The 65,469-nt window shown below is 32.6% G+C and overlaps 7 protein-coding genes and 2 long non-coding RNA genes across 10 annotated transcripts; 5 read left to right on the top strand and 4 right to left on the bottom strand.

The window, feature by feature from the left end:
- Window positions 1–7,823: 7,823 nt before the first annotated feature.
- Uba2 (Ubiquitin-like activating enzyme 2) lies at window positions 7,824–12,258 on the bottom strand. The gene is made up of 6 exons (XM_040726116.2): window positions 11,973–12,258; window positions 11,748–11,902; window positions 11,001–11,679; window positions 10,692–10,934; window positions 9,515–9,870; window positions 7,824–8,195 (listed from the first exon to the last, which is right to left on the bottom strand). The coding sequence occupies exons 1-6, from the start codon at window positions 12,114–12,116 to the stop codon at window positions 8,030–8,032; spliced, it is 1,743 nt and encodes a 580-aa protein (XP_040582050.1). The 5' UTR covers window positions 12,117–12,258; the 3' UTR covers window positions 7,824–8,029.
- LOC121130366 (uncharacterized) lies at window positions 9,884–11,672 on the top strand. The gene is made up of 3 exons (XR_005868707.2): window positions 9,884–9,900; window positions 10,011–10,088; window positions 10,144–11,672. It is a non-coding gene; the product is annotated as an uncharacterized lncRNA (long non-coding RNA).
- A 625-nt stretch (window positions 12,259–12,883) lies between the features above and the next one.
- On the bottom strand, window positions 12,884–15,135 carry mRpL10 (mitochondrial ribosomal protein L10). Its single transcript, XM_040726058.2, has 3 exons — window positions 13,972–15,135; window positions 13,705–13,915; window positions 12,884–13,558 (listed from the first exon to the last, which is right to left on the bottom strand). Exons 1-3 carry the CDS (start codon window positions 14,281–14,283, stop codon window positions 13,365–13,367), a joined length of 717 nt encoding a protein of 238 aa, XP_040581992.1. The 5' UTR covers window positions 14,284–15,135; the 3' UTR covers window positions 12,884–13,364.
- A 462-nt stretch (window positions 15,136–15,597) lies between these two features.
- On the top strand, window positions 15,598–19,373 carry LOC121130246 (proteasome subunit beta type-2). The gene is made up of 4 exons (XM_040726008.2): window positions 15,598–15,805; window positions 15,869–16,062; window positions 16,121–16,286; window positions 19,121–19,373. The coding sequence occupies exons 1-4, from the start codon at window positions 15,715–15,717 to the stop codon at window positions 19,288–19,290; spliced, it is 621 nt and encodes a 206-aa protein (XP_040581942.1). The 5' UTR covers window positions 15,598–15,714; the 3' UTR covers window positions 19,291–19,373.
- A 458-nt stretch (window positions 19,374–19,831) lies between these two features.
- On the bottom strand, window positions 19,832–21,533 carry l(2)k14505 (ATP synthase mitochondrial F1 complex assembly factor 2 homolog l(2)k14505). Its single transcript, XM_040725989.2, has 4 exons — window positions 21,271–21,533; window positions 20,980–21,206; window positions 20,028–20,310; window positions 19,832–19,970 (listed from the first exon to the last, which is right to left on the bottom strand). Exons 1-4 carry the CDS (start codon window positions 21,436–21,438, stop codon window positions 19,836–19,838), a joined length of 813 nt encoding a protein of 270 aa, XP_040581923.1. The 5' UTR covers window positions 21,439–21,533; the 3' UTR covers window positions 19,832–19,835.
- A 1,419-nt stretch (window positions 21,534–22,952) lies between these two features.
- On the bottom strand, window positions 22,953–24,796 carry LOC121130234 (uncharacterized). Its single transcript, XM_040725988.2, has 2 exons — window positions 24,372–24,796; window positions 22,953–24,321 (listed from the first exon to the last, which is right to left on the bottom strand). Exons 1-2 carry the CDS (start codon window positions 24,474–24,476, stop codon window positions 23,308–23,310), a joined length of 1,119 nt encoding a protein of 372 aa, XP_040581922.1. The 5' UTR covers window positions 24,477–24,796; the 3' UTR covers window positions 22,953–23,307.
- Window positions 24,797–25,112: 316 nt separating this feature from the next.
- On the top strand, window positions 25,113–27,364 carry LOC121130477 (uncharacterized). The gene has a single exon (XM_040726218.2). It carries the CDS (start codon window positions 25,536–25,538, stop codon window positions 26,247–26,249), a length of 714 nt encoding a protein of 237 aa, XP_040582152.1. The 5' UTR covers window positions 25,113–25,535; the 3' UTR covers window positions 26,250–27,364.
- A 6,887-nt stretch (window positions 27,365–34,251) lies between these two features.
- On the top strand, window positions 34,252–35,381 carry LOC139907368 (zinc finger MYM-type protein 1-like). The gene is made up of 2 exons (XM_071893759.1): window positions 34,252–34,850; window positions 34,907–35,381. Exons 1-2 carry the CDS (start codon window positions 34,257–34,259, stop codon window positions 35,231–35,233), a joined length of 921 nt encoding a protein of 306 aa, XP_071749860.1. The 5' UTR covers window positions 34,252–34,256; the 3' UTR covers window positions 35,234–35,381.
- Window positions 35,382–43,653: 8,272 nt separating this feature from the next.
- On the top strand, window positions 43,654–45,011 carry LOC121130423 (uncharacterized). 2 transcript variants are annotated; one of them, XR_005868732.2, is made up of 4 exons: window positions 43,666–43,790; window positions 43,889–44,118; window positions 44,169–44,548; window positions 44,611–45,011. It is a non-coding gene; the product is annotated as an uncharacterized lncRNA (long non-coding RNA). The 2 variants fall into 2 exon arrangements; XR_005868731.2 differs by having other exon boundaries at window positions 43,654–44,118.
- The last annotated feature ends 20,458 nt before the right edge of the window (window positions 45,012–65,469 follow it).

Here is a 65,469-nt window from a genome sequence, read left to right as displayed (position 1 = left end):
TCTAAATGTATTTGAAAGGCTGCATAATTATCTAATTAAATGATATCTTAACTGGCCTAAAGAAGTATCATATCCTTTGTGAAAACAAGGACAAGAATTAGAGTAAATAACCTTAATCAAAATTCTGAAGAACACAAGTGCAAATCTGAAAGAAACTTAGACAGATTGGTCAGTTTACAAATTAATGAAAGTTTAATGAATTAAAGTTTTGGAAAATAAAAAATCCTTATCTGGATGCAAGTTCAGAAAGTGTCTGTTCCATCATCATAAATTTTCCATTGCGTTATTAAACATTTACACTAAAATATACATAGTATTTTGTCCATTCACGGCTGCATCAAAGTTTAGGGACCATCTTAACGTGCCACGGATATGGAAATCTTATTCTAACATCGTTGAGCAATTCTTCCGAATTTAAATTATGAACTGTTAAAATATCTCGTGTGATTGCGCGTTCTTCTAAAATTGAGGACTGAGTATCCAAATTGTTCTCTGATCTGAGCCCCAAACTGGAGAAATTAAAGATATAATTGTGTTGGTCAGATTAGTCCCCATCATCAGCCAAATGTATAGTTCTCGTTTCACTATACTTCTTCTCCATTCTCCTGTTGGATTTCTTGAAATATCTACAAAAAATTTGGAGTTAATTTTCGTGACAATACTGGATAGTTGGGGTACTCCATCACCTATATGGGATTTAGGTATTTTCATAGCTTTGATATAATTCTTATAAAACAAACTATTAAACCATTGGTCTTATTCTAAAACAGCTTTTTCAGCTAGTTTCTGACTTGAGTTAGCCTTATATAAAATCAAAGGTATTACCAAATTGTTATAAAAGTCAACTCTTTTTTGAAGGTTGAATTTTTTCCAAAAAGAAATTATTTTGATGACGGAGTGTCCGAATTTCGTTCAAGTTATCTTCATGAATACCACTGCTATTCCATTTTATACCCAAATTTCTACCATTCTTCCAACTTTACAACTTCCGACTTTAAGATCCTCTTCAGGCTTCCAGGAGCCTCAAAAAATAGGGGTATTATTTTTATTCAGAGCCAATCCTGTTTTTTATTAAACTTCCGAATATAATTCTGTAAAACTTTTATTCTGGCAATTAGATGAACCTCAGAATTTGCCTGTACGGTTAAAGTTAGATCATCTGCATACAAATCAATAATATTCTGAGATCCCTTAAAGGTAACCCCAAAGCCTCATTACCTCTTTGTAATACCTAAAACGAGTTCTTCGATTGCAGCTATGAAAAAAGTGGAGCTGAGGGGTATTTCTGACAAAAGCTCTCTTCTAAGATGATTGGCTGGCTTTCTAGTCCATCCAATGAGATCGTCGAAGTGCCGTTATCTAGCAAGGCACGTACGGGGTTAAAAAAACGTTTCGGAAGAAACTTTTTTACAGACTTGAAATTTGCCTATGTGAAATAGTGTCGAATGCAGTTAATTTATATACCTTTTACAAAATTGCTCCGGTTTATTTATATATTTATGTTCCATATAATGTAATATAAAAAAACCCCGATTCCTAAAAGATTCTATTAAAAAATTACGGATGCCAATTCCAATTCGTTAATATTTTGAATAATAGTAGTCAAAAAGCCCAAAGTACAAATATTACATATTTTGAAAAAAAAATGCAAATATAAAATTTGATATTCAAAAAAATTTCAAAAATTCACAATTATTCAGAAAAAATTTCAAATACCCATTCTCAAAAAACTAAATATTTTGGGGAAAAAATACCAAAATCCACAGCTGATCACAAATTTTAAAGTTTTCGGCAAAAAACATCAAAAATTCTAATTGTTCTCAAAAAAATATTTTTTTTTGGAAAAAAATATTCCAAAAATGAAATTTTTTATATAAAATTTTATTCATTTTTTTTTTTTTTAAACATTTTTAAAAATGCTTTCTAGAGAACTAAATTTTTTGGATTTCAGATATTTAATTTTCTAGTAACAAGTAAAAAAAAATCTATTTGGTCAATTTTTATTTTAACTTGAGAAATAATAATTTGTTAAATACCATTAATAAATAAGAATATATAAGAATCGGAATTGCAAATCAAAAATTATTTTCCCAATGTCAATCCTAATTCCAGAAAGAACGCCGGATTCTCCAACTCGTGATTCTGATTAATCATCCCATTACTAAAAGAATCACCTGTCAACGTAGGCTCAAGCGTGCAGACCACAAATGGCGTAAAAGAACAGAGTAATTACTACAATGACACAATATAAGTTCAGGAGGTCATTTCTCAACCATATTTCATATTTTTAAGAGGGGGAGGAGTTTACGTATTTTTTTACAGTATTCCATTCCTAACTTTAAGTCGAGAGTCTAGTTATTTTTTCATATCTTTATCCTTATTTCCACTCATCAGTAACTTTATAGCCTATTAGCAAAGGTAACCCGTTGTTCTTCTGGAGGAAGCGGGAAATCCCATTAACAAAGGTCAATGTTATTTCTTCTTAAAGTGTATACGCCTTCGGCGAGGGCGAAAACTAAAATATAGTCCTTCTATAATATATACTCGTATATGTATTAAGATTTTTTTTTTTTTCCAAAAAGTGCAATAAACTTCAAATAACATACTGATACAGGATAAAAATTGCCAAATCAAAATTTGCAAAGAAAATTGGAAAAAAACTGTTTTGCACTAATTTTGCAATAAAAAAATCATCGTGAATAGCATTTATTGCTATTGAAAAGGGAAACACAAACCTATCAATATTTGTTTCATACTTGCAAAAACATAAAAAGTTATGAATAATAACGTCGTCAAAAAAATAACACTCGATGATTCGTTCTTTTTTATCAAAAGTTATAAAATTAAATGATTTTAAATTTGAAAATAATATGTTGCTGAGGATTAAGCATTTTAAGTCCAAAATGTATCATTTTGTGACATTTCTCCTTAAAAATGGAGATTTGATGAATAAAAGAGAAAAAAGTTAAAAATTAATTAGAAAATCTGTATCTAGATATATGTATATAAAAGAGGGTTTCTGTGTGTGTAGATGTCCTTTATACGTTCACACATCATTGAACCTAGGAGGGTGAAATTTTGCTTGGTCAGGCTTCAACGGGGCTGTCGATTTTTGGGGAGGTAATATAAGGGGGTATATGTTATACCCAAAATCCCAAAACCGGGTGTTTTTTTTGCAGCTCAAGTAGAGTAGATAGAAGGTTAAGTTATTTATCAATATCTTTTCGAAAGCAACTTCACGAATAACTAGGTTTTCTAAATATATTCAAAATCAAAAAAGTTATGGGCTAAAAAAAGAAATCGGTGAAAATTGCAATTTCGTATATCCACGGTGTGCCAAAAAATGAACTTCCAATGGAATATGGGATTATTAAATGGAATAAAGTTTGTAGAAATTTGTTTGAAGATTTGTTTGTATACAAATTTGCTTATCGTTAGCAACAAGTTATTGAACAGAACGGTGCATACTTGGCTTAATTGGGGGATTGTAACACTTCTAATAAAGCGAAAAATAAGAAATTACTTTTACCCCAACCTAATATAAATCAGAAGATGATCACTTCTCAGGCTTTTACACGATATTTACCAACAAAAGTATTCACTCATCTTGGGAGAGTCCAAATGAGCGCATAAATTTGATGAACTCATCAATTATAAGAGAAATCATATATGATATTTATTCCTTAATTTAAATTTTCTGCTCATGTTGTGTTGGCCGGATTCGGGTCATTTGATAGAGCTCCAAATATGACTTTTAAGGGCTCTAAGTCACCTTACTGCAAAAAATTCCCTACCAGTAATATTGCCGCTGGTAATTTTTTATCTAGGAGATTATCCCACGTGACGTACTCGCTGCCTTTTTATGTTTTTATATTATCGGTTCGAACTTTACTGTTGTATCACTTCGAGGCGAAATTAATAACAATAATAATTGTAAAAAGTTCATACGAGTTTGTTCAACAGGAATGATTGTTCAAAAAGGATGTTTTTGACGACAATAGGTTGTATGACTTGTACTCAAAAAAAGTTTCAGACCTTGAATACGTCACTCAACTTTTATTTTTTTATCAGTTCTAGTTAAGGACCAGTTCAGAGGAATGATATTAGAGGTCCTGAGACTGAACTGAATAAATAAGGTCTGACACAACACTAATTATAACTAATCAACTATTCCTTCTTTATGAATTGTTTCCTCATTATTGACTTATGTTGAATCGATCTTTAAAAAAAAAAAACTAAATAGGATGTAATCCCATTAATCCGGTCCTGATAAATATTTGTCAGTCCTGTGCGGGTCCCCATCGGTCTTTTATGGAAACTACAACAATTGAAATTAGATAGTTAGTATTAACTACGTCAATTGAGTTACAGAAGTTTCATAATAATTCATTATCGCTTTCAAAGAAACAAGATACCTTAAGTAAGAGGTGTGTGACTAGAACGTATAGTTATATAATTCTAACTATAATTCATTTTGTTTCTTGGTTCTTATATTTTTCAATCCTAGGTAGGAATAAATAAATTACAAGGATAGCTAAGACTGTTGGACTGAAAGACCAATGAGTCAGTTCTTAGGACCCTTGAATTGTAAAAAAGATAAGAATGACAAACAAAAAAAAGCCTGAAAAGTGGGGAGACTTGATTTGGAAATCAGTCCAACACTAACATTGTTCTTTTTTATCTTGTCATAGCTATTATAATTAATGATCGATATACAATAGTAAAGTTCGAACCGATTATATAAAAAAGTAAAAAGGAGGCGAATATGTCAGGCAGGAAAATCTCCTGGACGGGAAAGTTACCGGCTGGAAAAATATAGGGGTCGAAAATGCTGAGGACTTGCAATAGTATCAAGACTCGGTCCGGTCCGAAGTAATTTTCTATAAACATATATTTTGGACGAGAAACTAAAAATAAAATTGTATCTACTGGAATATAATTTTTTGCCTCAAATTTAATTTAAGAAAACAAGTTTCATACAGATTTATTAGAAATTAATGTATCAACTTTGATCCCCCAAAATGGTAACTCTTTCAATTATGATAACTTTTATTACGTTAGCTCGGTTTATGATATTTTCTAATGTTCTATTTATGATATTTTCTAAGGTTCTATTCATCTTTTTATAATTTCTTAATTTTATTGATTGATGATATATTTTGAAATATCTCTAAATTATTGTCCAATTTCTTTTTTTTCTAGTTGTTTATCAATCGTTTTTAGTTCATTAGTCCAGAAGGATTTAAAACTTGGAATATGGAGAGTGACTCGTGGAAATAAGTATATATATAGAAAAAGTAAATCCTTTGATTTTTCTGACTTATTATTTTACCTTTAACTTATAAACTCATGAGCCTTTATAAAAACTTGTTACAATCTTTTTAGTCATGTATAAACTAGTTTTATTGTTGTTGGAAACTTGAGCAGAGTTTTTTTATTTTCCAAAGCTGTTTTCATTATTTTTTTATTTTTAAAGAGAAGACATGCACATGTTAGGGTAGCAAAACGTGGACTGTCAATTAGTTTTTACTTTCTCAAAACTATGAAAAGGTTTAGTAATTATTTTTTAATATTCTGTTTCTGTCTTCCTTTTTAGATAAACAAACTATACTAATCATTTAGTCATTTCATCTCATCATGAGCGAGTAACAAGCGAAAAGGCAGCGCATCTCAGATCTCCTATTACTGGAGTTAATTTGATGAAGATTACGGGAATGGTTAAGCATTCTAGGAGCCTGTTTTTAAATTGGCCCAGATGGAAAAAAATGGTGAAGAATGTCAGGAAGTGGAGGGCATAATTCAAGAAGGTATTCGAAGTTCCTGTTAAGTTTGAAGAAGAATACTAAGTCGATGAATCACCTCCCCAACGACTTCTCAGTGGCTGTTAGGGCAATTCAGAGGGATATAAAGCACAACTTGGTATTAGTTTCTTTCACAAGGATCCCACGCCACCTTCTGACAGAGGGCAGGTAAGCCAGGAGGCTCGAGAGGTGCAAAAAAATCCTCACATGGAAATTGTAAAAAATTTCTAAGTCAAGAATATTTTCATAGTTGATCAATTCCACAACTGCTGGAACAACCGCTGGCTTGCAGAAGCAAAATATGAGTTCGACGGGTTTACCACACTAAATATCTGGCAGAAAAATTGGTCCTTGGCGTTGTGACCTCTGACAGAAAGAAGAAGCTATCGTTCTTTTTCAAGGTTGGACAAAAAAACTCCCAGGAAGCCTACTATTAGGTGCTTAGGTACATCATATTCCCATGCCTGAAGACCAACTATCTAGAGGGTAACTATGTGTGGACTCAGGACGGGGTCCCTCTCACACGTCCGGCAAGTGCCAAAAGTTCTGCGCAGATTATATGGCTCGATTCTAGTACAAAGAGATGTGGTCCCCTTCCTCAACTGATTTGAATCCACTGGACTTTTCTATATGGGACACTTTGGAGAGGGAAACCAACAGGACCTCACAGCCAAATGTGGACTCACCAAAGTCCTCCATAGTGGATGCATGGGACAATTTGTCAGAAGAGTTTGTCATCAACTCCTGCGTGGCATTCAAGTGACGAGTATAGGCTGTGATTGATAATGAAGGTGTCCATTTAACATTCTTTTTTTTGTCTATTATTGAAAAAAAAAATATATATATATATATATATTCATGTATTTCTAAATCCATCTCTCGAGTTCACGCTTTATTGCCCTCCCTCTAAGTATAAAGTAAGCACCAGGAGTGTTCCCAGCTTTCCTCATTTGTGGGGATTACTCCAAAAATTATCAACACCGTAATACAATACTTATTTAAATTGGTTTATTGTAATATATATAATATAAATTTTCAGGGATTAGAAACTGGGGTGGGGGGGGTCAAGCCCTTCTCCTACAGAAAAGAAAAAGTGTCTAGTGACGCCACTGTCAATCACCATTGCGTCAAAGACGATGAATAGTATTTCTTAAATAAATTTAAGTCCTTGTTGGACTCGGAGTAGAATTGAGGATCGACATCATTGTAATTCCTGCGTATCCCCTTCAAAGATATGGAGTGGGATTAGTGTTTATTTCCTTTACCTTCTAGCCTATCTACTCGCAGCTAATCCAATTAAACGTCATGAGAGCTAAGCTCCTCTCCTCCAAAACATTCCTCAAATTGTAAAAAGTGAAATACTGCATAATAATTTGTTTTACATGTGTTCATCTCACTCAAAAATATGTATCACATTCAATTCAGGGTCAATTAGTTGAAAATTGAAAAAAAAAAAATTGGTGACCAAGCGTTCATAGAAAAACAAAATCTCAAAACATTTCTCAAGAATACAGTGACAATGAGCAGTCCACCTAGAAGGTATTGGCCTGTGCTGTTTTCTTACTCTCTGGATCCAGTTTGCCCTTCTTTCTGACAGCATAAATGCTGGTCCTGGAGACGCCCAACTGCTTGAATTATTCGATTACGTTACAGCGGGGGTAGGGAACCTTTGAGACATGGAGTTCCAACTTCAACATTTCTAATCAATGGCTGCGCCACTATCAACAATAATGGCGAAAAACAGACACAAACCCCGGGAAAATATTCAAATTTGCATATGCCAGTGAATATATCTCGCCGTGCCATAGGTTGCTGACCCCTGCGCTACAGCGTCATTTTCTCTACTTGTAGGTAAGCCAGAGAGCTCGGGTTTGTTTTGTTTATTAACTAATTGTCTATGCTTTAATAAATCGAAATATGAATTAATTTCCAATGCTCAACCTTCCACTTATTATTGAATTAGTAAGTGTTTAGATTTCAATGGACGACCCGGAATTGGAAAAATAATGGATCTCTTCATACTTTATGTACAATTAAACTTTTATTTCAAAAAAATATAAACGAGATATAGGTACATGAGAGAGCTCATTCCAGCTCAATAACATCATTGTCCTCTTCAGAAGCGGATTTAATTTTTTTAGGGGTTTGTCCCTCAACTTTTTCCTCTGCGGGTCGTTTAAGAGCAGATCCACTTGAAGCATTGGATTCGCTACTATCAAAGACAATATCTATTTTATCTTCACTCTCAGGATTGTCATTGTTATTCTTGCTACAGCTTTGCTCTTGTGTTTTGTGGACGAGTCCTCTGAGGTAGATGGTTCTGCTTTTTGTCCTTGAAGTTGTGAAAGATCCCCCGAAACGAGTACATAGTCAACGCCTTCTTCTAATTCATCGCTATAAATAAATATTTAAATTATCAGGATAGTTACAAAAGTGAGTGTTTAATGTCAGGGGGTCCGCAGGGGGAGAGCTAGAGGAATTATTGCTGCTTTTTAGTTTGATGAAACATCGGTAAATTATCTTAATCTTGAAAAGCTATGGATTTTTGCAATTTTTCCCGTGGAGCCAAATGTAAAGGGCTGGTAGGCAATTTGATGTATCCACAGAGCTGCTGGGCAAGATAGACAGAACAAAACACGAACCCTTCATAGTCTATGCTAATATTAAAAGTTCAAACATCAATGTAATAATGTTTGTGGTGTAATATGTTATGTTCAATGCCATTAAAAGTATGAAATATAAATGTTTGTATCATAAAAAAAGAAGCAGTATAAAATTAAAACTGGAAATTGTTTTTGATCCATTATTTTGGAAATAAAAAAAAGTAGCATCAATCTTAGCACAATAACTTAAGAAAGATTGTCATGAAATTTTGACAGCTGTCTCTTGAAGCTTGGCTCTAACTGAAAATGAGGTGAATTTAAAAAAAATTAGTGATGGGACAACTAATTGGAATCGTGTGTTATTTTTGGAATCACCATTGGAAAATAATGTTTGATTTGCGATTCCAATTCTTATTTATTCCTGGTATTTCACAACTTATTACTTTGTTAAGTGATGGAAAAAAAAATTATAATTTAGGAATTTTCGTGTTTTATTCTACAACATTTAATTTAATTTTTCAAAAAAAATTACATTAAACTTACTTTTGTCTGAATATCTATGGTTTTTTGAATTTTTTCTCCAAAAAAATTAATTTACGAATATCTTTTTTCCAAAAAATTTATATTAGAAATTGTTGACTCTTTTTTTTTGAAAAAATGTAATATTTGAAATTATTTGACAATTTTATTTTTTGTGAACAGCTCTGGATTTTGTACATTTTTTCCAAAAAAAAATTAATTTTTTTGAGTCTATTTGGGTCTTTTTGTGAATTGTAGATTTTTGAAAATTTTTATTTTTTAAATTTCACATGAAATCCTCAAAAATATAATCCTGTGGACGCCCCTGATAGCAAAATTTTATTTTTTAACTATTAAAAAATCGGAATTGGAACCGGGAATTATTACGAGAATCGCATCGGACTCAGCATCCGAATTTTTATTGGAATCGTCCCATCACTAAAAAAATATATTGACGTCTATGTATGAAGCCCAACTTTTCAGCCCATATATTTGATATATAAATATAATCCCTTAAAAACACGTCAGCCAAACCTTCATTGAAACATAGAACGGAAATACTAAAGTTTAAATAAATAAACAATGACATACCTATGATATAATACAAGCTTTAAGTTATATTCTTGCATAAAATCATCGCAGGAAATAATAGTTCCGTCAAGGACTCCGAGTTCATTTAGTGTTTTGTCATTGTTGCACTCCATTTCTCCAGCTTCAGAGGATATGAAAATAACTCCACGACCCTCAATTTCCGCATCAGGAGCAATCATGGAAAATGCTTTTTTCAGGATCCTTTCTTCAAATTGTTTAACAGTCGTGGTTTTGAGGTTTAATTTGATTGAAGCCTCTGGTCTCTCGGCGCAAACATAGCATTTTGGATTGGGTTTGGCCAATAAGCAGGGATTCAGTACTCGGTTACAAATCCTTTTCTTTGAACCAAAGTAGACCTGAATAAGAGATACGTAGATGAAGCAAAAGTATTAAAGATATATTTTTATTATTTTGAAATACCGGCAATTAGAGTTATCAGCCCATGATATGCATAATGTATGTTACTTTGCAAAAGATATTCAATATTTTCTTACAGTATTTGTCAAATATTAAGTCATCACTCTACTCCTTCAAAAAGTAACGTAATTTCATTACTGACTACTTCATTTTCAAAGTAATTAAGTTAGACTACAAGTTACTTTATTAGTTAAATATATCAACTACTTTAGGTAATTTAAAAAGTACCCAACTAATATTAGCCTCCTTTCTCTATTGTTGCCTAAACGAGGATACTTTGGAAGGAAAATGACCAAAATAATCACGCACCATGAAATGGTAAGTAAATTTAATGTGACAATTGCTTATGATTATTCGCTACAACAATATGGTAGTCGGGTTAGATTAACGCGTTAGTGGCATCACTGGTCATGACGATGGGTAAATTTAATTATTTTGGTGAAACATATAAGCAAGACACTTAAACGGTACTATTTTGTTGATCAATGTATCAAAAGTCCTTGACATTTAATCATTAGCATGGTTTCAAAAGCTACGAGCGCAACGTCAAAATAGTTGTAAACAGCACTTTATACTTATTGTTTAGTGCCTTTCTATTAAATATATATATTGCTCAAACGATGGAAAAATTGGAGTATAAATATTTGAAATGTATTGTTCTAACTCCATACTAATAATAATATATCTATGTGAGTTGAAAAGTTCATATTTGTGTCAGACACTACAGCTCTGGCTCAACTAAATATAACAAAAAACGTACCGTTCGACAGCTTTCAAAGTCGTCATTGAGGATTTTAATGGCCTCCATAACAATACATCCCGCAATAACGGCGTTAGTCGTAGCAATGGCAGGAATAATGTTTCCAGCCATTGACTTGACATCAAATCGACTTTTTTGTTGAATACTGAAAATGTGAGAACGGATATTTGCACAAGCAGTCACAAAGTCCATAGCTGCGTCATCATCCTTGTCCCAGACTAAATGATCCCCCTCGGAACAAGCCTAGAAAGTAAATCAGCATTTATTCATCATTCATATCCTTCAGTTTCTTAAGAGTATTGATTCTACCTTAAATTGTTTCTTAAGAGTATTGATACTTTTTTCCAAAACTTCAGCGCACTGCTTCATACTCCAAACAGCTTGATCTTTAATACCATTATTGCTGTTCCCATTTTGACCATTTTTATCATCCACGGGCAAAGCTTTCCAGTTCAGGGGTGTAGGCGGCGTCCTCTTGGACCAAAGCTTATCCATCGTCAATAAATACTGAATATCGTCATTAAATAATTTGTTAAAAATTTTGGGGGTGTCATAATCACAGTCTTGTGCCCATTGCCGTGTGGAAATCCGTTCCACATTTCCATCCTCTCTTACTTTCCCAGCATCTCCCATTGCTGCCTCAGGATCTTCCCTATCCGGAGATACATCTTCATCTGCATCATGCTCCCCAAACAACTGATTAAAGAGATGTTTCGCCCAAACAATGCAGTGAATAGGCTCAGAGGGAGTGTTTCTAATGGTGCATCCTGGAAATGTTTTTTGTCGAGGTTTTGGTTGACATTCGAAGCATTCCGTGTCTCCTTTTTTGATGACGGAGACTTGACCCAAGTATCCAGCCGTCCCACTCTCGACCAACGGGATTCCTGAGGCAAGACACATCCGATTAACGTGATTACGTGCTGTGTTATTGTCCAATGCGTTGAGAACCAAAGCAAATTTTTTGTAGAAGGAGACGCCGTAGTCCGGGCTGCAAGGAGAGAACCGAAGGGAATAACAGATTAGTCTCTACTAAGGAAATAAAATGGACTAAAGTACTTTAAAATACTGTCATGGTAGGATTTGATGTTCACATCGGGATTAAATTTGAGAGCAGACTCCCGGGCCACTGTGGATTTAGACTTTCCCACATGTCTCTTTTGAAAGAGAAATTGCCGATTTAAATTCGTCACATCGATCGTATCCAAATCAATCTATGGACAAGATAATACATGTATTTCTTTATTAGATAAATCTAAAACTCTTTGTTTCCAATCCTCTTACGACTTCAATATTTGCAAACCCCACGAGAACAATGTTCTTAAGGAGCTCACATCCGATCCCTCCGGCTCCGACGACCAAAATCTTTGAGCTCTTGATCTTCTCAGCTAACGAATCCTCGAAAATTCCCTTGATTTCTGTGGCCATTTCAACCAAAATCAAATGCCGGATACTTTTAACTAAACCTTGAGAATTCTTGTACTTGTAGCGGTAGTAAAATATTATGTATACAAAAAGCGTCAAGAGAGAAAGAGAACAGGACTACCAAATGAAAATAAGAAGAGACTGTATGGCAATTACTGACTCACACAAAAATATGCACCTTCAGATGTGAGTTGACTGCTTCTTTTTGAACTCATCAGTGTTCTGGTCCATCTCTTGCTAAGCTAGGATCAATTCTCTACAATGATTGAATAATATGTATTTATATAAAACTAAAAGAGAATGTGTGTGTCTATCCTTTATAGGTGCCTACACTGTTAAACTTAGGAAGCTGAAATTTTAAGCAGGCTAAGACGGGGGTGACGATTTTTGGGGATTATATAATACCAATACTTATGCTATAACAAAAACGCAAAAACCGATTTTGTAGCTCAAGGAGAGTAGAAAGGGGATTGAGTTTCTAAATTAAAAAGGGATTGGGTGTTTCAAAAAACAATTATACAAATAGCAACGTTTTCTAAATTTAAACCAAAATCAAAAAAGTTATGGGCAAAAATATAAAATCGGTGAAAATTGCAATTTGGTTTTTTTCAGGTGCAAAAAAATGAACTTCCAATGAACTATTGGATTAGTAAATAAAATAAAGTATGTAGAAATTTATCTGAATATTGGCAAAAATGAGGCCTTTTTTAATATCAGCAATGTCCTTAGAGTAATATGAACCACCAAAGTTGCATTAGTATAAATAAAGCTAAGTTTGCTCATTTTTTTTATTTAGCGATTAATTAGGTAATAAAGCAATAAAAATTTTATATGAACAAATGACATAAGAAATTGGTCAATGAAGGAAGAAGGATGAAATAAAAAATTATATAAATAAACGTTTTAGTATATAATTATCCTTGCATAAAAAAATCCTCGGCGGCTAAATGGAATAATGCTTGCTAAGATTGATTGCTAAAAGTTTTTTCAATAACATTTTTCATTTTGGTTTTGCTTCTTGATTGCGGAAAATTCCCTGTCACACTCTATAGATCCATTAATATAACCAAATATTATTGTGGAACAATTAAATTCAACATACACAATCACACATTTAATAATAAATTGTATTTTTTGTGAGTCCACAGTTTCTCTAGATACATAAAACCACTGGAAGATATTGAATGATAGCTCATTTGTAATACAGATAAAGTTTATTCAAAATTTGTGATGTATAATATTAAATTGTTATTAGGATTGATCCTTTAAGAATTGAGATAGATTTTGCGATAGACCACTAGCCCCACTTCCCAAATAAGATAGAGTTTGCCGTTGTGGAGAAGTAAGAATGGATGCTAATTGACTGTATAGAACCTGAATATCAGGTAAACTTGATATTTGTAGAACATCTTGTCGCCTCAAGATCTTGTCGTATGCAACAGCTCCTGAAAATTAAATAAATATGATGTAAGCATTCAAATAGTAGTCAATTCATAAATGATTTACAACATACAAAACCCTAACTTGAACGCAACAACAATTATAGGATTCAAATGCACAGGGAGTGAATGAATTGTAATGGACAATTTACCTATCAAAATAAGCTCCGGAGTTTTCTTTTCAAACTTGATTAAATTGGGAAGGGTTTCGATGTCTGAGCCGAAGGTCATGTACTGATTCGTTCTACAAGACTCCACAAAATGAAGACATTTTTCCCATTTCGTACCGGGGAGAACAGCTTTGCAGGATCGTCGATTATAGTCCTTGAGCTCCATATCAAGGCGACGCGCGTTTTGCCAATTCTAGACGTAAGTAAGAAATTAGAGAGGGATTGAACTCTGAATCAAAATGAATTTACAATTAGTTTATTATCATAAGAAAGGTAATTAATATGATAGAAGCCAATGACGGGACTTGAGGAGAATAATTCCAGCATTTGTTGCCCATAGAGTATCTCCAACTCATTTGGAACGTGTCTTTCAACCATTTTATCATTTGAAAGTGAACATTTCTCCCAAATTCGCTCCGTGGTCGGAGAAACGTCGTCCTGAGGATATGAGGGAGCGGAGAAGGCAAGCAATTTTCGCCGAAAGAAGCTAGGTTCTCGTGCCTTGGGTATAGAAACACGTCGTGACATGGAGCGTGTCGGAATCCTTAGACTAGGAAACATATTTTCCGATTAAAATGAAATGAGTACGTTACAAAAAGTTAGAATTAAATTAATCAAGGGCTGTCTGTAAATAGGTTTTTTTGATGAATTATATTTATATTGTGGATCAAGGACTGGAGATGGAATTGAGTCAGCTGTTGAATGTAGTCCTTTTACTGTATTGCTTATTCAGCTGATAGCTAATATTAATATCAATACCTAAATTAATTCGAATGAAACGTGTGACGTCCAATGTTGTGTGCTAGGCTTGGAAAAAGTATAATATTTCATAGCTTATCCTACAAATATATGTAATTTGGGTATCAACAAAGTTCTAGAATCAATCAAGTACAACTAGAGAGAAGTACTTGACACAGAATTGAGACAGCTGTTGATTGAAGTCCTAAAATTTCATTAATTTATTATTTTTAACCCTTGATTTGTTTGTTATTGACCGTCGTAAGTAATGAAAAAGAGAATTAATTGTATAGAAATAATTCCATGCATTACATGCATATATGGTGGATTTTATACTTGCCATATATTCGGATAATGTCTTAATTGTATTTCTAATATCCTTCAATACCTGTAGAATTAAAATCTTTATTTTTGATCAAATTATTCAAATAACTTATGTTATTTCCCTTGGGTTAATATAGACGGCTTTAAGTCATCCATTTGCATAAAGAAACCCTACATTTTACATCTCTCAATGAGGATATAGGGGCCGCATATTATCTAGAAGACATATTTTAAGAGTCAAGCTCAATTTTTTTTTTTGGGAACCACGAGTCGAAGTAGTTATTAACATATACTTTCTTTTTTTGATTTAAATTCACGAGAATATATTATTCAGACAATTTCCCTATTACTGAGATTGATAAGGTGTCAGAAAAAAATGGGAGAAGAAAAAATGGCAGATGAAAAACATGGAAAAGTGACTAGGTGGAAAAAATGGCTAGATTCGTCTAACTTTATATAATAAAAACTATCAACAATATATTTATGTATCAAATATATTAAGATGAAAGAATAATAAACGAATACGACAGTGATTCAAATTAAATGACTCTAAACCATCGAGTCATTTATACCTTTCAAATGGAAAGGTACTAATCAGGTGATAGGGAGAATCAATATATGTTTCAAGGAATCTAGCCATTATTTCCACCTAGACCCTTTTTCTCCTGCCATTTTTTCCACCTCAGCACTTTTTTTCTCCTGCCATTTATTCTCCTGCATTTTCCTTGCAATCATTGATAATAAGTGTATTGGAGCGTCCTCTATGTTTGTAACGTAGCAATATAATAATGATATTTACGTGAGCAGAGGGCGCAGGAGGTGCAGTATAGGCAGCCAGCTTACTTTATTTCATTTTTGAAGAATCATCCTCGTCCACTTTTATCAATAGAAGTGAGTCAACTCGAAACTGCGAAGCTACTCACGGGAATCATGGAAACCTCTATCGGAATCGCCTTTAATGACTTTGTCATGGTCGCCACGGATCAAACCTGCGCCCAATCTATTTTGATGTTGAAGGATAGTGAGTATTCAATCAAACCATGCCGGCCTTTTTATAATTAATAAATCCTACTACGTTTATTAGCCTGTGAGAAAACGTATCCCTTGACGAATCATTTGCTCATGAGCGCCCTCGGAGAGTCTGGAGACACGACACAGTTTGCAGAGTTTATGGCCAAGAATATTCAGCTCTACAAGATGAGAAATGCCTACGAAATGTCCCCTTCGGAAGCTGCTAATTTCACACGAAGGAACCTTGCGGATTACCTCAGGAGTCGCGTTAGTTACTTTTGAATCGCGGCTCTCACATCATCTCTTGCTCTTTTTGTATTTACAGACCCCTTTCCACGTCAATCTTCTCATTGCTGGCTACGATAAAAAGAGCGATAAAGCGGAGCTTTATACCATGGACTATTTAGCAGGAATGGTAAAGACGGAGCATGCAAGCCACGGCTATGGGGGTATCTTCTCCAGTGGGATTCTGGATCGCAACTACAGACCAGGTAACAAACGTCAATACATGGCCTCGCATCCAATTATGTCCCTATCTGCAGTTGTAGAAATGATAATGATATCCCCGAAAGCACTTCTTTTCTTTCCTCCTCCCTTTCCCAACAACAGATTCATTGTTACTATCTCTGCAGTGACCTGATATCTCGTAGCCCTGGAGATACATAGTCACTAGTCACCCATGAGAATATAATATATATCAATTACAGAAGAAAAAGAGATGGATATTCCCGGATTTAAAATCAAGAAAACCAAACTGTCACATTAGCTTTTTCCCCGATGAGAGGGCTCATTTGTCAAATTCCCTGGACCCACGTCAAAAATAAGTGAATATTGTCATATTTGAGTGCCATGGGGTAAGCCTGAATCCCAGCCCCAAAAAGTGTGGTTTCATGTACATAAGGGTCTACACCCACCCACCCACATCCGTGGCTTTTTTGTAGACACAAAGTCCGCACGCTCAGTGAACAAAACGGATGTTACCCCCTTACAATTAAAACTCCTTCTACAAGTACCTGGGCATGAAGCTCAGCCTCTTGAGTAGGGAGCTTGTCTAGCTAAAAAGAGATATGGAGTTAGTGGCCAGGAACATGGACAGGGCCCTAAGGTACTAATGTCGTGAACCATCTTGAGAGCATTTACTTGGCTGACTCATGAGAGTCAAGTTTATTTGAATAAAAAAATTAATAGAGTATTCAAATAGGGATCCATTAATTTGATCCCAGTTTCGTAATATTAGCAATATTTTCAAAATAGATTTTTATGTTGAACAAACTTGACTTTGTAATTAAAGAAATCTTATTTGGATTTTGTACCTGATAGAATGACCAGGGAAGGGAATTTTGTGTTCCACTTTTTTAAGAAGTAGATAACATTCATCCAAGTGTGAGTTCCCTATTTATTAAGTATTCCTTAGTTACAAAAGTTTAAGAATAATTTATTTTCCATTCCCTCCTCTGCGTCATATAAAATATCGAAGCAAATATCAAATTTCATAGAATGACCTCCGATACGATGCAGATATTGGATATTTTGAACCATATGTCAATTTTCCCATTTTGAACCCAGATATCACCCCACGTTATGATATATGGTGCGTTAGCACAAAAGCAGAAGACTGGTCTTCATTTTTTAATTAAATTATATTCCATTTCTTATCACATGATTCCAATCGACTCTTCAAAGGGGATTTGAAATTCGACTTAGGTCGTACAAAATTCCCAATTACAATTTTAAAATAAAAAGATTATGCATATTTTGTCATATTGGGGCCTAAAGAAGGTTCAGAGGCGGGGATCAGTCACGTCCAGTCTGCATACGGTTTTCACTCCTGATTCCACTTTTTTTTAATATTACGATTCTAATTATATGTATATTTATTTAATGATTCGTAACTTTCTTGAGGTATCTCCAAACATCCAAAAGAATAAAATATACAAGCAACAATTGATCACAGGGCCCAATCTACGGCAACGGGGAGGTTAGGTATTTTTTTGAATCAATGTAAATACTTTTAGTCATGAAAGTACTGGAAATTTTTTAGATAAATTGTTTCATTAGTTCTAGAGAAATGGGTGTCAGAATTTGGCAAAATCAATCATATTTTCCTTTGAAAAAAACACATAAATTTTGCTTGAATCTCACTTCAATATTAATAGCTTGATCTACTTTTATCCAAATATGGTCAAAATTCGTGTTATGATTAACTTAAGTATCTTTATTACAAAAATGATAATTTTATTAATGTTACATGAAGAATTTAATATTAAAATGAGGAAAAAGTAATTACATATTTTACGTTTTATTTCAATACTTTATAAGAAGTGTTTCAATCATCCGAATTAAAACAAGTATACCCCCATCCTTTTCAATAACTGGTTGCCAGCTTATTAATGCCCTTTTCGTAGAAGGCCTTGTACCGATTTGCAAAATAACTCGAAAAACCAATTTTCACAGGCCTCTATTGAGGCCAAATTTGTACCCCAAGCGCGTTGGCCATAGACGAGAACAGGTGATAGTCACTTGGTGCCAGGGCTGGGCTGTATGCTAAAAACCTCCCATCCGAGCTCCTGGTGCGTCATCAAAGATGTTAGCGGCCCGGCGTTTTCTTATTATCTCCTATTCACCAATGCTGTCCGCTTCTGTTCATTTGCCAGCTTCAAACGGTCGAGTTCATAGTAGAGGACAGAACTGAGGGGGGGGGGCTGTTGTGCAACACGAACATAAAGAGTATCGGTTCCGGATACATTGCAAATTTTCTTGATCTCTTTCGACGCGTTTTTCCTTTTTCGTATTAAAAGTGTAAAATATGGCGACTTTTTCCTTTAGTACCTCCATACTTAACATGCGATCATTCACGTCTGAAGTGGACATGCGCGATACTATCCGAAAAGGGTTTGCAGTATGGGTTCATACCTTCATAGAACCCCTTATCGTAATATCCGACGTGAACAATAATACACAAGATATACTGGGTTAAAAAAAATGGCCGGAAAATACGAAATAATTTTTTCCCCCAACCTATTATATAAACCCCTCAAAAAATAACTATCGGTAACTTTCAAGACAAATCTTTAACGTTGCATGTGGCAAGGAAGAGCGGAAATTTATAAATTGCATATCTTCAGCTTCACTATGGTAATCTAACGGGTGGGCACTTAGTCAAGTAGAATTCATGGAGTTATAATAATTATTTACGGTTTTTTTCTTTATTTTCTTAATGTTTGTGCAAGATTGTTTTTACGCTGACGTACCACATAGATATATTCAATCGAATAGAGACTCCTATACTTAAACATATTTATCACTCATTCTCTTTTTGTTACAGATATGACAGTTGAAGAAGGCTATGATCTTATTAAGACCTGCGTGGCTGAAGTTCAAAAGCGTTTGATTATTAATTTACCCAATTTTAGCGTCCAAATCATCAACAAGGAGGGTACAAAAAGTCTAAAACCCATCATGCTTGAAAGAGTGTCTTTCCAAAAGGGAAAATAAATTATCATTATGAATACTTTTTAATTAAATTGTCCCTTAATTATATTTGTAATATTTAAAAAATAAAGAAATACAATATATGAGTTTGATTTTTTTTTTTTTTTCCTTTTTTGCATTGTCAAGTGGTTAAAATAATGACTAACTATATCATTGATTAATGAATAATTATTGGTATCAAATGGACATGATTGAAAGATGTACTTTTTGTGAGGGTAACTATAATCTACTGATCACAGTAGATCAAGATTAGCAGTCATATTGATAACTGATGTACGATCAATGATTTTCTGGAGCTGTGCTGGTTTCAGAACATGTGGTATCCAGCTTAAGAAAGATCTTGTTTCTTACAATTTTTCCCCCTCCTCTAAATCCAACTAATGGGTTGCATTTGTAAGGTCAAATACATTTGAAAAGGGAGCACATTACTTATCGTTGGAAACTTCATTGAGTACATAAGTACAATTCTCGATATCATGAAGCATATATATATTCGATAGGTATATTAAAATTATAGTGCCCTAATTTAAAAAAGAGAGATTCATTACTTAGAATAGTTCTTTATTTTTCGATGAATAACTATTAACATGTAAATTGACAAAAATCGCAGAAGCAGCTAAGCGGGAAGTTGAGTCATGTAATTCAATATCATGGGCCCATTCGACATTACCCCAATGACTAGTCTGCAAAAATAAAATATAAATGAAAGATACAATGTACATAATAATAAATTAATCTACCTGATATTCAAGTTCTAGTCTGGCTAGACCTATAGCCTGATCAATAGACACTCTCTTCTCCAAAACAGATAATGCAATAATTAATGACTTAACGGCATCCACACCAAAACGAAGGCCATGTATGGCCTCAAATGGGTAACTCGTAAGATGTTTTCTAACCTTCATGACATCCATATTGGACACGTTTGGAATTCCATGAATATTTTGTCCATTAGTCGGAGATAAAGATACTCCGTAACAATTATTGAACCAATCAATTATGGGACGCCATTTCTCCTCCTGTCTTTAAAAAAAATTGAGTGCGGTCAAAAATACTATCAAGTACGGATAAAAAAGCAACGGGTAGGTCTGGACATAAAGTGTTGCTCATTACCAAAGTATACTTAAGATACAACTTTTTTTAATTATAAAAAAATAGTACATGTGTTCATATATATACTTAATTACTTAGTTCATAATTAAGCATATTTAGTACATAAAATCTATCACTTATCCTTCCTCATCAAAACCAAGAGTGACAGTTTGAATCCATGTTAATAGATTTGCATATGATTATTATGGTGAGTACGGGATATAAATTTAGGTATGGTAAATTTAAAAGCTGCTCTCATGCAGCCGTGCTGGAATGAATTTGCAAATGGCAGATTTTTGATTTTTTGCAAAAAATTAAAATTATTTTGCAAAAAAAATATAATTTTCTGAGAATAGCTGGGGAGATTTGATTTTTGAACTTTTTTTTCCAAAAAATGTAATAAACATTTTTTTCTTTAATATATTAAATTTAAACTTTAAATCCTAAAACCAAGACCCCCTAAAATATAATCCTGCGGACGCCCAGATGTGAGCCTCGAAGAAAGTCCTGAGTAATAGTTGATCTTAATAATTTTATGAGCAACATTTAAGGGTTTAGAATTTAAATGAGAAATGAAACAAATATAGATTAGAAACACACAATTGGGTTAATCCTGTCGGCTCTGAAGCAAAAAAGAGCAGTGTATCCGTTTTTAGGAACTCTAAAATCTCTGTGATGATGTCTTCTTTTGAGATCTGTGTAGGATTATCGATACATGTACTGACTAGTCCAGTGAGATGCATTTGCGATCGAATAATTTCCTTCTTTTGTGAGGCCCATTCTACGGCTACAGCATGTGCCAATGGCTCAGACACGACAGTAAAAACCTAAATTATGAGTGGGCAAAAAGGATTGGATGAATAAAAGGCATTCTTTGAATATAATTTGTACCTTTCCAGAAGGAGTTTTGAGCTTTCGTGAGTCTAGAGAAATTTCAAAGTTGGATCCACCACAGGTTACGACGTTCACATCTTTGTAGAACCGTTTAGCTGCGGATACTCCACGTTTTACTTCTAGAAGTGGAGTTATCCGCCTTGAAAAGTTAAGGAGCCGCTTCATCGTTGAACAGCAATCTCTTATAATTTTATGTATAGATTTGAGATTTATAAATGAAATTGTCTCTTGCCAAAGTAATAACTAATAATAAATAAGTAATCTCTTGAAGTTACGTCAGAAGCAAAAAAAATATAAGAGCCTCTACTATATGTAGCTCCAATCACGCAACCTGTTGCGGTGAAAAACATCATTTTGTTGTCTAATTTTACTTGGTGAGCTCAATGAAACTTTGTACATTTATAAGGATATAAAATTTGTAGTAGTTGTAACTTTAACTTAACATCACGTGGGATTTTAAGCGGTTCTTCCATTTTGAAATAATATTTGATATTCAAAAATTTGTGCTTGAGCAATAAATGATAGCCTGACAGAATCTATACAATTCAAAATCAAAGAAGATTTATATTAAAAGGTTTTATAACATAAATGTACATAATATTAATTAACTAATTATTTAAATTGATGAATTTGTCCTTCAAAAAAAAAGTATCAACATCAGTACGTGTTTGTACAAGCTCATTATGTAGTTAATTTCATTCAAATAATTCTTCGATTGATCTTTGGATACTAGCATGATTAATTCATAAAGTCGGTAGAGTCGAGTGTATTTGCACAATGAGTGAAATGGATTGGGAGTCGCATGGTTGGATTTAGACTCGTGTTACAAAATATTATTCTAAACTGAAACTATTAATTAAGAATAATTTATTTTTAAATGTGGGTAGTTATGATGAAATCTGTTATGTATACTTATTATTTTAAGGACTCAGAATTTAATTTCTAAAGAATGATTCGAATAGTTTCTTGAGATTGGATTTATAATATTTAAAGATCTCTCTCTATCTGGCTACGAATCTATAGCTTTTTTTTTTAAATTTACAACTCCCAATCATGGATAAATATACATATTCTGTGTTCCAAACGGACTCGGTGAGTAAATATATACAACTTTGCTGACTTCCGGCTCACTCATCAGCCATAATTATTACTTCATGGGAATTAGATGTACCTGGTTACTAAAAATTACATTATTTTGATACTTTTAAGCTCATGAATGAGGATATATGAAATAGATATCGTCAGAATGATGTTTCCAATTGGTTCTATTTCGGCATCATATATAAGAATCTTATTCATCCCAAAGAATTAGTTACATTATTAGTGTAGCATTATAGCGGGTATTATCTCGTATTATTTGTATTTCAAAATCCATTAAACTCTGGGCGTAAATAAATGAAATTTTACTAACTCCCGGCTCAATTAAATGTAATTACTTAAAATTGAATTCCTTAGATTCTTCTCAACTCATGAATATACAGTATATGTGTAATTGAAAGAGTCTGTAGGAAGTTTTATATCCCTTTCTGTTTGACAACTAACATATAAAGACATACTCATCTTAATGAATTAATTACATTATTATTCATTGATTATTGGAGGATATAATATTTCATATTATTTGAATGAAACTTACAACATTATCTTCTTCTAACATGATATTAAGTAGACACTTTATATATGAATGGAAAATTTATTAGTTTAATAATTTTTTTTTACGTTTGCTTAATAAAATAATTTAACATATATATATATATATATATATATATACGTTGAATTGTATATATCAATTCAATCCAATATTGATATTTCTCAAAAAAAATATTTATAGGATTTCAAATATTAGATCATATGATGTTTTTGAACTGAAGTAGTAACTAGGTAATTTCTGCTGTTGTAGCTTCCATAAAAGACCAAAAAGGACCGTTCCAAGGACTAACAAATTGTATTTTATCGAACTCATAGGACTGTATTGTAACAAATTGTATAAAAGATCAATAATAGTAACTTTATCGTAACTTTTATCCCTTTTATTCAACTTTTATTTTTATTCTCATGAATATTTGTAATATGCCTCTTCAAGGCTCCAGATTGTGTGAAAGAACTAGAGCAGTAACTACATTTGAATCTTTTAATCTTTTCATGAACACCTTCAACATGCCTCTTCAAGTGGCCAGAATGTGTAAAAGAACTAGAGCAGTAACTACATTTGTATCTTTTTATCTTGTCATGAACACCTTCAATATGCGCCTTCAAGTTTCCAGAGGTTGTAAAGGAACTAGAGCAGTCACTGCATTGGAATTTTTTTAACTTCTCATGAACACCTTCGATATGCGTCTTCAAGTTTCCACATTGTGCAAAGGAACTAGAGCAGTAACTACATTGGAAATTTTTAATCTTCTTGTGAACACCTTCAATATGTACTTTTAAGGTACAAGATTTTGTAAAAGAATTTTGACAGTATCTACATTGGAACTTTTTTATCTTCTTATGAACAGCTTCAATATGGGCCTTCAAGTGATCAGAGCGTGTAAAATAATTCAAACAGTAGGTACATTGGAACTTTATAATCTTCTCATGAAGTGTTTCAATATGCCTCTTCAAAGCATATGAGCGTCTGAAAGAGCTAGAGCAGAAACTACATTTGTTTTTTTTAATATCCCAATGTGCACCTCTCATATGCATTTTCAAGCTTCTAGATTGTGTAAAAGAGCTAGGGCAGTATCTACATTGGAACTCTTTTATATTCTCATGACGAATTTGAACATGCACCTTCATCTTTTCATAGTGTGTAAAAGTACTAAAGCAGTAATGACATTGGTATTTTTTTATCTTCTCATGAACACGTTCAATATGCTTCTCCAAGAGTTCAGAGTGTAGAAAAGAACTTGAGCAGAAAAGACATCGATATTTTTTTATCTTCTTATAAACACCTTCAGTACGCTTCTTCAAGGTTCTAGATTGTATGGATGAAGTATGATCATCTCCTCTGTAAGTCAAACGGGAACTCCTTCTTTCCCCACCGCTACACGGATCTTTATCCATCACCTATGTAGAGATTTATGAATAAAATAAATATAATATTTTACATCACTTACTTGATTTCGTGATCTTAAGCCCAGCTCAATCATCTTTTCATTGTTTTGACCAATATTTTCTTTCTGAAGTTGTTCATATTTAGATAGATTTTGTTTTGGCCTCATTGTAACTTTTGCATATGATAGGGAGGAACTCAAGTTAATGCTGGAGTCTATTACTATTTACTACTAAGATTTTTGCCGTTTAATAGCGTCAATGGAAAAACTATATTTAATTAGCAAATGTGAAGTATTGCTATAAAAAGATCCTGGTTTGTGTGAGAAATTATTCTATAAAATTAACTTTTGTTAGAATATACTGTTCTTTAAATTATATTAGTGATATTTTTTGAATAGTTAATTTAGAGCTCCGCTTTTTAAGATTATATTTGAAGACGAATAATAAATTACTTAGCTATTTTCCTTTGGTCACTCTTGATTTTAAATGCGAGAAGTTGGAAGTATAGAAAGAGAAAAGAAAAATAAATTAAATAACCATGAGTACTCTATTCCGTATCCACTTATTTGGGCGCGCTTTTTTTTTGGCGTACATCTTTTTAGCGCGGATCATTTCAGCTTGCTTCTATTTGGTGCGGTATAATTTTTTAACTAAAAAAGAGCCCTGCTAATAAAATATCACTATGAAATATATGACATCCGACATATAAAGAAGATTTGAAAAATTGGGGAGAATTAAAGTGTGTACTTTAGAAATAATAATCAGTTAGTATCAATGACGTATTTGGCTAACTACCAGATGATTTTTCTCTTCCTTTTTGGAGGAGAGGTTGCATGATACACTAAGAATAACGACGTGATATTGTCACATTGCTCTAGCTAAATAAACATAAATTTCAAAAGAACAAATGACGTCACTTTTTGAGGAGATATGAGAAACAATTTCATTTTCGACTTCATGAAAGTGCAATAACTCCGTGATTATCCAACAAATAAAAAGTGTTTTGTTCAGGTATTAACAAAATTTACATTCATAAAAAATTAAGTATCTTGATTTTGTGTTCCTCGTTTCACGTTATTGCAACAGTGTTATTTATTATTATAAATTCCTTCACTATCATTGAAGATTTGAAGAAGCATATTGACGGTGCTCATCAGAAGAGTAATAAGTTCTTATGTAGTTACTGCTCTAGTTCTTTTACAGAATCTAGAAGCTTAAAGAGGCATATGAAAGGCGCACATGAGAAGATTAAGAAAATCCAATGTAGTTTCTGCTCTAAATCTTTTTTACGCTTAGAAACCTTGAAAAAGCATATTGAAGTTGTTCATGAGAAGATAAAAAAATTCAAATGTACTTATTGCACTAGTTCTTTTTCCTTCTCTGGAAACTTGAAGACCCATATTGAAGGTGTTCATGAGAAGATAAAGAAATACCAATGCACTTACTGCTCCAGTTCCTTTACACAATCTGGAAATTTGAGGATGCATATCGAAGGTGTTCATGAGAAAATAAAGAAATACCAATGTAGTTACTGCTCTAGTTCTTTTACACGCTCTGCACACTTGAAGACGCATATTGAAGGTGTTCATGAGAAGATTAAAAAATACGAATGTAGTCACTGCTCTAGTTCTTTTACACAATCTGGAAGCTTGAAGATTCATATTGAAAGTGTTCATGAGAAGTTAAAAAAATTCAAATGTATTTTCTGCTCTAGATTTTTTTCACACTCTGGAAGCTTGAAGAAGCATATTGAAGGTGTTCATGAGAAGATAAAAAAACACCAATGTAGTTATTGCTTTAGTTCCTTTACACAATCTGGAAACTTGAAAAAACATATCGAAGTTGTTCATGAGAAGATAAAAAAATTCCAATGTAGTTCCTGTTTTAGTACTTTTGCAAAATTATTAGACTTACAGAGACATTATCAGAACAATCATTAAGTATTCATTGAAGGTATATATAACGTAATATACGTGCAATATTTCCCAGATAGTAAAATATATTTATGTATACGACTGGCTTAGTAGGAAATTTTTTAAAAATTTCTTATTTAGTATTTAAAAAGCACTTCTATTTTCTTTTTCGTTTCAATGAATGTGTGGCCTGTTCAAAGTTCAAAGTGAATCTTCCCATTTTATTTATAATTTCCAATTGTCTGATAATATAATTAACAGTATTAACTTTGAATATAGTCCGTTCATGAATTACTCTTTGACCGCAGTTACGTAGGAAGAACTTAAGGGTAGTTCGAAAAATTGAGACTTAATTTAGATTCGTCTCCTGGATTATGTTCTCTTCTTAAACTCTGCCAATGCTCGTTTATTGAAATAATTAGTGTCCCAAGTCCCTCTCCTCCTGATCTGTCTCATTAATCTACATTCTTGATTACACAATTTAACAAAGGCCTCATTCTAAAGAAACCAAACCCATTGAGAATCTTCCACGTCATAATGAAGGATATGAGACCAAGTCTCAGTTACTCAAGAGGATCACTCTCCCATAGTGGATTGCAGCAAGGAACAAAAAAGACAGTTTGATTTCCCTCAAGCACATTTAAGAAGTAAAATTGAAGGCTTACTCTGTGTTAACTCCTTATCCTTGTCATCATCAATTCAACCCAAGACCCAATTATCGTCAGTCTATATTTATTTTCATTACTAATTTGTATTGACTGTCATCCGTTCAGGATGCCTATCAATTATTATAAGCCTCCTTAATTAAATAGAAGATTCTTAGATAAATTGTGTTCCTTCATCACTCCCGGCATTAAAGAAAAAGTAATTGTGATTAAGTCGAATATAATTACATATTGTGATCATAAACAATTAATTGTCAACAATCCTTCAGTTTCATTCCACTCTTTAACGAATAAATCTAATAATTGTTTTTATTGTAAAAAATACATATGGGAATTCAAGTACCGACTGTACAATGACTGCTTAAAGCAAACAACTCTTAGGATTAAATGTAGTTCAAAACTTTCATAGTATGTATTTTTTTGTAATGATTTAATTAAACTAATACTTTATTGAAATAGAGCCGACAAAATAATTAAGATTCAGAATTTAATTTCGCATTTTTTAGCAATTGAACCATGCGATGAAGATCTTTCTCTTGCTATATGTATGGTGTTGTTAGCTTTATTGATTACTTAGGTTTATCCGTAGTAATGTAGAATTTCATTAATTGTGCAGCAAGGTATATAGAATAGAGATCCTTTCTATAAAACATGTAGCGTAGTTAAAACAATTTGTATTCAATACCATTCGCCGGCAAGCGCCCGCATTCCATTAGAATAGTAAAAAATTGATAGAACCCTCTATAACTAGTGCTTGTTTACCACAACATCTATTTCTTTTTTTTCTTCAGCTCAGTGCCAAAAAAATATAGATAAAAGGAAAGAGAAAAAAACCATGGAGGGGGGCACAATAATTGTATAATTACACAATTAATGAAATTCTACATTAGTACGAAAAAACCCTGGTAATGTATAAAATTTCATTTTATTGCTACGGTAAACAATTTGTATGAGCCATAGGAAAAAACCCTAAATATAGTAAGGCACAGCGAGAAGACCGTGATTCCTTTAGAAGACGATTTCGTAGTTTTAATTTAATTAAAGACGTTAAATTACACGGAGTTAATTTATAATTCACAAATGTAAGGTAATTAGAAATACAAGGTATCTTAATCGCGAATATTTGGACTGAGGCAACAAGGATCTTCTAGGGGAGTCTGGTTGGCGTGAGCTGACCTATTGACTTCACTTTTGGTTAGTTCATACATTTTCACTGAAGTGAAGTGCACTTATTTGGATCTGCTTAGCAAAAATGGCATCATCTCAAGGTTCAAAGCGTATTTATGCAATGGTCTGCTGTCCCAATTTACAAAATGCACATTATTTTGCATTTCCTCAGAAAAAATTGATGCTCCAGCGTCTTTGGATCTACGTTTGCATGAGAAAAGACCAAATTAATATTAAGAATACTAAGATTTATGGTAGCATTTTACATCCAATGATTTGGAGCGGAATCTCTAGGCTAATCTTCTTGACTTAAAGGTCAGGAATCAATTAAAAAGAGATGCAGTTCCATTACTCAATATTCCTTTGGCCTCTTCCACTTCAAATGAACCAAAATCCTCCAGAAATATTCGTGAGGAAACTCGCGAAAGGAAAGAGCTTATAAAACAACTTGTGGAAGTAATTAAGGTTGAGGAAACGAGTATGGACTCGGAAATAGAGACCGATAATGAAGGGCTCATGAAAACTTGTGGCGGGATCACTGAGTCCCAACAAGAGCTTTTGAACAAGATGCAAAGCACTTAGATTCATGTTTTCGAATTCGAAAAAGGAGTCCAGTGTGTGGAAGCAAATGGAACTTTGTTTTGGGAGAGCAAATTCAAAAATCTGCAAAAATAACTTTCTTTTTGGAAAAGGAAATTGTGTCGGTGCAAAACCAAGTGCAAGTTGCTAAACTCAAAGAAGTTTAAACAAAATTTAATAAGGCCCGTCCTAGAAAAGAGCCACTCCAAAATCCAAGTAAGAAGAATTATAGATACCTGAAAGAATTTCAATCGAGTATACTTAAAAGAGGATGTATAAACAATTCAAAGCTTTTCATTGTAACTCTGAAGATGCAATTGAAGAAAACCCATACGTAATTGAAAGACTGTATAATCAGCTAATTGAATTTTATCCTAAGTGGGCAAAAGAAGTCATCATATCCTTTGTGCAAACAAGGACAAGAATTAGAGTAAATAACCTTAATAAAAAGTCTTAAACTGAAGAACGCAAGTGTTAATCTGTAAGAAACTTAGACAGATTGGTCAATTGACAAATTAATATTTATTATTCATGTATTTATGTAAAAAAAAATGTGTATGCTGTAATTTTTACTTATTGCTATTCTATTGTTCACCACTCTTATATTCTATAATAAAATGGCAAATTAGATGATATACATAAAACATATTACGATAACCTTGCATACAGATAGCTCATTATTATAAATATATACTCTATGTAAATTAATGTTAGGTTTTTTTAAATAATTAGCTCTGAAATTGATTTAATTATTCTATAAAGTACCAAGCAAGGATATCGTCGAGTTTCATAACAATGGAAATAAATATTGGAAAGGATTTACTTTTATAAATATGAATATCAATATAACTTATATATTTTTGCTTTTTACACTTTTTGAGATAGTTCTAAGTTTACCATTTTGTACTATAAATGAATTTACAATGAATTAAGTCTGGATTTTAAAATTATTACTTTACAATTATATAAGGCAGAGTGCTATGTGTATCAACAGTGACGTCATTCTATGTTCCGTCTTCTTTTCATAATGAAAAAAAAACACAAGGGTAGAATTTCCTAGCTGCCTCACCTTTATTTATAGTCACCTTGACTTTCCACCACGCGTTTTCCTTTGTCGATGGAGCTTGACGTCATAGTCGATATACTATTTAACTCATTGATTGAATTCACATATAATTATGAAGTGATTGATCTTAATAATTAAGACTAAAATGTTTTTTAGTTTTTAAAACTAAGTATACCTAAAAAATAAAATATTATAGAGTTAAATTATCTATATTTCGAAAACATAAAAAATACTTAAATTACTTCAAAACTTGCAATAAAAATAAATGATACTAGGATAAAAATTTGACATTTAATTACTTCCAACGCTGACTGACAAAATGGTTCATCTTTCTAACTTTCCTAGCTAATTAATTTTTAATACGGCTCTTATTTAATTTATTAATATATTTTAGTCAGAAAAAATGTTCAAGTACGTATACATTTTTTGATAACTTCACCAGGTTCGTTAGAGTATTGACTATGAATAATTTTTATCAGTCTATCCATAACAAATAGTTGCCGTGGAATTGATTTAATTCGTCTTCCATTGTCTTTGATCAGTTTATAAATCCTGTCGATGGTTGAATTAATACCCCTCTTGATATAGTTTGTAGCCATGGACTTGGCAGAACATTAAGATATGAGGTATGGATGCCTAACATTGGGAATTTTGGAGGAGATTTTTGGCCACATAACCTTCAACGTTTATCCTTTGTTATCGAACAATCCAAGTCGAAGAAAATGGGTTGCTTCAAAGGGCTTATCAATTTACAGATTTAGTAATTCATGATTAAGTATACACGACAGGAAAATGCAAAATATCCACAAAATTAACAAATTAGCTAAATTTGTATTCCGATATGAAGAGTTCCACATTCACTCTCCCAACATATGAAATAATTGTTTAACTAAGCATATTAGAATAATGTTAAGACATACGACTTTATTAACCAGTATTATTCAAGGCCTTCAATATTATTTATAGATCTAACTGATTGGAATATCATATAATATATATATATACAAAAGGTATACCAAGGTTAACAGAAATACAAGGTTATACTATAACGCGTGTCCGACTGATGTTTGACTTCCACCACTCTTTTAATGTTGACGTCATAGTAGATGATTGCATGGTTGCATGTTTTGTCAAAATCTGTTTTTCTTTCCCAGCAGTCGGTACGATACATTAGATAGAAAATTCTAGCAATTGTGATGTCATTGACTATAACTTGTTGCGTGTTTTGTTAAAGTCCGTCTGTCTTGCCCTGCAGTCGGTACAATACATCAGATTAAAAATTATAGCAAGCCCGATTACATGATGGTAACACCTTGTATTTCTATTAACCTTGGGGTATACCAAATAAATCATTATAAATGTAAAAGCAAGAAACTGCTTCTTCGCGTTTTTCAATATCTTTCATGATGAGATAACTGTTTTGCTGGTTATGTAAATGTTCAGGAGTTGATGACTGAATCAATCTAATACACAATGAATCCCTGGAGTTTTAAAAGGAAACTTCTTATTTATTTATCATGGATAAATAAGCTAGACGTACCTCGAAGCATGATCATATATTAATGTATAAAATCACGCAAATGGCAACCGCACAAATCCATGTTTGATTACTGGACTCCATCGCCAGCGACTATATCAATAGAGGAATACTAGGCAAATTTATCAATTTAATATAATATTAATTTATTACTCATTACTATTAAAACGATGACTAAACAATATTATGTTATGAACTCTTCACATTTACTCTGACGTCACAGAAACAATCCTTTTAGTTAATTTGACCAGCGATTGGTACGGTACAACAATTGGAAAGGAAGCTGGCCCTATGTATGTTACTATTGACATACCTTGTATTTCTAGTTACCTTGGTTCGGACCAGGCCGTACGTCAGTATTACGCTTTGTCCGCTTCAGCGGACCAAAAAAAACCAACCTTACTCAACCGTCCACCAATCATATAGGTATGTAAATATAGATGAATTAAGTCATAATTAATTATTAAAATCTATGATATATATGTAACTTATGACCAACTCATGATAGTACTGAGTCATTATAATAAAATTACATATTTGTAGCACGTCCACCCAAAAGGAAGCTAGATAATTTTTCTCAAAATTGAACATGGAATACATTTTCCAACAAATTATAGTTCATTTAAATGAAAAAATGATTCTGATTAATCCTTTGGAGGCACCACAAATTGTACTTAAAGTAGCCAAAATTCACAGGCACATTTATAGAATTAGTAAATTAATAAGTTATATCTCTCGGACAATATTGGGGCCAAATTAAGTCAAATAGATAAAACGGAGGTTTTAAACTACATTTAACACTCTCGGGTATCTCAATTCATCGCAGAAATTTGAATTCAAATCCTGTAATTTACCGTAATATCTCTTTCAAATATTGCCTGTCATTTTATAAATATAAATGATTGATCACATTGAGTGGATATTTGAGTTAGATATTACGTGTAACGTTACTGGTTGCAAATGTGAAGTACTTTACAGCCAAAAAAAAAAAAAAAAACGACGCACACAACATTTTTCGTATGGAGTACTCTTGAAATATTTAAGAGCGTGATAATTTGTTTCATTGAATACAAGATAAATTAAATTATTACTACTTAAAAGGGACATAAATAATAGTTATGTACTTTTTAGAGTGGATTATTGCAGTAATTTATTAACTATCAGAAATGTATCACGGGAAACGGAAAACGCATTTTAACAGAGAGTTGGTGATTTGTTCTATCTGTCAGAAGGAAATACAGAAGGACAACTTTAATGATCACAAAGTTAAACTCCATAAGAATGACCCCAGCTGCAAGTATCAAGTGAAAATTGATCATAAGAAGCAGAAAACATTGAACTTTGCTGTTAAGAAAACTTCCTCTGCTACATCCTCATCCTCAGTCACTGCCTCCTCCTGTTCCGATGACCCTGCTCCAGTTGAGGCCTTACTGCCTGAACCAAGATCTGAAAAGTCCGTTTCTGCTGAAGAGAAAGTTACTGCAGACACAGAAAATAATGGCGACTCATCAAATTACCCCAGCGGACGGATTTCTCATGGAATAAGACTTCCTAATCTCGATATCGGACCAATCTTCTCTCCCGAGCAGCTCTCTGTAGTCAACAACAACAATATTCCCTCTGCAGAGGACTCTGAGACTAGCGACAATGTCCAGGGAGGTGAGAAGAGCAAGACTGAGGAGATGGAGTTTGTGGACGGAGGCCCAGAGTACCCTGTCGTCTTCACGAGCCAGCTGGGTGACCCGATACTTACCGGGCGGGAGCCAAAGCGGAAGGACATCCAGACCAGAACCAGAGTGGAGACTGAGCGGGAAACTGTGCCTAAAGTCGAGAGAGATCATCCTCTACAGCCCAAGTTACAAACATACAGTCCTCAGATAGATGACAAATACTCCAGAGACTTTCAATATGAAAAACGTAAGTTCCCGTGGCTACAATATGACGAGGTTGAAAAGTCAGCCAAGTGTTTCGCCTGTTCCAAATTTTCCATTTCCAACCTTGGGAAATTTGAGTTCAAAACATGGAAAAACAGTTCCTCGTTGAAAGTTCATTCTAACAACAAAAAGCAAAACTGTTGATGGAAAAGTGGATCAATTTCCTCTCATCATCTCGGCCATGTTCAGTCTCAACATGCTGAGGAAATCGTGAAGTGGCGATCACTTCCAAACTGTTGGGTTCCTCGCAAAGCAAGGATTGGCTTTTAGGGGCGATTCCGAAACAAGAGAAAAGTTGACGGAATCTAATGAAAACAATCGAGGAAACTTCTTGGAGCTTTTGTCCCTGCGTTCACACGACAATCATATTCTCAAAGATAAACTGGAGGCCGAAGTCAAAAAATTTGGTTCAGCTGGGGTAGGTTTTGCCAAATGGACTTCACCTGACATCCAAAATGAGCTGATAGAGATTATAGCATCCAAAGTGACGGAAAATATAATTGATGATGTCAAGACTTGTGCCGGCGATGATGACTACTGGTTCTCTGTGATTGTTGATGAGACATCAGATATGTCAAACACGGAGCAATTCAGTCTGTCACTGGGATATCTGACGTGTGAAGGCATCAAGAAAGAGAGCTTCCTCAAGTTTGTAAAAGTTACCCAGACTGACGGCAAATATTTGTTTGAGAAGTTTCACGAGGCTGTCAAGGATCTCGGCCTTAACCCCGCCGCACTGTCTCCCTGGCCGCGGACGGTGCCTCCAACATATCCGGCATCAAGAAGGGTCTTGCCGCCAGGTGGAAGGAAGCAGCCCCACTGTGTGTCTACATCCACTGCTACGCCCATGTCCTCAATCTTGTAGTCAAGGATCTTCTCTCAGATGTAACCCTGTTGAGAAATACAATGGGGACAGTACAAATTTTATACAACTTCATTGAAGGGTCACCAAAGAGGTCAGCAATCTACAAGTCGGTGAAGATAACAAGTAAAGATGAGGAGCATGCCAAGGTGATGACCATGAAGAACCAGTCTGCTACATGCTGGAGTGTCCGCTACGATGCTGTACACGCTGTATCTCTAGGGATGGTCAGAATCATGAAGACCCTCATAATAATGAGAAAAGATAAAGATACATTGTCGAGTTCAACAGCAACTTCTCTTCTCAACAGCATCTTTAGTCACGAATTTGTTTTCGGCGTTGAACTGTTGAAGACACTCCTCAGACACACATCTAGCTTGTCAGATGAACTTCAAGGCAGAAAGGCCCGGAAACACGTCAACCTAGTGATTAGGACTCTTGAAGATCTTAAGAATGAGAAAATCTTTGAATCAATCTGGAAACTTGCTGAGTTGAAGTCGTCTGAGATGAAATCAGTATTTGACCAGGAGGACTCAATTGATTTGGAATTCAAGGAGGCGAAGATTCCAAGGAGAATAAAGTGGAAAGGAACAACTGAATCCTACTTCCGTGAAACACATTTCGATGTTGCAATCAATAAGATTGTATTAGAGCTTGAGAGCAGATTTGCCACCGACGATACAAACATCACAATGGATCTCATTGCAATCGTCAATGACAGTGAAGTGGAGACCTGTGTCATTGAGCGTGTCGCCAAGCACTACAGACTTGAACTCGAGCAGCTCCAGTCAGACCATGCAATCTTCCAGCAATTCAAGGTTAATATTATAATGTTTCATTTTGCATTATATGTTTAAAATTTATGTTTCTCTAGGCAGATATTGACACAGAAGACATGGTTTCGTCACAAATTGCTGCGGAGTTAATAAGCTCGGGAGTGTTCCGCCTGATGCCGGAGCTATACAAGGTGATCGTTATCCTGGCCTCAATGCCCATCAGCAGCTGTGAGGCGGAGCGGTCATTCTCCTGTCTCAGAAGGCTCAAGAACCACATGAGGACCACCATGGACCAGGAGAGGCTCTCCTCCCTCACCCTCTTGAACATGGACAGGGTGATGGTGGACAAGGTGCTCCATGAAGACATGGACAGTTTGATTGACACCTTTGCGTCAAGGAAAGAGAGGAAAAACTTCTTCTTCTAATCATGATAAAGAACACATGCATTTTTTCTTCATTTTTTTCAAACACATCACCACGTATACATGCGAGTTAAGAACATCAAGACTTGTGAACATAATTTATTTTCTGTCGATGTAACCGTTTCATGGTATATTATAATCTCGTTCATTATCTTCATCCGTTATTATTTTAAAAATATTTAAGGAGGTTTAAATTGTTTGACTTAATTGTATAGTTCAAAATTTTTCTCTCATTCTTGCACCGTGCATTTTATACTCCATTATACTCCTTCCTTTATGTATAGGTCGGCATTGACTTTCCGTCTAGAGTTTTTCCTTTTCATTTTATTTTTCCCAATGTTTGCCTGAAGAAAATAATGGTCAGACAGTCCATTGGACGATATTCTTGCAAGATTTAATCTATGCTGTAGCATTTGCCCTGTTTAAATATCCCACGTTCACCACTGAAAATCAACCGTTCACCCTTGTAAAGCGGACCGAAAAATCTTCCTGACATACGGGACTGGTTCGGACTAGAAATATTAAGTCTATATATTAAAGACTCTAAACGAGAATGCTCATAATATATAAACTATTTTATTGACACAAAATTATTACATTTTTTAAAAATTAGTATCAACTCTTCAACAAGATAGTAGTAATACCTTGATGAGGTTTATTATCTAGAGATGTCAAGTTTGAATTGAAAAAAAAATCAAAAAAATCACAGTGTGGGAGGCCCAAACTCATAATTGTGAGTTTAATATCATCCTGAAATTTCAAGAAAAAAAAGGAACGTTATAAAAGCATTGGAAAGCAACTGAGTTCTCAGACCAAAGGCCCTGCATAACAAACTTCTGCCAATGAGTAGCGTTTATTACGTTTAAATCCCACTATAGCCACGTCCGGGTTTAAATGCTAGGATATTAATACATGCTGTTTGCATAACAATCATTATTTTGAATAAATATTTAGATTGACCCTAACATGGGGGTGTAGTGTTAGATAGAATGAGTACAAGAGAATCCATATTCAAAAGATAGTCCTTCTCAAAAGAATCGAGGGTAATACCACCACGAATGTGGCGTAAAGACGAGTTATCTCAAATCCTAAAAGAGGTGTGCAGAGTGACTCGTATCTGTTGTGACAAATCTCAGAACCCAATAGGCATAATCTGCTGACCTTGGCAATAGATGCTAGTGTCACTGAGACTGGAGTCTTTCTACATAAAATTTCAAAAGTAAGATTTGCCGGGGGTTTTATAGACTTTTAATGTTGAAGTAATTTTTTAACGTCCCAGATGTACTCATAACGAGGAAAAGGATGTTTCTTATTAAAGAGGGCCTTCGTAAACTTATTTAAATTTTTGTCGTTCAGCAATACGACAGGTTGACACTGATTTTTAATTATTGCTGCTTTATAGCTGGAAAGTGAACTGAAGGACGATGATGAGGAAATGTACAATTCTGTTAAATAGTTTATCAGGACTATGGGAAAGACACTAAACGTACAAAACATGAATTGTCACATTCTTAGGACGAGGGAAGAATATCATGTGTAATAATATAAATTGCAGATTAAGAATATCCTGCTCTCAATAAAGATATTTCTAAGCTTACAAGAACCACGCTCTCAGCGTTTCCAGTAATATGGCCGGTGAAAGTAGAGATTGGGGATCTTTTAGCCCTTTGGAGCAAAAATCGAGATCGATTGAGTCCTGTGAGGAGGAAATGAGGTCCAAGAACCACCCTTACGACCTTCCATAGAGGTGTTAGGATGAAAGCGGGACGCCCTGTCATCGAGGAGCGTAATCTCGGGATGACTTTCGGAGAAAGAGGAGCCTTAGGTTAATATTTACCCTAAGGATTCAACTCATTGAGAAAGAGTTTACCCCGTTGCATTGGGATCGTCTGACAATGAAAAATAATGATCTACCAGATGGCACATAGCGGACGCGAAGTAACCGCATTGAGTGTGGAATCATGTGTATGTGAGACGTTTGAAAATCTTTGGACACAGTTTGAAGTCCCAGGTTATTAAAATTTGTCGGGATAGAAAGTACGTTCGAGAGTTTTCTGCTGACAGGATCTAAATGAATTGAGGGTAGATCCGTTTGTGTAAGAGTTGATGCCAAGAATACACCACTAGATCCGAAAGATATTTAAATGCGAAAAAAGTCAATGTGTCAAAAAGGCCCATCATCATTTGAATTTCATATAGTTAAAAGAAACGTGATTTCATTCATTGCTGACTACAGTTATCAGCTTTAGACTGTTTGTCTGACTTTCAGCAATATCCCAATAAAGCCCAAATTTTTAATTTGTTTAGAGGGCAAACTGATACTTTATTAAAAACTGAAACAGAGACCTAGATATGAGTATAGAACTGCTACGGTACTAGTGTCTAGGAGGCCAGAGTCGTAATCCGGACAAATGCATATGTGGTATGCTGTTGCATTCTATGCACAAGTTCAGAAACGCATGGCTTCACTTTGGCAAGTGCCACTCTCACTTTTTTTTACGGAAGATAGTCTGTTCCTTTTCCTCATCTATATGTCGACAATCTTTGGAAAGGATTTCTCACAAAAATGTGTTGCTACAAACGGTATGAGTATCTCCAAGGTTTTTTTTTTCTTTTGTAATGAAAGGATATGGTACGATTTGCTAAAATCAGATGATCTTATTAATAAAGTCGTCCAACAGAGGAAATTTTGCGAAGTTCTCATTCTCTGTTCGTCGTTTACGCAAAAGTAGCTTTTTTAAAATGCCTTCAGGTTTTTTTTCGGCTTCAATGATGTTGGCTCCACCGCGCTGAATCTGTCGATTGAGTGCATCGAAAATATCTACCATCTACTAACGCTAAAGCGAGAATGAAATCATAATTTTGAAGTAATCTGCGTGACAATATCCGTACTCTCACCAAACCAGGGGTAAATCCACACGCATGGCAAAACCACGATTAAGCACTTTCCCCCCTGGATAATCAACGAACTTCAGAATGGTACATAAGTACCTTGAATTCCGAGCCCATTTCCTTACACAGCTCTTTGAAGATGTGGTTCTTCATAGCACATAGTAATCACCTGCAGCCAATGATGGATATGTTGAGTGTAACATTACAAATAATACAAATGACCTGTATTTAATTTTTATAACGCATTTTTACCAAGTAACTAAATATTTATAATGTAACACAGAGAAGAAAATTTTTGAATGTCACAGCGGGTCCACCCCAGGTGGTTTTTTATATTGGTATCCCACTCGCTCTACTTTGATGCATCCCTGTTGCAGCATACTAACACTGCACAGGTCGCTCCGGTCGACAGTCACATCAGTGGATGCAGAGGGCTTGCTGAACCCCTGAGAGTGTCTCCCCGAACCCAGGTTAAGAACCACTGTTCTAGACGGTCATATCAGATTTTTGCTATTGTAATGGAATGTGGGAGTTTGCCAGCGAATGGTATTGAATAAAAAATGTTTAATGTAGCAATGACATGAAATAACTAATGCAGTCGCAATAGTTTAACTTGAAAATTTTAATGATTGACGAAGCAATAAATCCGGACACAAAGAAGAGAATATTGTCTTGGAATTCATTTATAGTGAGATTAGAAGAAGGGAAACAGTAAATATCTAGAGACCAGAATTTCGGAGTAGGTCAAATATGATTTATGCAAAATATCGGTTCCAGACCGATATTTGAGGCCACTCCAGACCAAACTTATTTAAAGAACCGAATAAGTTAGGAATACTAAAAATCCTAACGATCTCGAACCGGACTATGATGTTCAGACCAAAACCCAACTCTAGTTTATATACTCTTATTACTTAATATTTATTATTCACAAATGTAAATATGATGCGTGAGCAAAAAAAAAAACTATCTTGAACAAAAAGCAAGTAAAGGAGAAAATCCCAAGTTATTTTTTATATCCATGTATGCAAGCATGTAAATCCGCTGTGTTTTTGGCTTGCCCGTTAATTTGTAATTGGTAGTATAAAGAATGACTTTTTTCCCCCTTAGCAGTTGTCATTATTATTTAATTCCTGAGTAGTGAGCATCCTTTACTAAGTAGATTCAATTACATTCAAAACCTGTTTGAACCATCGTGTGTGCTCATAAAAGACGGAGCGTAACCCTGAGGATTCTCATTTAAATTAAGAATGAGTCTTGAGATTTCTTGATACTCTACATCGACGGTTATCCTTCTTAGCAACAGTGAATATTCCGCAAATGAAGAAAAGTACTAATCAATTTCAGTAACTGTCTCAATAGCTCCGGAAAGCAATATTTCCACAATTTTGTCTCAGAGCATAAAGGAGGATTGCCTCTGACATAGGAACAAGAAGTTTCTTTAATTAAAAATTGTGGTTTATAACCATATTCAACATATTAAGTATAGATTTACTTTTACTTGGAATTGTCCAACTATGTCAACATTAACAAGTCCTACCCGCTGTGTGTAGATGAAAAAAATGTCAGACAGGAAGTTAAATCTCAAATTTGAATTGCTTTATAGAAAGTCTCAAAATCAAAAATATACCTAAATGAGTAAGAACTCAAGGAGGAGTACTTCTGTATCCTTCCCTTGGAGGCCTTTCATGATCTCTTAGAGGTCCCATAAAATTCTTAGGCGGAGTGTAGGCCTTAAGGAAGGGTTAGAGTTCGAAGGTATGGTAGCCGTTGTCTACCCAAAAGGTATCTTTCGATACTCTGAAGCCCCCTGCATAGTATTAGACAATATTCGGTCATTCCAATCTTTGTCCAACATCCTCTTGATTGATGAAAAAAAAACAAAAAAACATAAGATGGTTTGAAGACGAGCCTTGTGATTCCTCCTTCTGGACTGATGTTTTAAGGGGTTCTTTTAAGGCAGATACTAAAAGTACCTTTCCAGCGTCCTTAAAGAGCAATTCTATTCTTCTTAGGGATTGCACCAAGTAAAAAAAAAAAACATGCCCTTCACGAAAAGGGAAGTGTTCCATGAAGGAAGCACGGAAATGATCCCATTCCTTTAATCACATGGCCATAACTTCAAAAAGATATTTGTTTCCTTCCTTGCTTGCTGCTTTATCCAAAAGATTGGCAGAGGTAGGGGTCGTAGTGAACTTTCTAGAAATGTCACTTAACTCCTCATATGCCCCTATAATGGGTCTAGAAAAAATATGAAATTCTTCACTAACTCCAGGCGCTTAATTTCCAGATTTGCCATCGGAATAGCCAGTTGTGAATCGACAGAATCTGTTGATGTATAAAATTCACGAATTAGGGATTTGAATTTTCGTTAGATTTTGAGTGCGTATCGAACGTCTCCACTGGCGATGATATGTAGCTTCTCTTACGTTATTAGCTCTACCGATTTTTCAGTCATGTTTATTAATTTAAATTTAATAATCAACTATTCATAATTATAAGTGATATAAATGTAGTTCCATCGATATTTCTACCCGAAACACACTCCGTAATCTTGATAAAGGTGAAATACGAATTGGGTATCTTTAGAAGCAAGACACAGGAAATCATTGGAATTACTTACAAATAGATGCGTTTTACTCCTTCGATCAACTGAATAATTTGTCGATTATATCCCAATTAAGACTGTTTTTAGAGTAAGAGCTCACTTTTTATCCTTATCTAAATCATAAGAAGCTTCCAGCTTTAAAGCCTGTGTATATTATAAATTAATACAATTGTCAATTAATACTTAGGACCTTCAAGTTTTCTAATTATAGGGGGTTACAAAGACGGATGTTCCAGGTTATACGTCTCCTCTAATATTCGTAAGTTTTAATATAACTAATTAAATACGAGATAATAATTATTTATATCTAAGTCAGTATTTTGAATCTTTCCATTACAAATATACCGTTGATATTACTTGAGAAGATTTTGTATTATTCTGTTTGATTTTTGTGATGTTGAAACACATATATTAAAAATGAGATATAATTAACTTATTTATTTTGGATATGCATGACTCTATTTCACCGTATTTAAGGAGTTACTCGAAAATCCCTTCACATACATTTCTTATAACATCATGTGTATACTCGTTCAATATAATCTAGGCCTAAATTCATCGTATAGATAACATACTAAAACTGAATGTTTCGACAATTTGGAAATTAGATTAGGCATTATTACAAATATTTATGGTATCTTATATATCATGCCTATGGTTAAAGAATCAAGTTAAGTATCTATTTTAATTGAAATTTTTATTTATTTTAGTATTTAAATTTTGATGATTTGTAGAACTCATAATTTTCGATTCGAACTTGAAAGTTTTATTGCTCAACAACCGCTCCAAGCAACCATAACATTCATTTATTCATTTGGCCCTCTATCTTTTCCTAACTGTAATGATAATGATAGAAAAGGATGGGGGTAAAGGGTACAAGGGGTAGTTGGTCGGGGGTAAAAGGACAAGGGGTAGGTGGCCTGATCCCGAGAAAAGATAATGTAACATTTAAAAAGAAAAATAATACAATTTAAAAAAATGTAGGTATGTTAAAAACGTTGTAGGGGGCGCTTCAAACATACAAAAAAAGAGATCGGAATAAATTCTTAATTTTTGTGTAATATTAATTCAAGTTATGGACAACCGTTTATATTTACGAAGTGGTACTTTCAATCCATTTTTCCACTTTATTCAATTCAATTAAAATTTTCATCTATCCCCTGATAAAATTTCAAGAAGCTAGGGCATACCCTATTTGAGCAAGTTAACTATCCAGTTTATTATTTTTACAATCTTAGATACACTAACAGAACAAATTCCAATTAATTATAATTTTTGCTTAATAATTAATAATATTTGTGAAGATATATTATGTAGTTTAATGAATCTGCTTCAATTTATGTTAATTAATTATTGTTATTGTTATACATAATTCTTGTCACGTATAATCGTTTATATTTTGTAGTTATTCTTTTGTGTAAATATACATTCTGTAGTTTGAAATGGTTCTTTAAAATTGATTTATTTAGATATTTTAGCTAATATATATGTGAAGTTTTTATAATACATGGATAATTCTTATTATTTCATGAATAAAATCTTATTATAAATGTTAAATATAATGCAATACATTCCTTTGTTCTCTATAAATTAATTTTCTTATAGCTTAAGAATTCATTGAAAAAATATATGGATACGGATATTGATGAAATTAAAAAAGTTGATGTGTCTTCCGTCAGAACTTACAAAATGGATGCTGAAGGCATAATTGGAAAGTTTGGAACTCTAAAGGGATAAGCTTCCAGTGCAACTATATATCGTGTAAAGTTCGAGCATCAAAAAATGATATTCTACATAGATTGACAATAATGACGGAAAAGAAATAAATACGTAACTAACAAAAACCATAAAGGTAGGCCGTGGAAATAGAGAGAAATTAAGAAATTATCATAATGAAGCACAAACAGAAATGATTAAAAGAAATCTAGAAAAAGATTGTGTAACTTCATCTAAAGAACGAAAAATTCGAGGCAAAATTAAAAAACATATCTCCAAATACAGGGTTGTCTGAACTCCCAATATTGGTTGCAATATTAAATAGCAGAGGCATAGGTATCGGTGGTACACACATTTGGAATGTAAATAATAAAAAAACATTACAACTGTAAAATAGAAGACTGGGATGAAAAAACATCAATATATACAGTCGGTTATTGGGCATCAAATGAATTGTATGGTGTTGATTTATAGCTTCAAGAATTAATGATTATAACTTAATAAAATCAAGTTTTATATATTTTAACTTGTATACCATTTACATTCCAAATGTGTTATCAATGGAGGTGTAAAATTATTTCATCCATGGACCTAAGGATAGTTTTCAAATTCACCCTAATACATGTAGTTGATTAATAATTTTAATTAAAACATTTAGAACTTCCTTAGTAATTGTTAATTGATTCTAATGGGTGGAAGGGGCAATTAAATTCATATCTACTTGGATTTTGGAAACATGGTTGCAAACAAATCCTTGCAATCGCTTGGGCACATTGCCAGTGGGAACTGAATGTAAATTCCTTTATTATAGGCATCTAAATATTTAATATCCAATGAATTGTTGATAGCTTAAGTCTTAAAATTTCAATATTTTTCTTGACAGTTTATAATTATCATTTTAATTAAAATAAAATATACTTTATAAAATGTTTCAACTTTGACTATGAACAGTGTAACTAATGTAAAATGTTAATACATAATAATAAAATAAAATTTTTTAATTAATTAATAATTATAATATGTATGAAATATTATATGAATTAATAATTATAATATGAGATATTTAATAATTATATTATTCTAAAACAAATTGTCCTCTTCGCATCTCATACATAAAAAATATTAAAAAAAAAAAAATTCTTATCTTCTCATAACGTGAAAACATAAAATGAACATAATATATACGTCATTGCCAAATAATAAAAACAATAACATTGAATAAAAACGTGAAGAAGGGAGGTCGGAATTCCCTTTCGAAAACCATTAAAATACTCTGTTCCTATTGAATAAATATTTAAAATACTGGCATCACTGAAATCAGTAGAAAAAGCTACATCAAATAAAGTTAATTATCTACTTCAAATCTAAATTTTTTGAAATCCTTTAACATTTATGAAATATTCATTATTATTTAATAATTTATTATACAATTCAAATCAAAGATTGAAGTTTTGACGGATTCCTTCTTTGAATCCGAACATACTTCATGTGTTAGGTGGACTACGAATAGAAGAGAGACCCAAGATTAATTTCGTATGACTTGATGTGCACAGTCGCCGTATCCCTGGATCTCGTAAAGAGTTCCTTGCTCCTGGTTGGATGGATGTGCAACTCTACTTCATACCTATGTAAACAACATGCTATGCCAACAGATAAGATGCCCAACGTGCGAGTAAATTGTTCATCAAGTATTTAAAGTTCAATTTATCAGTTTGTTCATAGCCCTTTATAGGTCCCAGTACCCACGAGTAGGAGAAACAGGTGACAATAATAACTAAAGTTTATGGAAGAGTCTATAGTGAATGAAAATTATTATGCTGAGTTTGTCATTATTTTGTGAGAATGCCTACTTGCTCTTCGTTCGGTTGCAAAATCAATTGTTTCACCGGACTATTCCTGGCCCTGACATATCGTTTTCCAATGGAGTTTAAAGAAAGAAAGACTTAGATACGTGTCTTGAGAAGAAAGAAAAGACTCATTTGCTATGTTTTGAGCTCTTCAGAGAAAAAAATATCGACTATGAGAATTTACAACCCGAATTTCCTCAGGCAGTGAAACAAAAGCCCTTAATGCCTTTAGTAAGAGTAATTACCTTGATGCAGGTAACCGAATTGTTTTATACGTGTTGCTTCCATATTTTAATCTCGGTTACTTTCGTTTACAGGTGAAATTTCGAGGATCCAATCTGTTGTTGGGCAGACTACTCACGAAAATGTTGTACTAGTAACCCATGTTTTATGCTGACAAAATTTCAGACAAGGTGGAAATAAGATGTGGCATTTCACCTAACTATAAATTCGTTTCACCCTAAGAAGATTGTTTCTATATATAATTAAAAGTATTATTTGTTCGGCATTCGACATTGGCTGCTACAAGGTGGCTTATATTACCAGTGACAACCCGCAACCGTAATGAGGATTTCCTGTCTTATAGGCCTTGTTTAGTTAAATGTATTTATTTATCCTTCAAGTCTCTAATCAGTGTGGTGGAACTGGAAGATCAGATTTAAAGACACATTTCTGTCTGTTGTATTTTCCTGAAAAATAAAGATCAATAGCATATAAATTAACAAACTTGATTGTAGAGTGTACATTTCCCGTAGGACTTTTGATTCCTCTGCCTGGCCGCAGAATATTACATTCAGGGACCTTTTCTTCCCATTTGTGTACTCTACAGGCGAAGACGTATCATGAGGAATGGGAGTTCTAGCTGTTTGTAGGAGAGGAGGGTCATGATATTGTGGTGGAGGAATAGGTACTAAATCAATTATATTGAGGGAATCGTTGTTGAAGGACATTATGACTTTTATATAGTATATACGAGTGTTTTTCGTGCTTATAATTAAACAATTATTTCAACAGCTACACTAGTTGTTGTTATTGTATCAATAAAATCGTTCCGTGTGAGGGGGATTCGCCTTGAAATTTTTGTTAATATTGAGCAATTTACTTCTAATGATAAATACCACTTCTTTTAAAAGAGAATTAAATTTTAAATATACCAGAATTTATTGTATTATACAAAAGAATCTTAATGAAACTTTTGAAATTCAGCACCATAACTTAAAAATTGAAACTTCTCAATCCCTTTACAAATTTATAATTCATATTAAAAATATGTTGTTTTCAAATAACTAGAGGTTACGAAAACGGTCTTTCAAGACTAAACCTTTTCATATATATATCTTTTTCATTAATGCATAACAAAAAATCAGATTACCGAAAAGAGGTACGCCCTAGTAGATACGTTAAAATAAAAAATTGGAAGATGCTTTTGAGTTTTTATATCCAAAATTTTAATATACAATTATTTGATTGGCAATTTGTAAACTGTTAAAAATTTATAGAAAATTGTAACTTTATTTAATTTACATTTACAAAAACTAATCACATCATATTTAATATATACATAGATATATATTATACGTAATACTAATAGACGGAATACTATTTTTTTATAATTTATGCTCTTATCAACACTGGAGCTTCCATATCCTTTATTCAATCGAATCTTGTAAGCAAATGTACTCTCAGTCCTACATCAATAATGTTATTTTTAGTAAGTGTGCCTAAGATCAATGAAATTGGAAAATTATTATAATATATTTTGATTCGCTCTTATAAGAGGTTCCCTTGGATATAGTCGCCGAGTTCAATGTCCCATTCCATGCATGGACTTTCAGAGTTTTTATAAGTTTCAAATTGTCAGTCGAACAAAAACTATAGTTATTTTAAAATTATATTTTAAATCGTTAAAGCGACTTGTAATAAAAATCAATTTTAAGAATAAAATATATCCCAACTTTAAACCTTAAACTGTGAAGATCTACTTACCCTATTCAATCGTTAAAGCAGCATTGTGACAAACAGATATGGAAACTCCATGGAAATCAAGATTTATTACTATTTTTATTGAAGTGTTATGAAGATTCTTCATTATACTTTCTCACTCCTAATTGATAATTTATATTAATTATAATACATTATTTATGTAACTTCAACGACTAATCTCTTGTTTAATGACATAAATTGAAGTTAATATTGTTAACTTCAGATACTACCCTATTTGCATCGGTTACAAAACCCACTGGGAGCGTCCACTTTGAACTTTGGACAAACCACACCTCCATTGAATCGAAAAGGGAAATATAAATACATTTTAAATACAAAATAAATATAAATTAGAAACAAATAAGAAAATATTTTTCTTATATTTTCCTTCTCAGTCGTATGTATAAATATATTTTATTATCTATGAAAAGTTGGACGTATAGTATGTTATATATCTACTTATGATGAGTCTTATAATGCATCTGTAAGTCAAATAATTTTGCAAAAGTCCTAAAGCAGGAACTACATTGGAATATTTTTGTCTTTCCATGAACACTTTCAATATGCCTCTTCAGGCCTTGAGAGGTTGTAAAAGAACTGGAGCAGTAACTACATTCGTATTTTATCTTCTCATGAACACCTCCAATATGTGTTTTCAAGTTTCCAGAGCGTGTAAAAGAACTAGAGCAATAAGTACATTTGAATTTTTTTATCTTCTCATGAACACCTTCAATATGCATCTTCAAATTTCCAGATTGTGTAAAGGCACTAGAGCAGTAAGTACATTGGAACTTTTTTACCTTCTCATGAACACCTTCAATATGGGTCTTCAAGTTTCCAGAGAATGTAAAAGAACTAGAGCAGTAACTACATTTGAATTTTTTTATCTTCTCATGAACACCTTCAATATGCTTCTTCAAGGTGTCAAAGAGTAAAAAAGATCTAGAGCAGTAACTACATTGGAATTTCTTTATCTTCTCATGAACACCTTCAATATGCCTCTTCAATCCTCTAGATTCTGTAAAAGAACTAAAACAGTAACTACATTGGAAGTTTTTAATCTTCTCATGAACAGCGTCAATATGCTTCTTCAAGGTTCCAGATTGTGTAAAAGAACTAGAGCAGTGACTACATTCGTATTTTTTTAATCTTCTGATGAACACCTTCAATATGCCTCTTCAAGCTTCTAGCTTCTGTAAAAGAACTGGAACAATAATAACATGCGAACTTCTTAACCTTCTCATGAAAAACGTGCATTTTCGAGCTTCCAAATAGTGTAAAGGAACTATAGCAGTTAAAACATTCGGATTTTATCTTCTCATGAACACCTTCAATATTCTTCTTCAAGCTTCGAGATTGTGTAAAAGATCTAGACCAGAAACTACATTGGATTTTTTTCTTCTTATGAAAACCATCAATATGAAGTCTTCAGAGCTTGTAAAGAAACTAACCCATTTGAATTTGTAATAATTAGTAAGCCTGCTCTAATAACATGAAGCGAAGAGCAAAAAAATAAGATACTAAATTACTAGGTAGTTAGGTTACGAATATCAACAACGTCTGAATCAAGGACTTTAAATAGGTTCTTGCAATGTATATTGTCTTATGAGTATATAATTTTGTTCACATCAAAATAACTTTTATTTTTTAATCAATGAGTAGTTAGATTACAAAAAATCAAAATGAACTGAATCAAGGACTTAAAATAGGTTCTTGCGATGCATATTAAGTGTGGAATTTCGTTGACACCAAAATGACTTATTGTACTTTTTCGAACCTGTAGCCTCCTCAAAAAATGACGTCACTTGTTCTTTAGAATTTTATGGTCATATATATAGGTAAGTGCTTCATCTGTATACGCATGGACATCTCTAGCTAGGTACTCGAGACGTCCCTTGTATACGTTTATTTTACTAATTATATTCCAACGCAACCTTTTTTTTAAATCAAAGGGTTATACCTCAAATTATAAATATATTAGTGTATTTAACATAAATATCTAAAATACAGTGTTTAATAACAATTTTAAATTATAATTTAAAAAAATGTAATATTCGAACACATTTCCTTGGAGTATGACATCGAACTTTTGATTCAAGGTTTTTTATAGATGACGTTGTGACGTTTCTTCAATATTTCATATTATGAACAAAATTTTGCAAGTCCAATAATGTCTGTCTGAGTCCATCGATGTTTTAAAATTTTGCTATTTCATAAACAAAGACCTTAAGTTTACCGGATGATACCCGTATTTTATCGGAAGTTCACAAAAATTAACTTTTTTTAAAGACAAATTGAAGAAAGTTGAATTTTAAAGTGTTTAATTGCCTTTTTTTTACATTGAGTTGTAGTTGACAAAAGTAAGTGAACGTAGCCATACGTAAATTAGTTATTTATGTCCCTAAGCTAACTAAATTTGTGATTCAGAAAACACAATTTTGTTAGTCCAATAATGTCAGTCGTTTGATTTTTTTTATAATTTTGCTACTTCATAGACAAATCCTAAAGTTTACCTTATCATATCCGTATTTTACCGAAGACATCTGGAAGTTTACCCAAATTAACTATTTTTTAAAGACAAATTTTAAAAAGTCGATTTTAAATGTATTTGAGCTATTAAAGGAAAAAAAAATACACATAATTGTAAATGGGTTTATAAAGAATAGTTATCTGAAAAAAAAGAAGTTAAAGTTCGCGGAGTAATTAACGATAGAAAAAGTATATATCAATGTTAATTTTTTTTTAGAAAAAACAAAAAAAACCTCTAAAAGTAGATTTGACTTTTATTGTAGCGCCCTCTATGTTTGTAACCTGCCTACGTTATGGAGTTACTTTTTCTATGCTGAAAATACCTTATCAAAAAGTGACGTCACTTGTTCTTTTGAAATCTATGTAATCAGGGCCAATGTGTTATAAGTTATAAGTTATAACTTATAACTTATAATACTATCTGGAGGAGCATAAGCTTTTATCACACAACCTTTTGTGATGAAAAACATCATTTTTGATAATATGTAAATTCTAGACATTTATAATGCTATAATATTTGTCGTAGTTGTAATTTTATCTTAACATCACGTTGTATTTTAATCAACACTTCTATTTTGGTACAATATTTCAAATCCAAAAATTTGTTTTTGAGCAAAAAATGAAAGCGTGACTGAATGTATACAATTCAAAATCAAAGTAGATTTATATAAAGGGTTCTCTAACCTAAATGTTCCAAATATTATTAAACTGATGAATTTGTCATTCAAAAATAATGTGTCAACTTCAGTTCGTGTTTGTACAGGATCATTATTTAGTAAGTTTCATTCAAATAATTAATTAATAAAAAATATTTTTCTTCGATTGATCTTCAGATACTAATGTAATTAATTAAAAAAGTCGATAAAGTCGAGTGTATTTGCACAAATGGGATTGGAGTCGCATAGTTCAAATTAAAGGAATAAAATATTTTAATTTTTAGTAACTAGTTACATCTAATTAGCATGATGTAATAATTAGGGCAAATGAGTTATTTACTCTGAGTCTGTTTAGAACACAGAGTAATGTATACATTCGCTTCTAATAAAATATGGCATTAATACTGTAGACATAGTTAATGTCTATATTGGATTTTCACCTTAGATGATATAACTCACTTTAATGTAATGGTCTGGCGAAGGGATCTCGACTCTTTAGGTGAGATCCAATGAACAAGTGTTTTAATAGGTGGATCTCATCTCCTTTAATGGAAAGATAGTTGATTGTGCAGTTACCTCTTCATGTCAAGGTCACTTTTGACTGCTGATCTCGTCAATAATTGTCCATATACATAAATTCCTTCAGATCTTCTACGGAATCATCGTTACTTCTATATATGATAACTAAGGAGTTCCATAAAACGATAGAATAATCGACTGAGATACCAGTGAGGAGCAGAGAGAGAGAGAGAGAGAGAGTTCTCATCCTCCACCCACAGTTCCTTCATTGAAATGATTGAAAGTCAATTCTGCTTCGTCTTCTACTCTAAGACAACTAGTCCATTAATTAGTCCTTCAGTTTCCTGTATCTATATAACGCAGATCATTGATCTCTATTACATTTATATCAATTCCATTTATAAGTTAGACTTCGTAGTATACGGTCTATGTAGATAATTATATAAGCTGGACACTTCAAGCTCACTCCTGATTGCTTTATTACTACTGAGTCACTTGTCATGGGAAAACAAGTGGAACATGCTATTAGAGTGGTAAACATAATGCTTCTCTTTTCTCGATATTTTGTTCTGCAAAGCATATTCTATTCTGGTATTACATATAAATAGTTATTCAGAGCTATGTGTTTTACAAAATATATATATAACAAACCTCTTAACTTATGTTGAAATATCTGTACATCATTAAAATTCTCAAAAGTATTGAGTCGGAAATCCTTTGACTAGCTATCAACATCGTGTTTTTGATTGAATAATACCTCAAGTTCTTCATTTATTAATTGATTATTCACCCTTTTTATATTTTTCTTTGCAGTGGCAACTGTCATTTCTGGTATCTTCATTATGAGTGATAACACGTACCACAAACGTATTGGCCCCGAAAAGTAGAAATACTATTTCTTAAGAAAAAAAATCAGGATTTGAAAAGAAAACTGAATGAATATAAAAAGAATTTTCCTCCGAAAAAAACCGGAGATTCCGTTCTAAATTTTCGCACAATCAAAGCTAAAGTTAATGAGGTTTTTAATTTTATGACATTAATTCTCAATTAGTAGTTAAAAGGTTCGTTTTAGAATATTTTCCCGAAGTAATCAAATTTTTTAATATTGAAGCTCTAAAATTTCAACATTTTTTGGATATTAATTACAGGGAATTTCAAAAATTGAGACATTTCATTTCAATTTTTAACAAATAATTGGGTATCTCTTGTCATAGATATGTTATACATTAAAAAAATATTCAATTATCCAATATGGGCTTTAATTCTGATAATTGGAGGGTGGGAACGGATTCACTCTTTTTGAGAATAAAGACAACGTAAAAGAACTTGGGTTAATTGCAGTTAAAGACTTAATGCAATTGCTATTTTGCAAATTGAATTATTAGTTTGAAAGTAGTTTAATGTATTTTCCAAGACAGTGGGAAGGAAATGTAATATACATTAGTATTTATGGAGACCAAGACAAGGGTACAACTGGGGACCTTCTTATGAGGAGGATTTCTGTATTGTGAACTCTATATTGAATACTCCTGTATCTCCAACAAGCATGCATATTTTTGAAGGTATAGATAATTCAAGTAATCTTTCTCAAGTTTTGGGCTCTCTTCATTTACAATTTTCCTTTTTATACAATTCAATTTATAACTATAAAAATATTGATTATGTCAATAAATTTGTTATCTATTTGATCTGGCAAAGTTATCCATTGAATTGGGCCATCAAGGCACTTCTGCTTATTATCCTTCTCCAATAGATTTAGTAGAATTGACTCATCTGAGGAATCATTCAAATGCCCCTCATCATTGTCCGAATAATTGTCCCGTAGCTCTACGAAGCTCAAATACCTTATCTCTTTTCAATGACAATTTAGACAAAAAGAGTTTATCTCAAATATAATCTATAGACCAAATAATATTACCTCTTTTAAATACTCAAATGGGTATTGCTCAAAAATTATTTTCATTATTATGAGGAGATTTAAAACAAGAGTAAAAGGAAATATCTAGTAGTATGTATTTAATATTTATTACCAATTACCTGGTTTGGATTCAAATTTTGTGGAATAACATTATTTATAAGAAAAGTGGATCATTCTTCAATATATCTTTTTCTTTTTAGATTGCATCTTTGTTTTCATCTATGACATTAATATACTCTTTTGCTGAATTGTTGTGTCTGACATAATAGTTATTATCACCTGAATTCTAAAAAAAAGATTCACTTCAAAGATGATACTGTTTTTATTTTAGAAGTAATAAGGACAGAGCGAATATATTCTGTTCAGACCATACGCGCACCAACAGATACCCAACATAATTGGAAAATGTTGTTTAATACTTTCGGCTGCTTTAATGCAATACTCTCCTCCATTGGTAATGAAAACATTCACTATTTTGTCTCTAAAATCGGAGGCAAGAACATTGGTCATAGTTATTGCAGCAACACATGTAATCATTGTACACCTTCCAAATTAATGAGATAAGGACTACACAAAAAAGCAACCACAACTACAGCAGTAATAACATTGTCAAGCCTGATGAGACGAAATAATTTTATTAACAAAACTTTTTTCACGACGAAGACGAAAATCGGACAAAAATCATGATGAAGACGAACCAAATGACGAAGAAGAAACTCTGACGAAGACGAAACTCCGACGAAGGCAAAATAAAAGTACGACGAAACAAGGACGATGTTTGACGAAGATTACATTATGACACAGACGAAACTTTGACTAAAATATATATCCTACAATTACGGATCCAAAAAATATCAATGCAATTACTAATGCTGATGGTTTGTGCAACATGCCTCCATTGTCTTACATCAAACTCATGACACGAAACTTTTCTTTAAAGCATATTAAATTAAATTAATAATTAAGTATCTGTGTGTGTAATGTGTATGCATGTGTTACCGGCAATGTGTAGAATTCCTATCAGAGCGGGCATTGTGTAAAATGCCCGGGCAATCTATAATATTCCCAATTGAGTGGTCAATGGTCATTTTAACTTCATTAACATTGTCAAGTGAAATGAGTATGGGTAATTTGATTATTAAAAAATTCAATGCTAAACTATTTGATTGTTAAGGATTTGATTATGATACAATTTGATTGGTATCAATTTCATACTCTGGTATATTTTCATTGACATTGATATAATATTCGCATAATCAAAATATTGTCTAATAATAAATTGTCACGAGAGGCTCAATTCTATTTTGCAATATATGCATCAGCCAACAGGTTGTGCAGGTGGACAGCTGGTCCCTAAGATGGACCAAAACCTATCTCCATCACTATCCTTTGTATCAAGGACCACTTCTAATATATTTTAGTACATCCCGGTTGTAGAAGTGAACCACTGGTCCAAAAAGTGGATCATTACCCACCACTTCCCCTGAGCATCAAGGACCCCTTTTGATATCCTATAATACACCCCATCCATGTGGTGTGCAAAATAACCGCAGGTTCAAAAAGTGGATCATTAGCTACCGCTACGGCTTAATCGAGCAATAAGGATACCTTCAATGTCCTATAATACACCCCAACTCATGGGTTGTGCAAGCGAACGCTGTTTGAAAGGATGGGTCGCAGTACTATTTAACTTTTTTTGGCTTTATACTTCGTGGTCTCTTTAAAAGTATGTATAACTTTGGTGGTGATTTATGACTGTCATGTGGCTCATTAGCAGCCAGAGGCTCAGGTGTTTTTTATACTAAAACGTAAGCCAAAAAGGGAAGCAATTTGAATGAACGTAATAAAATTTGGCCATATCAGGACGACCACAAGTAACAAGTAAAGATCTAATAAAAATTTACATTAGAATTGTTGATCCTAATTAATAATACTTGAACTATCCCTTGTTCATTTCCATCCGACAGAATTGATGTGGTTTCTCGCAATGTAACTTTCTTCTTTCTGGAACTTTATCAACAATGAGGGATAACTCCTTGCAAGGCTCAGACTGCTTTCTTACATTGAGCCCTTTTAATACATTCTTTTTTGTCCCTAATCTATAATATGTGTTCTCTGCAAAATTCTCCTAAATGAATCAAAACAGCCAAAACGAAGTGGGATCTGTTTTTCTACAGTCGATACTTGGAGCATGGTATACTGTACAAACTATTGTTCATAAGCCAAGTTACTTGTCTTGTTGTCACGTTGCCACATCCAAAGAATGTCTTGAATATCTCCATTTGCTCTCTCATATGATTTCTGAGATTATGAGTGTTTGGGATTTCCATTGCATAGTTCACTTGCACAACCCAAGGGCTGGGATGTATTACAGGATATCGAAAGGGTTCCTTGATGCTCAGGGAAGCGTTAGTTAATGATCCAACTTTTGGACCAATGGTTCACTTGTAATTCTGGGGTGTATTATAATATATTAGACGGGGTCCTTGATACTAAGCATAAAAATGGCAATGGATATATATCCTCTTATGGACAAGCTTTACCTATGGGTCGGCATGTATTAAGATATATTTAAAAGGGGGTTTAGATACTCAGGATAGTAGTGGCGATAGGTTTTGATTAACCTTAGAGACTAGCTGTCCATCTGGACCACCTATGGGCCGAGGTATATTTTGAAAATATAATGAGGTCTTTTGTGATAATTTCTTATCATACTATAGTTTGATTATCTGAATACAATATAAATTTCATTTTAATATATTGGGCCGCATTGCTGCTAAAAATATTTTAATGGGCCTCAGAACCTATTAAGTTAAATTTATTGAAAAATGTCTAAAAAAACAAAGTTATTAAATACAAATTAATTTCAATTTTAGACCAAATGTAAAAAAAAAAAAGGCCAAATCTAATTCTTAAATGCCAAACTGCTTAAAAAGTCCTGTTAAAGTATCAGAAAATATAAGTTACAGTCTAATATTTTTCAATATTTGTACGTATTATGAGCGTTCTACGCGTTTTGATGATATTGCGACAATTTCGCTAAAAAAAATACTACTTGAAGTGAAAATGAGTAGTGGGTACCATTTAAACATTGGGCTGGCCGCAATCCACAGGTTGAACATCCCTGCACTGGATTATGAAACTGCTTGTAATGAAATTGTACCTTTATAAAATCCTTCATGATCAAATTGCTTGCAATCAATTGTTTACTAATCAAATTACCCACAATCATTTTACTTGAGAATGTTAATAAACGTTAAATGACCACACTATTGAAAATTTTATAGATTTCCCGGGCATTTTGTACATTGTTCGCTCTAATGGGCATTTTGCAACCTGCCCAATTTTCCATTTGCCGTAGCATATGTGTTTCATCAGCCCACAAGTTGTGCAACATATCAGTATGGCCCGGAGTAGGTTCATAACCCACCGCCAAATCATTGTAATTGTCGAATGAACCCCTTATGCGAGACTCTATTTACTTTTTCCAGCGGAGTACGTAGTGGGCTCATAACCCAACGCTAATTCACTGACCTCTAGAGTTTAACTACATTTTTAATTATATGATCCATTTGACTTACTACTGTGTTTGCAAAGACGGTCAGCATCAAGAATGGGGGTCAAGCATAGAAACGTTTAAGAGCTATAACTATAAATTGCAAAATAGCATTTGTTGAATTTAAAAAGTAAAATATTCAAAATCCTTTAGATTGTAGCCCATTTGAATAATTCATTCATCTGTGATTTAAAAAAAAAAATTATTTTTACAGACTTTCTCATTCTTTGGTCTCAGTGTTTTTTTTTTTGTTGTGTTTTTTTATTAACTATTACATTTTAATACAATTAATAATTAAATAAAATACTGAGATGAATTGCATTATAACAATATAAATAAACATTTTAGTTTAAAATTAGACCTCCAGGGATAGACCAATTCATCCGTTATTTATATTTACGTCTCAATTTAAAAAAATTCTGTAAAAGAATAAAGTGTTCATTTAACAATATTGGAAGTAAAATGAAAATAATTAGCAAAAATATTGAAAGAATAGACACAAATATTAGGAAAACGATAAAAGTTATACTAAAAATTTCCACAGCCATAGCTTATCTGAGAGACAATAATGTTTTCTAAAAATATTCACAATATGTTTTAAATTTTTCAGGTGACGTTCTGATTCAGAGGGTATAAATCTCACTAAGTCAGAGGCAAAATCCCATAACTTTCCATATATTTACTCTTGGTATTTTGATATTAAAAGCAATATATCTTGCTGTTGCATCGATAAAAATGTCTCTGAAATCTTCTGCTCTGATCGGCTCTCTCAAAGTTAGTTTTTTTGGCAATCTATACCTTAGAATGTAGAAGTCCATAGTACAGGGTCTTAGTTCTTGGAGACGAATTCCTTCTCACAGATAATCCAAAAAGAATAATGGACGATAGATAAATTGACTTAGTATTTATGACACCCTTCATATTTACAGATACAAATAGTCTAAGTATTTCCAGACTCAGCGAATGCGTGGATGACCAAATTATACATTTTCCCAGAGTCTTTACACTCTTCATAGAAGGAGATACATCCTGCTGAGATCTGTAACTGAGTCGTAAATTTTTCCAAGATTCCACATGTGCATGTGTCCTGATATCGTGACATCGGAGAAAGACGGGCATAAATTGTAATGGCATAAAGGAGCTGTTAGGAACCTAAAGACTCAAAGGAAGGATGCACCCAGGAGTCCAATAGTATATGATAAAAGAATCACAATCCATTCTCCACATTAGGATGTGAGCAAAATTAAATAGATTTTGTTTTAGAAAAGTATGGAACTATCGTTAATCATGCTAAAGGTAGTGTAGACTAAAAGGTCTTAGAAATGGGAACTTTCATTTAAGTTTGATCCCTAAACGTGAATTACCAGGGATATTACCAATAAGAGGGTTCAAGACAAGAATTACCTATGTTGTTCCCCTAAAACTTGTGCAAAATGTTACCAGACTGAACATTTTGCTGAAACTTGTTTAAATAATTTTTTAAGATGGGCTGAGCATATAAAACAACTTGATTGTAAGGAAAACCCTACAAAAAACAAACAAACAGCAAGGAATTTGTGAAGCCAATAAAAAATGAAATGGAAAAAATATCAAATAACAAAGATAATTCTGAACGAAATGCTTCAATTGTAGAAGACCGATGAAGAGAAGACGATAGAGAATATTAATGATAATGGGGGTCAAATCGAAGAAAAAGAAGTCCAGATGGGACCGAGTCATGGAGCATAATTTCTTCAATTGAAGTAGTCGGTGAACAACTGTCTTGTTTGCTTTTGAGTGAGAGAAATGCAGAACATCTGTAAAAAGAGGAAGATAATATTTCAGAGTCGTCCCCAAGAAATGCGAAACCTCGGAAGGAAAAAAACCCAGTTATTAATGTAGAACATAGTATGTCATGGAAGAGGCCACATACCCCCCAACAAACTACCCCCTGGTCTTTAACCCCCGAACCAACTACCCCTCGTCCTTTTACCCCCGACCAACTACCTCCCTTTACCCCCGACCAACTACCTCCCTTTACCCCCGACCAACTACCCCCTTTACCCCCGACCAACTACCTCCCTTTACCCCCGACCAACTACCTCCCTTTACCCCCGACCAACTACCCCCTTTACCCCCGACCAACTACCCCCTTTACCCCCGACCAACTACCCCCTTTACCCCCGACCAACTACCCCCCTTTACCCCCATCATTTTCTATCATTATTCTTGGGAAGTACAGTTAGTAAATGATAGTAGACCAAAAAAAAAAAGGAATGTGCCGGTTATTTGGAGTGGTTGTTGAGAAATAAAACCTTAAGTTCGAATCGGAAAGTAATTATGAGCTTTATAAATCATCAAAATTTAAATACTAAAATAAATAAAAATTTCAATTAAAATAGATACTTAACTTGATTCTTTAACCATAGGCATGATATATATGAAACAATAAATATTTATAATAATGCCTAATCTAATTTCACAATTGTCAAAACATTCAGTTTTAGTATGTTATCTATACGATGAATTTAGGCCTAGATTATATTGAACGAGTATACACATGATGCTATAATAAATGTCTGAGAAGTTATTTTTGGATAACTCCTTAAATGCGGTCATGAAACGGTCATAAATAGAGTAACGCATATCCAAAATAAATAAGTTAATTAATCTAATTGTTTCAACATTACAAAAATGGAATAAAATCATCCAAAATCTTCTCAAGTAATATCAACGGCATATTTGTAATGGAAAGATTCAAAATAATTCAAAAATTGCACATTTTTACCTTTTTCAGGAGGGGAAAAACTTATTTTGCTTCTTTTTATGAAAATTGCTTATTTTTATAGCTTGGTATGAAATAAATAAAGAAAATTTGGATTAAAGTTATATTACACAAAAGCTTCGCTGACTTTTTTTTTTAGGAAATATCCAACTGCAAATCCCTCCTTCCTTCAGTGAAAAACAATAGAAAAAAACACTTCTTTGTTTTTGAAGAGAAAGCCATATATTTGATGCAACCAATAGGATATTTAAGGGGACAAGACGGTTAAAACAACCAATGAGAGGAAGGGAACATTTGCCATAAAATTGACTAATGAATAATCCTTCTTGAATCTTACAAGAAAGGGAAAATACTTTTGCGTCAAATTGGAAAATCCTAATATTCAAGTATGTTTAAAACTACGAATACTAATCGAAGACAAAAATTTAAAGAATAAAATCTTCCTACTGGATTTGTGGATATAATATAGCAAAATTTATTAATCAATTATGAAAAATATAAAACAGCACAAAGTACTTTAAATTAACCTTTAAAAATGTATTTAAAAAAAATATAAATTACTCAATTTTGATATTTTTGGTACTCAGAAATCTTATGTTTCGTAAAAACAATAATTTTAATAATAAGTGAGTTTTTTTTTTCCAAGCGTAAATTAGAGTATATTAACAGTACTTTGTTATATAATGTAAATTAAATTGTTATGATTCATAACATACATATATAACTAAAAGAAATGTTTTACATATAGTTTTAATTTCAGAGCTCTCTACTTGTAGACACATGCTTTTGTGTCTTCAATTATTAATTAAAAGCAACACGTTTTTTATGTTGGTAGGTCCTATGGAGACTATATTAAAACTTTGTTTGATTCATCCTCTTGATGTCCACATGTTTTTGAATGATTGAATATAATTTATAAAGTGTATTGTGGGATCAATCTAAAAAAAACTGAAAGACTGCAATCTCATAAATCCGGTCCTAATGAAATTTGTCAGACTTGATCCAGTTCTTATTGGTATTTTATGGTAATGCAACAGCTGAAACAGCTGAAAAGTTTGCTTTTCGTGCTGTCATAGAGCACAGAATCCAAAACGTTAACATATCATCTGAAAATTGGGAAGTAGGCGTATAAATATCAAAAGATGTGGTTATGATATTTTTTGGGGTGTTTGAGGTCATTGAGAGACTTTATTTGACATACATAAGTGTGATTAGACAATCAATCCTAGGACTTTTACAACACATAGTAATAATAATTATTTATATATTTTTTACACCAGAAAAAAAGTTATATGGATTCGATACCTGATTCTATATGAATACATCATCCCTGTTAGTGTTTCGTTGTGTAAATTATTTCAATTATTGGATTATATAATTTTTTCTGAAAAAAAATAAATAAATAAAAAAATAATAATTTCAAATATTAAATTTTTGATGTTTTCAAATTTGTTCAAAAATAATTATAAATATTTAATTTTCTGGAAAAAAAAAATCAAAAGTTCACAGTTATGCATCAAAAATTAAATTTTTTGGAAAAATGTTTTAAAAACTAAAATTCAATTTTAATTTTTTTGGAGAAAAATCTCTAAAATCCAAAGCTGTTTACGAAAAATTTCAATTTTTTTAATATATAATTTAAAAAAAAAAAAAAAAATCAAAAATCCGTAGTTATTTACCGAAAATTTAATTTTATGGACAAAAAAATCCAAAATTAAATTTTTTTGGAAAAAATATAATAATTTCAAATATTCAATTTTTGATGAAAAAGTTTCAAATATCTACATCCATTCAAAAAAAATTGAAATTTGTTCGAAAATAATTTTAAATATTTACTTTTCTGAAAAAAAGTTTCAAAAATCTACAGTTATTCACCAAAAATTTAATTTTTTGGAAAAATATTTCAAAAACTAAATTTCAAATATTAAACTTTTTGGAGAAAATCTCAAAAATCAACAGTTGCTTACAAAAAATTTAATTTTTTTTATTTAATATATAATTTTTTGAAAAAAAATAAAAATTTAATTTTTGGGAGAAAATATTGAAAAATCCGTAGCTATTTACAGAAAATTCAAATATTAAATTTTTGTAAAAAATTTCAAAAATCCACAGAAAAATTAACAGAAAATTAAATAAAAAAAATTCATTAATTTCATATATTAAATTTTCTTGTAAAAAACCAAATTCCTTACCCCAGTAAACCAAAAAAAAACATATCAGTTTATATTACATTCTTTTAAATTAAAACAGTTTCACGTACTTACATAAGCTAATTGACCTTCATAATTTCATATGGAAGTATATGAAGTAGTGCTTAGCACTTTTTCCGTTCAAGCCGTTGTTTTGTTTGTTAATCTTTTTATTAATTATTTGGTCTCTCCTTCAAACTCATTACAGTGTGAAATTTCGATAGTTTGTATACATTGAAGTTTTAGGGGATCATTCTATCATTATTTATTTATATTGTAAAGGGAAATGGCCTCAAGACAAATTGGCTTTAAGGCCAAAATGCTTCAAGGCAAGATGTCCTGAGACAAAAAAGTTTAAGTCAAAACAACTTTTTGCCAATTTTATTTTGTGCTGACGCGCTGATCACGAGTCTCATATTCGGTTTTTTCGTATTTTTCAAGGTGAAGTGGTTATTTTTTTAAAATTTCGTGATAATGTATTGTATTATAAAAAAAATTAATTTATATAAATCCTTATATTTATTGATATATCATGGAGCTTTTATTAATATTATTTTATCTACATCTTATTGATAATTTCTAAAATAAATTAAAAAAAAACTCAATCTTGCAGCTAAAATAGACTTTATAAAAAAAAAAACTTTAGTTAAATAAAATCCTAAAACAGGCAAACCGCGAGTGCGTTCCACTCCCATATTCCTTTCACGATCTATCATTCTAAAAACATTAAATAATTACTCATATGTAGAAGGAGGTTTAGAAAGTGTCATTGGAGTGATGGAACGTGGATATATTGATTATATTTTATGATTCATTTATCGAACTTTTATCGATTAAGTACAAAAAGATTATATTTTTTCTCTCAATGATTAAATCCATACTTAAGTAAATGGGAGATTATATCAAGTATCATTGTTATTTGATGGGGCCAATCCCCCATGTAAAGATTATAACAAGGCTTAATGGTTGAATAACATGACATTTAAAAAAACACATTTATACATTATTGTCTTTCTACAGCGTATAATAACTTCATTTAGATTGTAGTTATTTCTTTTACATTACTCCTTGACAATTGTTTTCACAAGAGTGTGAGAGACTTATATTCTTCCTCAGGGACTGTACAGGGTCTTCATCAATGAGGTCCTAGATGTTGTCGAACAGGTGAACGTTGTGGAATTAATGCAGAGCATGTGACCATTCTTCTTGATGTCAGTGTAAGCATCAATACCCTTAGAGTCTATAAGCTTATGGTGGACTCATGCAAAGTTTTTTATGGTCTTCAAAGAGAGGTTATTAAAAGTTTCATCTCAATATTTGTTTTTCCTTCCAACAAGAATTGGAGAATTTCCTATTATTAGTTTAATATTTAATAAATATTATCGGTCTGTATTATTAACTCTTCCATGCTATATACAAGTGGGCATGTTTTAGAAAACTTGATTTCCCTAGTATCAATATATATATATATATCTAGAGAGAATAGTCAAAATTACAAGGCAAAAAAGGTTTATTCAAGGCATCATATTCGGTTGAACTTTATTTATTATATTCAAGATAAATGAAAAATCAAGATCTTATTGTCAGTTTATGTTTTTCAAATGAGCCTGCCATATTTAGTGGATAAATTCATCTTATTCTTAATATTTTATTGATTTCATCGCTATACTATATTTATTTGAAAATATATCTCTGTGTGATAATTGGAAGTCTATCGACGTTATTTTTTCCCCACTTGAGCCATTGATCCTTCTTCTTATACTTACTTTATACACTTACAGTTACTAGGGAATATATTGAGATACACTTTTGTTGTTTTTTGGTAATTCTTTAGTTATAATCTTATTCGATTTGTTTTTTGTTTTTTTGTTGCTAACATTAACATTTGTTATACAAAAAATGGGAAAAAAGACCAATCCTTGTTGAAATTTTTAGTTTGCCATTTAAAAATGTTAAATAGAATATATTTTTACTATTCTATACTAGAGTAGGCTTGCCAAACGGTACCGGATTAATAAGAAATTAAAATTAATTAACAATTATTCTGTTTAATATGAAACAAAAAATCTTTAATAATTATTCTCGCTGCATGTTGGTATTTGTATGAATCTTGGTACACTTTTTTTATAAGTTTATATGTTTGCCCGACGTTCCTTGGGACATAAAAAAACTAAGAACGTAAAATTTCATGATTTATTCTCACTGAAAATGTTCGTTCTTCTATTAGGAAGACGGTGACTTCGCTCCTCCTCTGTTTCCATGGCACCCGATGAGGAAGTAGTAGTTGTGTTCTGGGTCAGACGCTCATCTCGCTGCTCTTCTGTTCCGCGGAACGCGACGAGGAAGTGGTTGCTCTTTATTGGGGACGTCGTTGTTCCTTTAACTCCATGGTACGCAATGAGGAAGTGGTTGCTTTATTCTGGGTCAAACGCCGAACTCGCTTCTCGTAGCTGCTTCCCTGAGCATGAAGGAACCTCCTAATATCTGAAAAAAAAACTCCTAGCTTTCAAGCTGTAAGGGATTAAATATAATTTAAACTATACCGCTGCCGCGTTTCTAGGGACCAAGTAACCCTTTTATAGTATAATAATAAAACTCAGCCAAATAAAATATATTCTTCTATTGTACAATGACATTTTATTGTACATAATATTAATAAAAGAAAGGAATGACTCATATGGGAAATTAAAAAAAACTCATTTGGGAAAAAAAAAAAAAAAAAAAAACTCATTTGGGGAAAAAAACCCCAATTCATTAAGGAAAAAAAAATTCCTTTTTTATTCCAGGTATCCAGAGTTTCATAGCCTATATAATACCTCCAAAAATTAAATTTGGAATATCAAAAATATACATTTCGTAATTTTTTCGATGAATCAATACATTTGCAACTCCAGACGGTCCTAAGTACAAAATTCGCATCCTTTATTTGCTTATTATTCGATTGAATATACATTTGCAATTAAATTTATTTTGAGCTAATAAACTCGACGAAATTTTGTAATTGAGAATTTCAAAATTCTTATTTCACATTTCCCTTTGGAAAACTGTAAATGGTTTTTATATTGTCAAAAAAGTTAGATCTAATTTTATGAAAATTTATGAAATTTTTCATCTAATTAATCTCCAGAGTATCAAATCTAATTGGCTGACCGATATGAATTAAACGTAAAAACAAAAATTAAGAAAATATTGTGGCGTAGTTTTCGTATTTGAGCATGCTCAATATGTAAAACAATCTTCCAATTCATGGAACACCAATAATTAGATACTCTAAACAACTTTCTCAATTAAAATATGTTTTTAAAAACCATAATTATTAGCTACTAAATTCCACAGAAAAGGAAGGAATTATACTAACAAAATCGAGTAAATAAAGTTTTAAAAGAAATATTTTTTGTACTGGAGAAAGAAAATATGTCCTCTACCTTTCTAATATTCAATTAAATTGCCTAGAATTATTATAATTTGATTCATATTTTGACATATGAAGAAGAAATGAATATATTATTTTCCTTCAATTTTACGATAATGTTATTGCGTTGAGTGTTGCTTATTTTACGTAATATGTAATCTTAATATTTCAAGCTAAAAAAATCACACAATATAACAACAATTTGATTTTATGTTTAATCAAGAAGATTCCAACTAATTTCAATACTCATCATAATAGCAGTAAGATGAAGGTTGACCCATCTTATTATTCACATCATGGGCTCATTTTGTAAAATATATATATATATTTTTGTAATTTCTTACAGGCATTTATTGCATTTTCCACACTCTTGGCTCTTGCCTCTGCTGATCAAACCAGAAATCAAACCATCCAACATGGACATTCTATTCCTTTTCATCCCTCTATCCACAATCCTCACGGAAGTTATCACTCAGCTCCTTACCATCCAGCCTCTTGTGTCTTGACGAGGTTGAGGAGACTATTTAAAGGTGAAGAGATCCAGGACGACCGAGAGAAGTGAGGAGAAGGAAAGGCGTGGAGGAATAATATAAAGGTTTGTTTATAAGAACATCTATATTAATAGTTAAACAAAAACCTACTCTGATACACAGGGCCGTACGTCAGTATTGCGCTTTGTCCGCTTCAGCGGACCAAAAAAAAAACCTTACTCAACCGTCCACCAATCATATAGGTATGTAAATATAGATGAATTAAGTCATAATTAATTATTAAAATCTATTATATATATGTAACTTATGATCAACTCATGATAGTACTGAGTCATTATAATAAAATTACATATTTGTAGCACGTCCACCCAAAAGGAAGCTAGATAATTTTTCTCAAAATTGAACATGGAATACATTTTCCAACAAATTATAGTTCATTTAAATGAAAAAATGATTCTGATTAATCCTTTGGAGGCACCACAAATTGTACTTAAAGTAGCCAAAATTCACCGGCACATTTATAGAATTAGTAAATTAATAAATTATATCTCTAAGACAATATTGGGGCCAAATTAAGTCAGATAGATAAAACGGAGGTTTTAAACTACAGTTAACACTCTCGGGTATCTCAATTCATCGCAGAAATTTGAATTCAAATCCTGTAATTTACCGTAATATCTCTTTCAAATATTGCCTGTCATTTTATAAATATAAATGATTGAACCTTTGAATATAAAACGCGTTTTCCGCTTCCCGTGATACATTTCTGATAATTAATAAATTACTGCAATTATTTCAAGAGTACTTTACAGCCAAAAATAAAAAACAAAGACGCACACAACATTTTTCGTATGGAGTACTTCTTGAAATATTTAAGAGCGCGAGAATTTGTTTCATTCAATACAAGATAAACTAAATTATTACTGCTTAAAAGGGACATAAATAATAGTTATGTACTTTTTTAGAGTGGATTGTTGCAGTAATTTATTAATTATCAGAAATGTATCACGGGAAGCGGAAAACGCATTTTAACAGAGAGTTGGTGATTTGTTCTATCTGTCAGAAGGAAATACAGAAGGACAACTTTAATGATCACAAAGTTAAACTCCAAAAGAATGACCCCAGCTGCAAGTATCAAGTGAAAATTGATCATAAGAAG

The sequence above is a fragment of the Lepeophtheirus salmonis genome, chromosome Z (assembly GCF_016086655.4).
Source record: "Lepeophtheirus salmonis chromosome Z, UVic_Lsal_1.4, whole genome shotgun sequence".
Taxonomy (NCBI): Eukaryota; Metazoa; Arthropoda; class Copepoda; order Siphonostomatoida; family Caligidae; genus Lepeophtheirus; species Lepeophtheirus salmonis.
This window is presented reverse-complemented; position numbering and strand designations above follow the sequence as displayed.

Bases quoted from the DNA above. Each gene is read 5' to 3' on its own strand.
- Uba2 (XM_040726116.2), bottom strand. From the start codon at position 12,116: ATGGCCACAGAAATCAAGGGAATTTTCGAGGATTCGTTAGCTGAGAAG. The intron at 11,680-11,747 runs GTACTTTAGTCC...CTCTCCTTGCAG, and splicing joins TACCATGACAGTATTTTAAA to CCCGGACTACGGCGTCTCCT. The intron at 9,871-10,691 runs GTACGTTTTTTG...TCTCTTATTCAG, and splicing joins ACTTTGAAAGCTGTCGAACG to GTCTACTTTGGTTCAAAGAA.
- mRpL10 (XM_040726058.2), bottom strand. From the start codon at position 14,283: ATGTTTCCTAGTCTAAGGATTCCGACACGCTCCATGTCACGACGTGTT. The intron at 13,916-13,971 runs GTAAATTCATTT...ACTTACGTCTAG, and splicing joins CTTATGATAATAAACTAATT to AATTGGCAAAACGCGCGTCG. The intron at 13,559-13,704 runs GTAAATTGTCCA...TTTAATTTTCAG, and splicing joins TCCGGAGCTTATTTTGATAG to GAGCTGTTGCATACGACAAG.
- LOC121130246 (XM_040726008.2), top strand. From the start codon at position 15,715: ATGGAAACCTCTATCGGAATCGCCTTTAATGACTTTGTCATGGTCGCC. The intron at 15,806-15,868 runs GTGAGTATTCAA...TACGTTTATTAG, and splicing joins TATTTTGATGTTGAAGGATA to CCTGTGAGAAAACGTATCCC. The intron at 16,287-19,120 runs GTAACAAACGTC...TTTTTGTTACAG, and splicing joins GGATCGCAACTACAGACCAG to ATATGACAGTTGAAGAAGGC.
- LOC121130234 (XM_040725988.2), bottom strand. From the start codon at position 24,476: ATGAGGCCAAAACAAAATCTATCTAAATATGAACAACTTCAGAAAGAA. The intron at 24,322-24,371 runs GTAAGTGATGTA...ATCTCTACATAG, and splicing joins GCTTAAGATCACGAAATCAA to GTGATGGATAAAGATCCGTG.
- LOC121130477 (XM_040726218.2), top strand. From the start codon at position 25,536: ATGAAAGGCGCACATGAGAAGATTAAGAAAATCCAATGTAGTTTCTGC.
- LOC139907368 (XM_071893759.1), top strand. From the start codon at position 34,257: ATGGTCAGAATCATGAAGACCCTCATAATAATGAGAAAAGATAAAGAT. The intron at 34,851-34,906 runs GTTAATATTATA...ATGTTTCTCTAG, and splicing joins CAATCTTCCAGCAATTCAAG to GCAGATATTGACACAGAAGA.